General features: G+C 37.1%; 2 protein-coding genes and 1 pseudogene across 2 annotated transcripts; 1 reads left to right on the top strand and 2 right to left on the bottom strand.

Annotated features, from left to right (window-relative positions):
- The first annotated feature begins 12402 nt into the window (after nucleotides 1-12402).
- LOC126728172 (uncharacterized) lies at nucleotides 12403-13146 on the top strand. Its single transcript, XM_050434038.1, has 2 exons — nucleotides 12403-12545; nucleotides 12903-13146. The coding sequence occupies exons 1-2, from the start codon at nucleotides 12403-12405 to the stop codon at nucleotides 13144-13146; spliced, it is 387 nt and encodes a 128-aa protein (XP_050289995.1).
- Nucleotides 13147-19756: 6610 nt separating this feature from the next.
- LOC126725923 (wings apart-like protein 1) lies at nucleotides 19757-31276 on the bottom strand. The gene is made up of 13 exons (XM_050430940.1): nucleotides 30499-31276; nucleotides 27841-27940; nucleotides 26546-26885; nucleotides 25667-25779; nucleotides 24667-24795; nucleotides 24401-24494; nucleotides 24118-24228; nucleotides 22830-23431; nucleotides 22137-22402; nucleotides 21253-21403; nucleotides 20970-21067; nucleotides 20800-20881; nucleotides 19757-20149 (listed from the first exon to the last, which is right to left on the bottom strand). Exons 1-13 carry the CDS (start codon nucleotides 30996-30998, stop codon nucleotides 20066-20068), a joined length of 2670 nt encoding a protein of 889 aa, XP_050286897.1. The 5' UTR covers nucleotides 30999-31276; the 3' UTR covers nucleotides 19757-20065.
- Nucleotides 31277-34579: 3303 nt separating this feature from the next.
- LOC126728173 (uncharacterized tatC-like protein ymf16) lies at nucleotides 34580-35264 on the bottom strand (annotated as a pseudogene).
- Nucleotides 35265-72089: the final 36825 nt, after the last annotated feature.

Below are 72089 nucleotides of genomic sequence, written 5' to 3' on the forward strand. Positions count from 1 at the left end.
CGAGGGAGTATCGAAGAGCTGAGGGATTACACTCTGATAGAAGGGGAATTGTACAGGAGGCTGCCTAGAGGAATCCTATCTAGGTGTATCAACGAGAAGGAAGGAAAATTGAGGCTAGAAGAATTACATACCTAAGCCTGCAGGATCGCAAAAAAGATCAGCCTATATAGAAGAATGCAACGCATGGGATACTATTGGCCGAATATGAACAAAAAGGCAGCAACTATACAGGAAAAATGTCAAAAGTGTCAGTTTGCGATAGACAAAGAAGAAAGCTACGCTGTATTTGTTACAGAAGATTGGAGAATTTCCTTCATAGAATACTTGGCTCAAGGGATCCTACCAGCTAACAGGACGCTAGCCCACCAGCTCAAGAAACTTGCAAATAGGTACTTCTTGCAGAACGGGAACCTATTCAAAAGGGGATACAGTGGGGATCCCCTAAGATGCTTGGGGCCAAGGGAAGCTAGAGAAGTAGTCAGGGAAGTCCATTCCGGTGATTGTAGGAGTCACCCAGGAAAAAGAAGGCTCTATAAACAGTTACTACTATTAGGGTACTACTGGCCAACGATGAAAAAGAACTCTGAGGAACTAGTCAAAACCTGCATGCTTGTCAAGTCCTTGGAGATGCAATTCATACTCACTCAAATGTGTTGCAGGATATGACAACACCATGGCCTTTTCACACTTGGGGGCTTGATCTCATAGGGCCTATAAACCCCCCATCCAATGGTTACATATGGATCTTAGCGGCCACAGAGTACTTTATAAAATGGGTAGAGGTCATCCCTTTGAAAAAAGCCACTGGAGCAGCCATAGCAAACTTCATTCGAGAACATATCATTACAAGATTCGGGATCCCCATGAGATTGATCAATGACAACGGGACCCCGTTCATAAACAAAAACATGAAGGGGTTAACTGAGGCATATTACATCAAGCATGGAAGGTCTACCCCATACTACCCACAAGGAAATGGCCAGGCTAAGGCCACTAATAGGGTGATGTTGAAGATCCTTAAAAAGATGAAGCATGAGTATGGAGGGAAATGGAGTGACCATTTGGCAGATGTACTTTGGGCATGCAAGAGCTTTGTAAAAACAGCCACGAGATTTTCGCCATTTTCCCTAGTCTATGGAACAGAAGCTATTAGGCCTGTGGAATTAGTTGTTCCTACACCAAGAATAGTACTTGAAGAAAGCCAAGAGGAAACCGAGGACACAAACAATGAAAGGAGATTGGCAGATTTGGAAGGGGTAGAGGAAGAAAGAGAACTAGCTAAGAAGAGAAGCCAGAGGTACCAGCAAGGAATGACTAAAGCATATAAATAAGCAGTACGCCCACGAACTTTCGCTAAAGGGCAGCTGGTACTGAGGATGGCAGAACACGTGAGAAGGAACCTTCCAGGACCCTCCAAATTAGCCCCAAAATGGGAAGGACCCTACATTATCAGGACAGCTCATGAAAGTAGGTGTTACTACCTTACAATGGAAGATGGGACAATCCTGACAGAACCCATAAATGGGAAGTGGCTGAAACAGTACTATGCATAAGAAAGAAGGGGTCTCAGCACGCCAGGATCCTTTTGCCAACTTCCCAACTCGCTAAGTGTTTTTATCATTTCTTTGCTTTTGTTATGAATTCTTGTCTAAGTGATTTTGTTCAGGAACCCATGATAGAAAGACACTCTGTGATCCTTACTATCTTTGATGACTTTTCCTACATTCCATAAATGATAATCGTATTTTAATTCAATGAAGTTTTCTTTTTCCTTCAGCCTTTAAGTCCTAAATATTGTAAAGTCCAAGTTTGGACAAAATTGAGGAAGGATATCTGGGCCAAGACAAAAAATAAATAAATAAATACCTTTTGACACATGACCCAGGATTCACCTCACAGATAGTTTCAAATACCTCACAGATAGTTTCAAATGCATGGTTTAAGATCACGGGCAAAAGTAAGTGCCCAGGATACCTAGCCCAGCACTTGACAAAAAGGGGACCTGTCAAGTTCATGAACTGGGACTATATATATATATATATATATATATAATAAAAAAAAGAGGAGATACCCAATATACCCAGTTCAGTACTTGTGCAACAAAACAACCACCGGGGTACCTGATCCAAGATCTACAGTAAAACTTGTAGGAACCATGGCCCAGGACTCAATAAAAAAAAAAAAAAGAAGAGAGAGAAGAGGGGAAAGAAAAGCAATGTATCAAAAGGAAACAAGCAATTCCACATGCTATTATGAAGATTTAGAAGCAATCCTGAAACACAAACACTTAGAAACAGTTTTGAAATGCAAACACTTAGGAGCAGTCTCGAAACACAAATACAGATCTATGCAAAAAAAAGGAGTAGTGTTCAAGCAAAAGAAAAAATAGAAACTTATACAACCCCAAATTGTTTATACACATCTAAAACAGCTAGAAAAAGGGGGAGAAGGGAAAAGCTAGGAAATAAGGCCTGCCAACAAGGAACCATCTGGGGAAATAGCAGGCACAGCTAAAGAAGAAAGAACTCTCTTCCTTTTAACCTTCAAATCTTGCAAGACCTTGTGAGCACGAGCCAAAACTTCCTCAACAGCAACAATCTCAACATCTATACTCCTGGAAGCCTGCCTCTAGAATAGCACGTGGGCTAGTAGACGCAAATGTTCTAGCAAGAAGGACAAGTTGAACCTGGCCTCTAAAAGGTCCTGTACCACTCCCCTCCACTCCAAAAGCTTCTCTTCAGATAAGGAGTCTATAGAAGAATCTCTCAAAGAAATCAGCATAACACACAGCAACTCCATCAGGATGTTGCCCAAAAAAACACCCCCCTAAAACCACTGGTAAAGTTTCCATGACTCTTGAGCAAACCTTCTAATAATGGTAGACCCTCCACAAGCACGGAGAAACGCAAGAAGCTATCATAAGAAGACCCAAAGGAATGGAAGTGGCTAGCAGGAAGGCTGTTGAACTCCATAAGATCAAAACGAGCCAAGAAGATGGAAAGCCTTGAATCAAGATCTAAAGCAGCCACTCCCAGAACGTCCCCCATCACTGTATCCTCACCTCCAGGAGCTAGAGAACCTTCAACCTTTTGGGTTGTTTGAAGATCAGCAACCTGAACGGATCCCACAACCCCCTCAGGAACCACAAACTCAGAATCCCTAACACCTGTATCAACACTCACAAAAAAAAAAAAGAAGGGAGAAACAGACTTAGTTCCAAAAAAAAAAAAAAAAAAGAGAAGGAAAAAGGGGAAACCAGTATCAGCCTCCTGGGGCAGAACTTCCTCCTCTTGCTCCTCTAGCTTCTTGGAAGACTTTGAGAAAGGACACATAGCAAGTTGAAGAAAGGGTAAGGAAACCTTAGCAAATCGGCTAAAAGGAGGTAGAGGCACAAGGGGCTTCGCCATAGAAGAAGAAGACAGGGGAAATGCATAAAAAAAAAAAAAAAAAGAAAGAAAAGGAAACACAGTAAGAATGATCTACACCTACCTTCAGAATCCTTTGATTCCAAAGAAGAGGCAACACTGGGAACAAACCTCACACTGGCTTGACCTAAAAAGAGAAAAGAAAGAAGGAACTCAAAAGGGGAAGGAGAGAAAAAGGGGACAAAAGAGAAATAGAGTTAAACACTATTATAAAGGAAAATAAGGCTCACCCGTTTGTTTGGACAGAGACGCGCCTCCCAAAGTTTCTTTACTTAACACCGTTTGAGGGAACACAGTTCTGAAGGGACTAGGAGTTTGCTCAAGCTGAGGACTTTGGGATGCAGGAAGTTGGGAAGCCTCGGGATCCTAGGTAGCTTGGACACCCTGCATTGGCTGCCCAGCCTCCTCAGCCATACCACCACTAGGGGACTCCTCTTCCATGCCAGGAAACGCAACAGAGAGGGCTGCAACCGTTTCTTCCTCCAGAGCCCTACTAGCCATGAGAAGAGACACTTCCACCTAAAAAAAAAAAAAAAACAGACAAACAATAATAAGTGTAGGTAACAAGGTGTCATAAACACACAGTACTAGAGAAGGGAATAAAAGCAAACAGAGAGGCGTGAATAAGGAAAGGCCATACCACATCATCACCAGATGACTAACTTCTACCTTTCTTGGAATCCGATTTGCGTTTGGACTGCAAAGGAAACAACCACTCATTAGCTGAAAGGGTGAAGTGGCTGCAACAACAATGACAAATATAAAAGAGAGAAGAAGGAAAGAGGTCTTGCCCTTCTCTCTCTCTCTACAGATTCTTTGATGGTCTTTTGTTTACTATGAGTACGCCCAGAAGGTCCTAAGGGGGACTGAGATACAAAATCAAAGGATCCCAAAGGACCATGGACTGAAGAAGTCACAGGAACCTAGAAAAAAGAAGACTCTACCTTAGTCTTCTTCTAGGTCCTTACAGCCAAAGGTTGCCCAACTTCCTTTTCCTCAAGAGTCATCAATTGCTTCTGGGATTTCCCGGTCTTTCTCTTTTTTGCCTCGGGACCAACCTCTATGCCCTCTGCACTTTCTTCAACTTCAGCTTCTTTCAATTTTTCCTGCTTAATCCTTTTTTCCTTGCCTTTACCTGCGGGGGTGGCAACACCTATTGCCTTTATTGCACCCCTCTTAATGGGTACCCCGGAAGAAGTACCAATGATAAGGTCACAACCCGACCAAGTTTCTGGAAAATCCTGTGCATAAGTCACTTAGCCTCCCCTAGAAGCATGCCATTCCACGAACCCTGTCTTTCTACTCACAGCCGTAGAATCAATTCCAGCAGTAGGCAGGGATAGGCGTTTATTGGATGTTGGACCAGAAGAAATACTAGGATTGGGGGCTTCCCTAATCGTGCCAGAACCAACATAGTCAACAAAAGATTTTTGTACTCTCCTCCAATAGCCAGCATAACCATTGGAGGCAAAAACTCCTCTCTGGGAATTGGGCACTGCAAATTAAGGGCTCCTCCGCGACCAGTAGGAGAAGGCCTGGAGTCTCAAAAAAGGATCCAAAGAAGGAAGAGACAGTACTATGTCTTTAAACACCAGGGGAATATCCTGATCAAAACCGAATTGCCGAAGTACCTGGTGTGCCGAGTAATGAGTGTACTTGGGGCTGCTTGAAGAAGGCACAGGAAGCCAAGAGGGACTAATACAAGCCAGGTAGGCTAAACTACCCTCATCACCACGGCGCAAATAAAAAGTGTTTCCTGTAGAAGTAAGAAAAGAAGACAACACAAAATCACAAGCAAAGCCAGGACCAAACTCCCGGGGAGACCTCCAATGTAAATGTCCTGTCTGATCAAACAACTCAACCAGGTTGAGACTGCCACCTTTCAGACTAATCCAGCGGAAGATGATAGGAAAAGTATCAGTTGAATTACCACAAAGACCTTTAATTATATTGAGGGATCCTTGGAATTTGTCTTTCACAAACTTCAAATTCCTACACTTAGCTAAAGTAGCTGAAGAACGATCCCACATAAATATCTGAAGGATGGCACAGTGAAGAGATGAAGTGATTGCATAACAAGAGTCGCCTTCAGCTTCATCTCCGTGAAGCTGATCCAGTTGGGAATAGACATGGCCCAAAAACAAAGGGGCTAAAGGATACTGAGCGCCTTGGGCCAACTTAATTGCCAACGGGAAGAAAGTAGACTTAACCCCATACCTGGGGAACTCACTAAACAGGAACTTACTAAGCCAGAACGTCAGGAAACCGGCTCACTTGACTTCCTTATCTTTCTCACGTGAAAGGATCATAACCCATCTCCCTATCCTGCCCGGCTTACCACCAGGAGAAGCAGTGCGACCACCAAAATGGCTAAATAACTTGTTTTCTACCTCAAGATCCTCTTTAGAAAGACTAATATCAAAAGGATTCTCATCCCCAAACATCGAGAGAAGGAAGTTGTTGACCACATCCTCCAGGGTGATCGTTAACTCACCAACAGAAAAGAAAAAAGTGTGAAGAGAAGGTCACCAATGGTGTACCAAATGCCTGAGACCCTTAGCGTCTCTGAAACCCTCAAGATTCTTGGAAATCGCCATTGCTTTCAGGATCCCAGCACGCTCCAGGCGACCCACGAACTCCTTATCAGATAATTCCCTATCCATCCAGATGGGCTAACCTTGGATTTTCCCAGGAATGAAATCAAAGAAGATAGACACCGCCTCTCGAAGTCCTTGCCTGATCTGAAGATCAAAAATTTCCCTAGAGTCTGGAACCTGAGCAAAACTAGCGAAACCCGCCTGACTAGAAAATACCCAAGCATGAGGGGATGGAAGGGCCTCATCATGAGACACCTAAGGGAAAGATAGACTAGGGGTATACCAGGGGTCCTGTAGGGGAAAAGCTGGGAGTTCAGTGACCTCATGAGACTCACCCTGAGCAGAACCAGAGGAGCCTTCCCCCTCAAAAAAGCTGGGAGTACGCTCTCTTCTTTTTCGAGAAGAAGAAGAAGCCATTAAAGCAATGGGTATGATGAGAAGTAAGGAGAATTGGAAGAATGGAAAAGGAAACGGGAGTAGCAAACTGATTGAAAGAGAGAAAAGAGACCTAAGAGTGGAAGATTCAGGGAAGCAAAGAGATAATGTGAAGCACCTGCAATAAAGGCACAAAGAGCAGTTGGAGAAGACAATGTATAAAAGGACGCGCCAGTTGCCAAAATATTTAATTTTAAAGGAGAGATTAATTAGCAGTTATTAATGGAAGTTACAGGGAACGTAAAAAGTGGGTGAAGGAAGTTTTTACTCCAAAACTCAACTGCCACGTCCCGTGCAAAGGGGAAATTACAAAATAAAGAAACACGACACACAGAAAAGACCAGGATATCCAAAAGCAGCAAGAAGGCCCGGATCCCGAAGAAGGAAGAAGGGAACCCAGGGATAATTAAAAGGAAATCCTACGGAAACTAAGAAACCTTGAATTACTCACACGTGGGCTTCAGGCAACCCATGAGCTCGGGGGGCTAAATGTTGGGGTCCAAAAAATCACAGCACCCAGATCCAAAGAAATAACACAAGGGGCCATAGAAAATTAAAAGAGGTAGTAAGCCCAAAAGGCTTGAAGCCCAAAAAAATTAAAAAAAGAAAAAGAAAAAAAAAAAAAAGACAAGCCCTAAAGCCTATGAGAAAAGAAAGAAGAAAAAGAAAAGAAGCCCAGATCAAAAGATTGGAGAAGAACCAGCGTAAAAAAGCTGAGTAGGGATCCCCAGAGGCTGCCAAAGGCTCGGGATCCCCAAGGCATATAGCACAGCCAAGACAGGATTAAGACAACTCAAAGGAAAAGACAAAAGAACACAAGAAACAGAGGGTAGATACGTCCTTCTCAAGTACCAAAGATCCAGTAAGAAAAAGAAGAAAGCCTAGAGTGACCTCTCACAATGCAAATAAACGGTACCTCGAAGAACTAGAATAAAGAGCTATAAAAAGGGAAGCAGCAGCAAAAAAAACTTTCAAACCAGCAGAGTGGGATTCCGCCCACTTGGGAAAAAAGACAAAGAGGAAGGACGGCTAAAAGCTGAACCATAAGGAACGTGACATCAGAAACAAGTGCACTCCGAAATGGATAGTCAGCCATGGGCTTTTGAAGAAACAACACCAAAAGGAAGAAAAAAAATGAGAAACAAGGAAAGCTCAACCTTCTGGGCGATGGGCACAAAACAGGCTCTGGTACCTAAGAAGCAAAACAGGGGAATCAATAGTTTGTCGGGACTCTAGAATAACACTATAAAAAGGGGGGAAAGCAATCGGCAAAGGGGGAGGAATGATTATGAAGAAAGCAATAGAAAATTACAAGATAATCATTGAGAAATTTTTGTCGAGAAAAAACTCAAAGAAAGTAGTAAACCTTCTCCCGGTATCCCAAAAACAGCCACTATAGCATATACTTGGATTCAAAAAGATTCAAACTTTGCAAGTCTTAGAAGCTTGAATAGTCATCTAAGTCTGTAATTTTTGAACTTACTTGAACCTTGTATCACGTCTTAGTGAGCACACTGTAATCATAATAAAGAAAATTTAATGAAGTATTTCTTATTAATTTGAGGATCCCTAATAATTGCTTAGTGTATTTCCTGATTGCTTTGTATTCCTTTTGCTGTTTTCATTTTTGTTCAATACAAATATTCTCGTTTGCTAGTTTATGTGTATTGTAGGAAGCATGCCTTGTGCACCACTTGGTTCTTAAACAGCCCTTTAGTTGCGGTGAACCAAAGTCCAGTCCACCAAACTATAATTATTTGGCCTAGGATCCTTGGGCCTGTATGCTAAAAAAAAAAAAAAAAAAAAAGCACTCTCACACAAGTATACATAAAAAATAAAAAATAAAATAAAATAAATACAATATTATATATATTTAAATCAAGTCCTCATATTCATGAGTTTTGTCATGAACACATTAGAGCATTCACAACATTGATTTTAAAAAATTTTGGCTTTTAGCACCTTAAAAAGTTACTTTATCTATTTTACCATCTCACTTTAAAATTTATCAAGTGTCAAGAATTCTATTTTTTTTACCACTTCATCTAAAATAATATAAACAATTCATTAAAAATTTTAAATAAATAAAAATAAATAAACAACAACAACAACAACAACAACAACCACCACAAAAATCTATGTCAATTAGCCACTGCCACCTCCACCATTAGCCACAGACACCACTTTGGCAGCCATAACCCACCCAAAAATAAACCACAACTCATCACCACCAACCACAACAACCCACCACTGCAACCAAACCCATAGCTAAAATCAACCAAACCCATAGCTAAAATCAACCACCATCACCACCACCACAACCCACAACCAAAATCAACCAACACCAATCCACGAAACCCACAACCAAAATCAACCACCACCAATCCATGAAACCCACACCTGAAATCATCCACCATTCACCACCCCAACCACCAATCCACAAAACCCACACCCAAAATCAACCACCACCATCACTACAACCACCAAACCCGCAAAATCCCTACCCAAAATCAATTGCCATCGCTACTCTAGCCACCAATCCACAAAACTCACACCCAAAATCAACCACCACCACCACTACAACCACCAATCCATAAAACCCACTCCCAAAATCAATCACACCACCATAGCCACCAATCCCACGAAACTTAACAGCCAAAATCAACCACACCACTAAACCCACAACCACCAAACTTGTAGAACACACACAAAAACAAAGAGCAGAGAGAATAAAGAAAAGATACCAAGAGAAAGAGAAGCGGACTGGCGGCGAAGTGGTGATGAAGAGAAGAGGAAAAGATAAAGGTGTGAGGCGGTGAGAGATGGAGATATAGAGTATAGAGAATAGACGTCATGGGATTGAGAGGTGAGGAGATCCATGGTAGTGGGAGAAAGAATTAATAAATAAATAAATAAAATAGTAGCAACTTGCTATAGTGACCTGTTACTAGTAACAGGTTACTGTAGCAAGTTGCTAAAAAAATTTGAGTTTGGCACCACTGATAAAGGGCATTTTTTGGGCCAGCAAGTTGCATGTCTAGTCTTGAGGGGTATGTTCATTCCTGTCGATACCGAGAGCCCTCGAGTCTGCTTTGGTTAAGGAAGTCATTAAGTTGGTTGATCGCTATTTTAACACATTTGTTGGGAATATTCTTATAATGTTTGAGTTTGGTTCATTTAATAATCATGTCTAAACTTAATGCTTAAACTTAACTTATTTTTAAAAGAAACGAACATAAACAAACAATTTCCAAACTAAACTTGAGCTGTTCATAAAAAGTTTGATACATTTACAATTCACTCATTTTTATATACAGTTTGCTACAATTGTCCTCTTTGTCAGACCATGATTGTTTATCGTTATCATATTCACTCACGATTTTTTCTTTAATCATAGGTTGGTTTGCCATAAGACTTGCCATTGCCTAGTGTAGTTGTGGGAAAGTAAGTGTTAAAAAAGAAATGTTAGTACTACAATTTTTGTTACAACTTGACACATAACGAGTTGTCTTGTGAGTAGTGCATATATAGGCCCATAATTTTTTTTCACCACAGGTGGCACGTTACAGCCAAATTGTGTAAAATATTATAGAATTGACATTTCCCGCTTAAAAGTGTGCCTGGTCTTGGTTGGTTCTTTATCAATCTCGGTAAGAGAAAGGATACTATTACGACAAAGGGAGAAACAAAAGGCAGAAGATGAGAACACAAATCACAAGACAGAGAATCTTGTTCTTCGATGATTACAGAAGTAGAAGAAACGAAACCCGGTTGAGCTTAAAAGGCACTAGTTTGGTAGTGAGTACAATTAATGGACCAAGTCCAGCACAAGTTCGTGGACGTTGGAGGACTAAAGCTCCATGTAGCTGAGATCGGAACTGGTCAGAAAGAAACCAACATTAATCTAATCTGATTCATTTAAAGAATCAAACCCATATGCGATTGCCATTTGATCATTCATTCGTAACTTTCACAGGTCCTAACGTGGTGTTGTTCCTACACGGTTTTCCGGAGATATGGTAATCGTGGCGCCACCAGATGATAGCTTTAGCAAAGACTGGGTTCCGTGCCATCGCACCCGATCATCGAGGCTACGGACTATCCGACCCACCGCCCCAACCCGACAAGGCTTCCTTTGCCGACATTCTCACTGACCTCCTCAATCTTCTCGATGCCCTCCAAATCGCTAAGGTATTAAAAGCTATTAACTATATATGATACTATCTATGTTAAAGAAATTTTAATTCGAAAATTTTATTTTGTTATTAGCCAGCCACATTCCAGGGGTTTTGGTTTTTAAGTTTCTAGTGAGTGGTGATAGGAATTTGGAGATAGAAAAAGTTTTAAGTAATGCTGTATGTGTACTCTTTATTCTGTTACATTTTTCATAGGAATTTGTGGTGAGGCATAATTTTCATGATCAATTTGAACATTAAAATATAGAGAATATGCATGTTTGAGAATTCATTATTTTGTTAAAAACTTAAAATTAGGCTGAAATACACTCCTAATGAGCATTTTTAGTGTCAGTTTCAAATAAGCGTTATTAGTTTCTAAAATTTTAAAAATGAACATTTTTTTTTCTAATAACTTATTTTATATTAAAAATTACACATTCTTCCCAACGACCCAAACCGGTTTCTATGTGGTCTGCCCACCCAATTGAAACCCAAATTCATTATTGTTCAAGATGATTCATTCCCAAATCCTCAAGAACAAAAGAGAGAGAGAGAGAGAGAGAGGGTTTATTCACTCATAATTCAATGTGGGCAAAATTTTTGCCTCTAGTTAAGGCTCAAGGCAAAGCTAAACGTTGAGGAATCAAGGTTCCAAGCCTCAGGGTGGAGTTTTGAGGCCTGAAAATTATCCTCACTCAGGCCTCAGCACCCAACTTGGTTGGGGTTTTCAAACAAAAAGAGGCTTATTTTTGTCTCATAATAATTTTTTTTTTTTCTTTAGATAGCATTGAGTGATTTGTTTAGTTTTAGGCTTATCATTTACGGTTGACATTATATATGTGTTCATTCTTAATGCTAGTTTTTCTTTGAGGACAGGAATATTAGTTGTGATTTGGCTGTATAGTTGTTTTTAACATTTAAGCTGATAGGCAAGAGGCTTGTGGTTTGTCTAGTTCCTTCTATGTGGAGAGTCTGGGTTTAGATCCCTCTTCCCTGACTTGCTGTAATCAATATGTATGTTCTATAAATATATCAAATGTGAAGTTGAGGACTTATAAATTAGGGTCAATGAGATACCTCATTTCCAGCAAATCATCATTGCTGCCTTCTTTAATCTGTTGTTTCAAAAGGCAGAGCAATCGTTGGTGCATTTGGGTATTGTTGAAAAAAAAGTTTTGCTTTCTGTCTTAGTTTTTGTGGAAATAATCTAGCTTTTAGCTTTTTTGAAGTAAACTAGCATTTAGCTTTTTGTAACACATTTAATATAAAAGTTACCAAAAATCATATCTTTTAATAAACACTATTCAAACAAGCTACTAGAAATAAGCAAAAGCCAAACAGACCTAAGCAAAAGACAATGCCTAGTTAAAGATTTTGTTATGTGTAAACTCTCCCTTTCTCTTGCTCTTGTTATGTGCATAGGTTTTTCTTGTTGCAAAGGATTTTGGAGCTCGGCCTGCCTACCTATTTGCCGTTCTCCACCCAGAGAGGGTCTTAGGGGTTGTAACAATAGGATCGCCTTACATGCCCAAACACTCTACATTCCTAAAATACCTACCAGAAGGCATCTACATTTCAAGATGGAGGGTATATCTATACTTTCCCCAATTAACATTCGGCTATTATTTCACCAATGTTGCCTGCTTGCAATCCTATGTTATGACCTTTTTTTAGGAACCTGGGCAGGCAGAAGCTGATTTCGGACGCCTAGATTCTAAAACAATAGTTAGGAACATTTACATCCTCTCCTCCAGAAGTGAAATACCAATGGCTGCGGAAAACCAGGAGATCATGGATTTAGTAGACTCATCTACTCCTCTTCCCCCTTGGTTCACAGAGGAAGATCTTGCAACATATGGAGCTTTGTATGAGAAATCTGGATTCCAAACTGCATTGCAAGTTCCATATAGGTAATTGCACTCATCGTATTTTACACAACAGTGACCAAATGTTATTGTGTAACTACCGCACCTCCTATACTATTACAGGGTTCTGCTTCTCTACTATTACTTTGTATATTGTCAATATTTATTTATTAACCTGTCACAGGTCACTTCTGCACTTCTTGGTGTAGAAATGTTACCATCATTTGTTTAAACTCGAATAAAATGGAGGTGGCATAGTTGTGGATTGATGTGGTCCGTGTGACTGATTGCAACAGACCTGAAATTGCAATTGGCTGTTGCATTACCTGCTAAATAGGCAGAATTGTAACTCATATAAGTGGATACGTGCTAATGATTTTTGTTGTGGTTTTGCATCTATAGGTCCTTAGGTGAAGACTTCCACACAACAGATCCAATAGTTAAAGTACCAGTGCTTCTGATTAGGGGTGGCAAGGATTACTCCTGCAAATTTCCAGGGATGGTGGATTACATAAATAGTGGAATGAAAGAATTTATCCCCGATTTGGAGATCGAATTTTTGTTGGAGGGAACCCACTTTGTTCAGGAGCAATCACCTGATGAGGTGAATCAGCTGATTCTCACCTTCCTTGCCAAGAATGTCTGATGATGGAAACCTCAACTACGGTTATTGTCATGTAGTGTACCCGAAGTTTGACTTGAGGTTTTATGTGTACTTCTAAAATCTGAAAGACGGTGGTGTAGCATCAAAAACCAAGCATTTGAAGTGTGCCATAGAAATGCTAAAACTCTGTTTAATGTCGCATGTAATTTATGTTTCTAAATTTAATAAGATGGTGTACACATTCCTATCACTCTTCTTGTCCTTAAAATAGTCTATTGAAATAGTAAAGCTCCATTTGTTTCGGCGTACAATACTTTTTGTTGGAAACTGAAAAACATTTGTGCCATAAATAACAATTTTAATTCACAATCATTTAATTACAAAATCAAACTTATAAGCACAATCATTTAATCTCACATTCGAGGTTTTGAAGGTATTATGCTCATTTAAAATTTTAAATGTTGTTTTGGTCATTTGCAAGTGTGGGGAGGTTTTAATAGTCCTGGTCGTTTAGAAGGTATTTTTTATTTTTTTATTTTATTTTATTGGTCATTCATTTTAATAGACTAGATAATGTCCCGCACAATGCAGGAATGCTTTGTAATTTTATTTGAAAATAATTTTTATTTTTTTAAGACCCATATATAATAATCATTTTGTTATATAATATTTATGATGTTTCCTATAATATAGTTGAATGCTTTGAAACTTAATTTTCTTAATTCATATATTATAATTTTTCCTTATCCTAAATGTAGTTTTCGACTATATATATATATATATATATAAAAGATTGGATATATATAAGATTGGTAGTTATTAGAAATTTCTAGGTGTCTATACAATATTATAAATTTAATATAATAAAATAACATCTAGATAAAAGGTAGACTTTATTTCTAATACCGAACACTTCCTCAACCACTTCATTCTCACCGCCAAATCCCAAGACCCCAACCTCAAACACTTTGTTCATAATCTAAATGAAACAAAATTATTTGGGTACCAACATAAAGAGAACGTAATCAAATAAAGAAAAATTGGCTAAATATATTTGCATTTATCAATATTTAATTACCTCTAATAGGACCTTTATATCATTTTTTTTTAAAAAAAACAAAAACAAAGAGAATGTTAAAATTCAAGGAAAGTATAAGCTAAAATTGGAAAGACTGATCTTGTATTATTAATTTTACACATGATTTTTGTCTTTATATAGAGATGTAGAGCACACTTATTAACTTACAATTGTATATCAAAAGCGTAACAACAAATTAAATAATTTGAAACTAATCATAACAAACTGCAACAACAAATTCCTTGTCAAAGGAAGCGTCATATGGCAGAACCTCATACTCTCTCACGTGAGGTTTCTGCTTTTATAATATATTGATTGATTTATCATTTTGATGTTTTTAGGGGTTATTTGGTCATATTTGATGTTTTGAAGCTATTTTGATCATTTGTAGGTTTTGGAGTATTTTAATAGTTTTGGAAGTTTAGAGGGTATTTTTATCATTTTTGAGATTTTATCATTCATTTTCATTTTAAAAGTTTGAGTATATTTTGATCATTTCAAAGGTTTTAAGGGTATTTGGGTCATTTTGGAGATTTGTGGGGCATTTCTATATTTTGAAGGTTTTTAGAGGATACTTTGGTCATTTTAATTGTTTTAGGAATACTGTGGTTCTTTTGGAGGTTTTGATAGTATTTTGGTCATTCTAGATATTTTAGGAGTATTTTTTTTAATAATTTTTTATGTTTTTGTTGTATTTTGGTCGAGGCTTATTCCAATACCACACTAAAATAACGGTAGTTCCCATAAAAAAAAATAAATAAATAACGGTAGCATTCAACGTCCTTCTCGAATAAAGGTGGGTCTCACGCTTGTGGTGTACACCTTCATGTGAGAGAGACATTATATAGAACAATTTTACAAAATAATAAATCCTGAAGAAGGTTCTTTCTTGGTCCATGGAAAATTATTTATGCTTGACCAAGTTCTTCTACCATCCCAAATACCACAAAGGACAAATATTTTACAGAGAAATGTTTTATTTTGAAATAAATGAGGCAAGAGTTTTTTATGTTTGTGTAATTACAAAGGCAAAGGTTCCCTTTGAAAGTCTCTAAAGTAGCCTCTCCAACTTTTAAAGAATTGGAAGAGAAATAGTTTCCAAGAAAATGTTTTATTCCAAAATAAATGAGGCATGGGATTTTTATGTTTGTGTAATTACAAAAGTGAAGGTTCACTTTGAAAATCTCTAAAGTAGGCTATCCTAAAAGAATTAGAGTTTCAATTTGACCAAGTTTTTTTTTTTTTTTTTTTTTTTTTTGCCAACCTAAACACCAAAACTCAAAAATGAGGAAAGCATTTTCCCAAAAAAAAAATTGCCAAAATAAATGGAGCCTGGTGCGTGTGTGCCTAAGAGAGAGAGAGAAATTCTGAACTTGATCATAATGCCTTTTTCCACCTAAGTCAAAGACCAAAACAGTCCCTAAACTCTAAAAATAAATTATAGGCATTAGCAGAACTTTATACCATGTTTAGTTTGAGGAAGTAGGAGAGAAAGGAAAGCAAATACTTTGATAGGCTGAGATGAATTGGGGTAGAGGAATGGAAAAGTGTAGGGTTTATTTTCATCAATGGCCTACCAATATCTTACCTCCCAATTTGGGCAAAAAGTATCTTATTATATATTGTCTTATGAGACCTTTTTCTAACAATATGTCTTGACACAAAATATGAGTTTTACATGCTATAAGAAAGTGTTCTCATGACACCAACTTAGGCGAAAATGGGTAACTAATCCTAATTTTCCAACTATATAGTTAGTAGGTCCGATTCAGAAACAATATCATTAACTAACATCTCAAGTCTCAATGACTTGATTTTGGGCCTATAAATCGAGTCCTTGAGGCTCGGTTTTTTGGGTCTAATGTGGCAAAATTCCACGTGGTGTACACCTGGAACTCGAGTCTCAGAGACTCGAGTTATGTGACGTGGCCATCTGGGTCTGACGTGGTTGGTCCACGTGGAAAAATTAGAAACCGAGTCTCTAAGACTCGATTTCAATTTGGGTTTTTTCAAAATTAACGCCTCTCACACAGAACGGACACTCTCCACTCTCACTCACCCTCTCTCTAACACAGCAGACACTCACTCTCACGCTCTCACTCACCCTCTTACTCTCACACTGAACCTCAGCCTCTCTCACTCACCCTCTCCACTCTCACTCACCCTCTCTCTAACATAGCAGACACTCACTCTCACGCTCTCACTCACCCTCTCACTCTCACTCACCCTCTCACTCTCACACTGAACCTTAGCCTCTCTCACTCACTCACCCTCTCCACTTTCACTCACTCACCCTCTTCTCTCACTCACTATTCTCTCACTCAGTCTCCACTCTCTATCTCCACTATTTCAGATTCATCGCCTTCACCAAAAGATTCGATAGCCACAGCAACGTGTACAGAGCTTTGAGTTCCTTCAGTGTCTACGTGGTCTCTCAAAACTAAAAAAAAAGGTGAGTCGCTTTGTACAAAGTTCACTATTTGGTTGCCGAGAAACAGTGGGAAAAATCAAAGAAACTTTGGTTTCACCCACCGTGGGTTTTCTATTTTGGTTTCTTTATTGAATTTCTAATAGAACTGTTAAAAAAGATCGAAGCTTTATTGTTTTTTGAGATTGAATTGGTTTGTGGGTTTGATTTTTTTTTTTTTTTAATGGTTTTGTTTTGCGCTTTGTTCTATTCGTGGGTTGATATCAGGAAAATTTCAAATTTCTATCTTGAACTATGCATTCTTCTGCAGTGATGATGCTAGTTTTTGTTAACTAGGTCTTTGTTAAATTAAATTGTTGATGTTAGGGTTTGTTAAAGTTGATGATTTAGTGTTTAATTGGATCCATGTTACTGAAAGTTTGATGACTTTCTTCTTGCTAAATTTGATAATGTCAAAAATGATATTGTGTTTATTAATGTAATATTGCTGTAGTTGTTATTTTATTTGATTTTATTTGCTAAGTTCTTGTCTTGCCTGCATTTACTATGTTGGGATATTTTATTTGATATTGAATTATTGTTTCGATTACTTCTATCATCTATATCATACTAATCCTCCCCTTATTTTGGCTAAGATTGCATAAAATAGAAATCTTCCAGATTTTTTTGTTGTGAATGCTAAGTATTTTAATATACACACGAATAGAGGGGAGAGAAGGTCAAATCTTCTAGATATATACGCCGGAAAAGTACAAAATATTTATAGTTGATGTCAATAGAGAGAACAGTTCCGAAGTTCAAATTCCTTATTGGTTGAGTCCCAACAAGTAGAAAGCAATAATATTACATTTTTCATGTCATCAAAATAGGGATGAAACCACAGGTAGTACACAGGGATTAGAAACCTTAACTTTATATATATATATGTGTCCCATATTCAAAATGAAACTAAAGCTATATACCCAGCTAGAAGTGTCTTTCTTCTTTTCACTTCATGTGGCAAAGCATCCAAGGTGACATGAATAAATTGGTTCAAGAGTGAGCTCAAGCTCATTCCTCCTCACTTCTGGCGCTTCTTCATGGTGGGTGCCCCTACATCAGTCATTCCAAAATAGCATATCTGAATGACACCTGCCTCAAACAAGTTTGTATCTTCTACTTTCTAATTGCAAACAGTAAATTAGCTTTAGGGTTTAAGGATGAATCAATTATAATAATATTTAAATAATTAAATTCACTCTTTTTTAAGAATTTAAACTTTTGGGATTAATAATAATTTGTTATGATATTAATGCAGGTGACCCTAAGTTTGAACTTATTAAAAGGGAAATGTTTAGGCACTAGGATTTGCCAAGATTGAATAAGAGAAAAAAATAAGAAAATCTCTCTTCATGCATGTCTGTTCCATATTTCTATGTGGATGGACTATTAGTCAGTGGATTCGTGTATCTTTCTCTAATATATATATATATATATATATATATATATATATATTATACTGGCTATTTAAATATATAGTTGTGTAAATATATATAAATATATATATATATATATATATTATCAGGAAACAAATATTTTATCAGGAAATGTCATGACAAATTCAATGCAAGCAACACTTTCTAAAGCAGTTATATACACTAAACAACCAACTAGAGAGTGAGGAGACCCTTACCTGACATGAGGATGTGCAAATGTACTGCTGAGATTGTATGAGAGTGAGAGGGGGAGTGAGAGAGGGAGACTACAATGAATGTTGGGCTTGTATGAGAGTTAAGAGAGGAGCAATATTTTGCTGCTGAATGTGTATGAGAGTTCTGTGAGAGTTAAGAAAGGTTCTGTGAGAGTTCTGTGAGAGTTACGAGAGGTTCTGTGAGAGTTGTTGAGAGAGGAATCAGTCAAATATTCTCTGAATCCCAAGAGACTGGACCAGACAAAACAAGATGGGACATGACCAAACTTGATAGGAAACAGACATGACCAACTCACATGGAGTTTCTGACCACATTTAAAAATTGAGTTTCTGAGACTCAGTTTCACTTTTAGTAAATCGAGTCTCAAAGACTCGAGTTTTAAGGGCATCTACGTGGCATCCACGTCCACGTGGCGTCTACGTGGAACTCGAGTCTCAAAAACTCGAGTTCCACGTGTACTCCACGTGGAATTTTGCCAACTCAGATTGTAAAAACCGAGCCTCAAAGACTCGATTTACAGGCCCAAAATCGTGTCTTTAAGACTCGAGATGTTAATAAATTAATTACTTTTGGAATCGGACCTACTAACTATATATTTGAAAAATTAGGGTTAGTTACCCATTTTCGCCCACCAACTTATAAGATACCTTCTTTAATTTAGGAAGGAAGAAAAGAAAAAGGCCTTTATGAATGGGGTCCATCATAACTCAATTTTCTTTTCTTTTCTTTTCCTTTCCTTCTCATTAACCAAACACTTGAAATGAAAACTTCTTTTTCTTCCGTTTCCATTCTCTTCCCTCCCCTTTCTTTTCTCTCCCCCTTGTGTTTTTCCAAGCACAATTACGGAATTGGTAATCTGTTGTAGAACTGGTGTTAAGATGAGAATGAATTTGACACTTGTGAATGTAATTTTCCACCTAAAATATAAAGACCTCCCTAAATCGTCTGGACTGGATTACATGATCTTGTCGTAGGGTTGACCCTTTTTTCCTAAGTGGTCAGGTTGGTTAACACATGAAGATCATTGTCCTCACTAATATATTTGGATCGGGTTGTTCCCTACGTTTTCCATGTTCATAACTTAAGGCCCAAGCATAGATGGCCATACAAGTAAGTGCATCAAGATTTTACTAGCAAAACAGATTTGTGGCCCAGTTCTTGAGGTGCAAACAGCCGAACAGACTTGAATGATAGAAGTTTTTTTTATCCTGATTAAAAATTGAAGGAATCCAAAGCAAAAGGCCTCCTAAGGAGTCCTAACCCAGTGTCGTGAGAAGAAAACACGCTCTAATTCAGAAAATTAGCTTATGAGAAGGTTTTATGAGAGGTCTCGGGACATGTAGGACTCACCTGTGAGAGAGTGGGGTCTCATGAGATACATGAGGCAAAAGACAGAATTGCCAACAATGAATATGAAGAAAGAAAAAAAAATTACAACACAAATTACGTGTACACTGGACAAAGAAAACACTTTCATTCTACTATCATTTTTTCGTATACAAGCATCTCAGCCTGCACAAAATGGTGCAAAGAGAGCTAAAAAAAAAAAAAAGAATACACTAGTAAAGAAAGAAAACAAGGGACCCCAAATATGAAGAGAAGAAGAAAAGGCTCAATCAGACTATAACACAGGCTTGTCGTCAGTTTGATGTAGTTTGCAGCAGCAGGGAATCGTGTCATAACAAACAGTTGTCTTCCAGGAAGTGAGAACACTGCTGCCTGATATGTAAGAAATGCTGACGCTGTACAAAATCTCTTGAGCTCTCATGGCACTCTACAAGATTCAATTACTTCGCTCACAGCTTTATGAGTTTCCGGAGAAATCATGTTTAAAGTCAAATGAAATGCCTGTTGCAAGAGGGAAAAAAAAATCATATTTATTCATAAATATAATACTGAAATAAAAAGAAGGGGATCTCAAGGTTTCAACTGCTCCATCATCGACCACTGGGGATACACAATCCCTGTTTTGTTGGTCACTTCCACCATTTTAAATGGTTAGAGTAGCAGAACTCTAAAATTATTTGACAATTGAAAACAATTCACAGATCCAATTATGACTTGAGCTTCTCACCCATGAGGTGGTATCTCATAAGACCAGCCTCTCACAGTTGTGGATCCCGCATGTGAGAGCGAGGTCTCATAGGACCGTCCCATTAGATACTTTTTGCTCACCCACACCATGCTAGAATGAAGGGGATGCCGTGGGCAATTTGTCCAAAAAGCAGGGAAACTAAATAAGTTAGCTGCTCTACTCTAGGGACTGGCACACCCACGTAACAATGATATGCATCCTTCAATAATTCACAACCTGACCATTGGACAGGCTACAGCCCTTTGAAAGTAAACCAAAACGTGGCCTCTTAATGGGATAAGCTAAAACACCAAGACGGTCCTGATTAATTTATTTCTAATACACCAGATTTCACAATTGGGTAAGTTTCAATCCCCATCTACTGTATGAATTAAAAAGTTACAAGTCAAAAAGAAATACATACCACAAATCTGTCCAACACAGGTACAAGAATTGCCAGGTTGTGTTTTGGGAGACAGCCAGCAATAGCTTCACGAATGCTCTTACTGTAAACAGCCAAAAAAACAACTCCCTGATAAAATCTGACATGAAATTTTACAAACAAAAAAGAAAATCTAGAAATTGCAACCAGACCTTTCAGTTGAAAGAAATGCTAGAAGAAGGGCTGAATAAGCTTCCACAATCATCTTCTCAGCTTCTCTCTCTCCTTGTAATACAGCCGTCTCATCATTCTGTGACACAATGCAGATTTAGATGTCAACAACAAGCAGATTCCTTCTGCCTACCCATAATGTAAACAACTTTGTTTTTAGTCTTTATTTTTCCCTTTCTTGTTTTCACTTTCTCCACTATTCTACTCCTTTATGGTAGCTATCAGCTAAAGTAAATTTGAACAGTTGGTGACTCGGTGACTCACCCATGTTAAATTTTTTTCTTCATCAGCTCCCTCGCCTGCTCCTTGGTTGGCCAAAAAGATAGAGCAAAGTAGTGGAATCACATCCCTCTGACTCTCCTCTTCTAACCCTTCAAAGTTAGGCAATGGAACTCTGGCTGCTGCAAGTCGTGATCTGCAGAAAAGCTAATTGTAAGTACATGAAAATTCCTTTCCAAGTTTCCATGCTCCAGTAACTATAATATTAAAGGCATCATAACAACTTGCAAGATCAAAACAACAAGACAAGTTCTCATTGAAGACTGGCATCATTTGACTAGGAGCTGAAGAAAATTATGTGTTTCAAATGATGCCTTCTATGACACTTATGATCTGTTTGGATTGAGGGGGAGGGAGGGGAAGTAGAGTAGAATTGACCCAAAATTAGCCTATTTTCAGCCAACTCTACTCTATTCCCCTCCACTCCCCCTCCCTCCCCTCTCAATCCAAAAGGGCCCTTAATGTATTTAGAAATCCACCCAATGAGGACTTGTCCACTTTACCCAACCCATCAATGTACTCACAAATAGAGAATGCTAAAAACCCATCTGAAGACTATATTCTTTCTACCTCTCCCTTCAAACCTAATTTAACAATCAACTGCTTCAATTAACGTGGTTGTGTGTAGTAATTTATTATACTGTATGAGAATGATAGAATGAAGAAAAATATGCAAAATTAGAAAAGGCACCAGCAATTAACACAATTTTCAATGGCCAAAACATATAAATTGAACAGCAATAGGGAGAGAGGGGGACAATTGCACAGTTGAAACAGTCAAAAATCAATCATTAAAGCACTGGGTCACCAACATCTCCCAGAGCAATATAAAAATGCGGGAAGCAAAGTAAATAAGAAGTAAAATAAACCTGTTATGACCATCTTTCTCTACCAAGTTCACTAGCAGGCCCAAAATCGCAACAAGAAAATCCAGCTCTTGATCAGTGAGATGTCTATCATTCTGGTGGTCAAGATCAGTGCTTGAACTATTCTCTTTTATCAAAATGGGGGGAGATGAGGACGAACTATATGAAGGAAAGTGCCCAGCAATTAAAGAACACATGGTCTCCAGTCCGCCACAGGCAGCAATTTGACAACAACCAACAGGGTTGTCATTTGTTAAGTTCATTAGAACCTGAAAATAAGGACCACCAATATTATAATTTATATACATTAAAATACTGTATTTTCAGTCCTAATACAAAGCAAATAAATCAATTTTATTCAAATTTAGATGAAACAATCACCTCCATAACTACACAAGAAAATCAATCAGCTGATGCATATTAGATAGACTAAAAGTTAAACAGGGGAAGAAAGTTCAGTTATTAGGGCCACATTAACAGTAACAGTAACCAGGAAATCTGGTTGATCACAAATACAGATGCCCTAACAATAACATCGCCTGATAGGTAGCATCAAGATAGAGTTGATGGGTCTAATATAGGACATTGATAATGACACATAGTATAACCATCACCCTCCGTCCAATAGTAAGCATTGAGAATCACAAAAGTCCAAAAACAAAACGTTTAAAGTTCAAATATTAGTTCAGTATTCACCTTAACAGCAGTAAGAAGGCAGTCAGCTAGAAGACTGGAACCCTCTTCATCAGCAGCAACTGGACAGGAAAGTTCCTGGGAAAACTTGTTTTCACCATTACTTGATTCTTGTTGGCTCATTAACCGCTGAGATTGACACCCATCTTCAAGTTCTCTGTATGGTACCCTACTTTTCCGAGTTTGAGATGTTTTTTGCTTCCCAGATAATAAGTCCCACTTAGACGGCTCAAAATCATCTTCATCAAAAGCAAAAGGATCCCGGTTCTCTAAAAGTTCGAGCTTGGCATCTTCTGTATCGTTTGGTCTCTTACCACACCCAAAGTTCTTGCTGGAGCCATTATCAGTTACAAATATGCCACTACTTGAACGCTTTGATGTTCCATTGCATGAGCCAGACATAGAAGAAGTGACTCTCATCTTTAACGAACAAGTATCATTCATGGAAGTGCTGGTAGTCTCAGAACCGGATATAGAATAATCAAACTGAGTAGTTGGCAACAATGGGCTGTTCCCAGATATATTGAAGCTCTTCTGAGAGGAGGTCCTCCCTGTGCTACACCACTTTCTAGAGGAATTGATGGAAAAAGTCTCACTGCTGTCCACTGCAAATTTGAGAAAAACATTCAGTTTAAACTTTAAAATCTAGAGTCAACATAGATTTGTCATACTAAGGATTACGGAGCAGTAACTGACAAGTAGCTGGTGGCTGGCAGCAGTGAATTTAATTTTACTGCACACTTTTTTTTTTCTTAAAAATAGGATATTATTCTGTAAAGGTAACAAGAAAGAATTTTTCCCAGGACAAAAAGATTGTTGTTTTTATAAAAATAATATGAGAGATGATGCAATAGATGTGTGATGGTCCCTGTATAATGATTTGAATCACCCACATCAATCATTATTTTTATCAATAACACAGTATCCTTCTGCTTCAAAGTTCAAACTCCATCATGCATGATATCAGCACTTAAAATTAGTAGAGTAATCTAGATGGCAGATTTTATGAACAGGGCAAGACCCTGTGGATTAGAACAGCCTTTCATATCCATGGCTAACTTGGCTACAAAATCAAAAGCCAGTTGAAACATAAATGTGTCTCTAATTTTTCATATTTTCATGTTTATAATTTCCAGAAGATGTTAAAAAAACCACTTGCAACTTTACAAGATCGGCAAATTATGAAGAGAAGATATATATAACTGCTCTTTTGTGAAATGGGATCAAGATCCTGAAACACACATGGGGAGTGGGGGAAGAGAGAGAGAGAGAATAGTTAGCAACTAAGTACCTTTGAAGTCTTCAATTAAAGCCAATTCAGAAGCATGACAAGTCCCATCAGAGAGATTACAAGACTTTTCATCATTGGAGATGGCAGGAGAACTTCTAAGTAGATAAAGACCTAGAAATCAAAGCCATCAATCATCAAACAGAACGGATCAAAGAATATTTAGAAGTGTTATTTATAACAAAGAAAGTGGACCAAAGCAATAGTAACAGTGGCAGTGCTCTCTACATAACAAGGCAGAAGTAGTGGTTCAATATAAGAAGCAACCCCTTATATTGTCAATCACCTGAAAGAGTCTTGATGAGACTTATAATGAGCTCTATAAAAGATATTGGGGTTCCCCGAGGATTTGAGTTTCCTTTCATTCCAAGCAAATGACTCTGGTATGGAAAAATATATGCAAAGACCTATTTAGAAGGAGAAGAAAAAAGAAGATCCTAACATGCAAAAAAAAAAATTTCTATGAAGTTTACAAAACCAATAAGATGGAAGAAGCCAAAGTCAAATTTCTTAAATATAAGAGAGATGAGCCAAAATCATATTTCAATTTACCTGATTATCCTTACTGAGGAATGTGGCATTTTCCATTATCTTCAAACATTTTAATAGCAGCACCAAACTTTGAAGATTCAGGTCATTTTTTCCACCCTGAGAAGAAGGTGAATTACGTTCCATCCGACCCTGCCAATAAAATTTAAATGTTATATGAGCTTCCCCAAATATTAATCAAGTAACAGTATTTATTTATATAGAAATCAACAGGAGAGGATATACAGTAAACAATTGTTTTATTTGACAAGTACACCATGCACCAGCCATCACTCAAACAATCAGATGCCTATCAAGTAAAAAAAATTACATTATAATCACAACATTCATTTAGTATGCATTTGGATACCGTTTATTTTGCTGAAAACTGAAAACAATAAAAATCATTTTCCGGTAACTGGTCACTTTTAAAATTACTGTTCATAGGCCTGATTGCACTGTTCATGGGCTCTGAGCTGAAAAAAAAAAAAAAAAGCTGAAACGCAAAATGCGTAAAACGTGGACTTGAGACGCGCAAAACAAACGGACCTTTAGAGTCCATAAAGAAATGGTTGAGTTTGTATGCATGCATTCTCATGTCATATACAAGAATAAACAGTTGGAAACAAGAACTAACACTAGATAAATACAGAGGTCAGACAATGATCACTGCCCATAAGTTCTGTAGAATAAATACAAAATGCCATGATTCATAGATTGATGAACACAAAAGAAAATTGGCAATGCTATTAGCCTATAACTAGTATGGGAATACTGCTGCTCATTCAACAACTAGAATTGAAGTACAATTCCAATGAAGTCCCATCAGGACAGCTCATTGTTATGATTTTTCTTCTTTCCCAATACATGCATTTTAGCACAGAAAGTTTCAATTCATAAACTGAACCCCAAATTCTCATATAGCACTAACTGGATCAAGAAATGGCAATTGATACATGTTTTTAACAATTTATAGCAATAAATAAAACCGACAATGAGATCAAACAAACATACAAGTTCACACCTCCAAATTGGAATGACAATTCATGGCGACCTCAAAAACAGCATCAAGTCCTCCAAGCTCTCTTAATTTTTCCTTGAAATTGCCCCCAGTCTTCCTTACTGCACCAGAGGTTTCTAAACGAATGCAAATCCAAACAAGAAAACAAATGAGCAATCAGGAAAGAGCAAAAGAAAAAGAAAAATCATATTATTAGGATATAAAGGGCATGATGATTTACTTATCTAAAAAACAAAACAAACAAACAAACAAAAAGCATTTTTTAGGATTATAAAGATCCCTACCCAAGCTAAAAAGAACATAGATTGAGAAAAAGTTGCATAGATAAGAATCCACATCCAATAAACTTGTTTAACAACTCATCAGGGATGTGAAAAAGCATAAAATAGATTACAGAAAACTTGCAATTTCAGGTTTGTAATTAAACAAGCACAGCAAACAAGTCTTCAATGAAGAACTGTCAATTTAAATTAGCATTTATTCAGAATAATGCAGTTACAGGAATTCTGTAATAACTTGAAATGGGCAAGAAATCAAAGAAACATATTTTGGAAGACAGACCAAGCAAGGAAAAAGAATGCACAAAATTAAACAAATGAAAATAATAAAACAATTCCTAGTTGGTAAAGACACATATTTTGATAAGTACTTAAAATAACTACTTGAAAATATCTACATGATTTTCTTTATCTCAAAAACATGTAAATGATTTTAATGATCTTACTTGCCAATCATATTAAAGGAAGTTTTCATCTCAGATTTATTTATTCACAACCTTCACATTGGTCAAGCTACCGAACAAATTAATGCACAATTTAACCCAAAAAAGGCTACAAGCTTCCAATGAAGAGATGAATTAGCGGTGCTGATTCTCAGCAATACCTTCAAGAGAGATAGTGGTTAAGCAAGCTTTCTCCATAGTCAGCAAAGCTATCCATTTTGGACATAGCTCTGGCCTCCCCATTCCAGTATCATCATCACGGCTTGATTTCAATTCCTTGCAACTTATAAGTATTTCCTGAACCTTTGAAACAATAGCAGCAGAACTGGAATCGACTCTTTTCATTGTATCACGACATATGTCGGCTTCATTCCGTAGTGCAAGAAGCTTGAGGCCTATTTTTGGTGCTTTGTCTTCAGTAGCCATTAAAGCTGTTGGTTTCAACAACTTGATTAGAAAACAGATGCAACTGGATGATTCCAAAAGATGATCATCTTGACCCTGAAATAGTGCAATTAGACAGGCCTTCAGGACTGTATTTCTATAAGAAAGGCATGTCTAGATAATGAAGATAATTTTTAAAAAGTGAATAAACAAAGCGATGTGCAGGTGACCACTCAAAACTATGAAATACAGCAAGATTCTAGTACTTTATTAAAAGTGGATAATAATAGTGAAATCAAATCTGATATATACAGAGGAAGAAGTTAAACACTCAATTAAAAACAAACAGTACTCACCAATGTATTCAATATCCATGTCTATAAACAGTTCCCAAATATTCTCCATATTAATTATACAGCACCAACAGAAATAGGATCCCTTTTTTTTTTTTTTTGAGAAAGTAGCATTTAGACATCATTTGGAAATATTGCAAAAAAATGTTATAACTTATGAAGCAATACTTTCCCAATAACTATAAAATCAAAACCTCATATAATATACTTTCCCAATAACTCTCTCTCTCTCTCTCTCTCTCTCTCTCTCTCTCTATATATATATATATATACATATATATATAACCCAAGTGAATCCTGCCATGCTTGATGAATGCATTGTTTTGAATTTGCATTCAATTCAGCTGATATAAAATTCAAAAGCGGTGGAAAAGATTGCATTAAAAAAGGAGAACTCCCCTCTTCCCATCACTTTTGACTCAAAAAGTAATTCTTGAATGTATTATCATGCAATCATGGGCCTTATGCAGGTTTTGGGCAGGTCAAAATCATTTAAGGAAAAAAATTAGCCTCTTTCACCATTGATTAGAGGGCTTTCATTGAACTCTATTGAAGGTATAATATGAACACAACAGAAAATGCAATTAATCAAAAGAGTCTTCTGATCATCTGTACAAAATTTTCTTCATTGGGATAATTAACATATTTTCATCAATTTGCAAGGCAAAACTTCATTAGAATTGTACTTTAGCATGCAGATTCTTGTCTTGATCACTTACATCACCAGTTAAAACGCAGAAAAGAGTGGCAGCAGCCAGATTGCTGGGTGAGTCATCAAAGCTGAGGCCCAAAATAGCATCAATTATTGTCTTTGCAATCCTGAAATTAAAGTACCTCAAAGATTAGTGAAAGAACTACCCAATATTGCACAGAAATTTAAATTTCTATAGGGAAATGAAGTTAGGTATTCTTGATATAATAGGGAGGAAAAAAACAAAAGCATAAGATGATACCTTATAACCAACTCGTATATTAAGCATTAATCATTTCATCCTTTTATAATATTCTTTCTTTTTTTTGGATAAGTTTGTTTTTGGCCTCAAGGGCGGGGGGAAAGGAAGATTCAGTATAATTCTTAGTACTATTTATCCTAGAGAGAGAAAGAGAGAAAAGGATCTACTTAATAAGTAGGACAAGAAAACACCACCTTGTCCTAACCTTTTATAAAACATAATCTCAGAGAGTCAAAAAGATAAGAAAATAAGGGGGCTTTTTTTATAAAATAAATAAATAAGGGGGCATTTCATTTGGGGGAATCCATGTTAACCCCAGCATCCAAATTCCTAGGAATGCGATGCCTCACAATCTAGATGCTTGGGAATGTAAGTATTTCTAAGGTTGGTTTGATTGGGAATCTAATAAGATTCCCAAGAATACAAAATTCTAATGTTTGATGTATTCCTAGGAATCTTATAGGAACAATTTATTTTTCACAAAATATCCTTAGATTTGTAAACCTTATTTTTATCGTCCTCCAAATAAATAATGAGAAAAAAATATATAAACTATAAATCATAGCAAATTCACTAAAACTATAGTCTAACATTTCTAAATGGCGTATAATACAAAAATAATTATTTAAATTCTTATTCTTCATGGCAATCATGACATCATGTCTTGTTAATAATAATAATTATTATTTTCTATTAGCATCTAACTCAATACCAAATAGGAGAAATAAAAAGGAAAAAGAAAAAAGAGACCAATTCTTAGTTTTATTTCTATTGGTTAAAGAGTAGGAAAGAATGTGTAAAATTATCAATTATAAAAAATGTAACTTTTTCCAAGCATAGGAACGTGGACCCTCTTTTTTTTCTTTTTTAATATAATCCACATTCCTATAAGTATGGGATTGGGAGGGAATTCAGATACCCATAGGCATTTGATACCATTGTGTGATTTGAAACCAAACATGGGAATATTAGGGAATCTTTCAACATTCCTAGAAATCCTAAAACATTATCCCATATCAATTGCCCCCTAAAACGTCTTCTATTATCAAAATAAATGTCAAATCTTGGAAAAAAGTAAAATAATCCAATGACACCCATTCATTATAAGAAAAATTAAATTTTTTTTTCTTTTCTCCGGAGGCTGCATCAAGTTTCCTCATATGGATACAGAGTTTCCTCACTACAATTTCTTACAAGTCACAGGCATGCACGCATAGGCGCACATACACATACAGGCATACTTCAAATAATATTCATCAGAAAATACTTTGAAAAAATTATACAAACAAACAAGCTGGTGACTCATTTGTTTAATGTAGCAAACAAAGAGTAAATGCTCACATCATCAAAAAGGAAACTAAAAAGTAAATGCAAACAGAGAGTAATCTTGCAAATCCACCCAAGTTTCGGATGTCTTCGATTATAAGAACAACTAATCCACCTTTCATTACAGCCAAGTCATTCAGCTTTGAACATAATTCAAACTGAACCATCAATAAAACATGAAACCCACATTACCCCTTACATAAATTTCAAAAATAAAGAAACCTCCAAATTCTCCACTCTAATACTGGAAACTCAAAACTCACAAATGTATCCCATAATCCAAATTCAATATCCCAACTTATTTTCTAAACCAAAATCCAAGACTACCAAAACCCAACATGCAAATTCCAAAATCCCTCCACATTTCCATATCCCCAACCACATAAACTCATCAAAGATCATATTTTAACTCAAAACCCATTACACAAATTCACTGGAAACTGACAAGTCACAACTCAACAAGAATATAACATAAATTCAAAAAACCCCTCCACCTTCCCAAAAACCAGACCCATTACCCAGATTCATTAAAAACTCAATTCAACAAGAATTACCCAAAACCTACATACCCCATATTTCAAATTCAACAAACTCTTTAACCCCAAAATTCAAAATTACCAAAACCCAACATGGAAATTCCAAACCCCAACTATATAAACAATATCATGAAATTCACATTTAAATTCGAAACCCATTTACACAGATTCACTGTAAGCTCAAAACCCATATAGAATTGCCCAAAAACGCACACATCCCATGATTCGAATTCAAGAACCCAACAAACTCCCTAACCCCAAAATTTAAAATTACCAAAACCCCACATGGAAATTCCAAACCCCAACAATATAAATGTTATCAAAAATTCACATTTTAATTCAAAACCCATTACAAGATTCACGGTAAACTCATACTCCATCAAGAATTACCCAAAAACTTCAAATTCAAGAACCCAACAAACTCCCTAACCCCGAAATTAAAAATCAGCAAAACCCCACATTCAAATTCAAAAAATCAAATTTTAACTGAAAACCCATTACCCAGATTCAAAATTGAAAAATTAAAGAAAACCCATTACAGAAAAGCTCGAAATGAACATACCCTTGAGTCCGCAAGAGGCGTCTCTGCTGTACAGTGGCGCAAATGGACAACAAGGACAACAAGCTAGCCCTTCTGATCCGTACGGGCTGGGGTTTCCTGAGGCCATCGAGAGCGAAATTGACCTCGTCGACGTGCTCCATCATCTCTCCAAACTCCTGAGCCTCCATCAACGTGGAGGTGGCCGGAATCGAGAAAGAACAAGAACCGTTAGCTTTCTTGGGCTTCTTGTTTAGCGGCCTCCTAGGGACACCGTTTGATTTGGCGGATTCGAATGCTGTACAGTTGGAGTGGGACGACGATTCCTGAGACGAGAAATTAAAGCTATAGAGGCTGTGGTCTTGGGAGAGAGAAGAGTCTTTGAACGGCAGGTCGTTTTGTTCGTCCACGTCTTCGTCGCTGACGTCGTCGTCGTCGTGGACGTGCACGATGTCGTTTAAAGAATCTGAGTAAGTTCTTGGAATGCCTCCTCGGTTGCGACGACCGTATGTACGGACGATCATTTTCGGTGGTGAGTTATGTTGTTGAATTGGGCATTTAGAGGAAAAATTGAAGGGCTTTTTGGGGATTTACGAAAATATTTGAATTGAGAATCAATAGCAGCCAAGCCAAGAAAGATAGAATGAAGAAGAAGAAGAAGGAGAAACAAAGAAAAGAAAGAAAGAAAGTAGAGAAGGGCAAGGTTTTAATTTGCTGAAGTGGCTGATTTGGAATTTCAAGAGGGTCCGTTTGGTTTGGTTTGGTTTGGTTTGGTGTTTGTGAAATTCTGTGCGATTTTGATTTTGATTTTTGGTTTTTTAAAAGGGAGAGAGGGCCAATCAGATTTCGTTCTGTTTCTTAACATCAGATCGGGGGTAGTTTCGTCATTTTGTTTTTGAAAAATGGTTGAGATCCGATAATGTATATGTTTGGGTCAAGTGATTAAAATTTAAGAAGACTCATGGTATGAGGATTTTTGAAGTAGAGGATCATGACCGTTCAATCAATTTATTCAACGGCTGATACCGCCCAAGATAATGTAAAAACGTTAATAAATATGTTTATATACATATAGAATTCGTGTTATGTTAATATTAAGGGCCTGTTTGGTAAGAGAATTTTAGTAAAAATGTTGTTGTTTTGTGGAAATACATGTGGGTGAAAAAATGTGAAAATATGTGTAATGTTGTTTAAGCATTGAAAACTGTTATTTAAACATCAATACCAAACACCCCCTAAATGTTTCTATTTACAACTCCAAACAGATAAATAAATAATATTTTCTATACCTATGGAAATCTAAGAAGAGATTAAAACTAAAGAAGGATGTGTTGTCAAAAATACATTTACACCCTCCAATAAAACAATGTCGCATAAGACTTTTTCAAATAATAGCGTAAATTTGGATACGATCAATTAAAATCACATTAAAAAACCTTTTTTTTTCTTTTTTTTTTTGTGGAGAAAGACATTAAAAAACTAGAGTGTAGGGAGTGGGTTTGAGCGCTCCTTCTATTGGACGAAAGGTCTCAAGCCCAACTGGCCCAATACAATGAATTTTTAAATAATGGATTTAAGAACTAGGTCTTAGTCTGAACCACAATCACTAGATACAATTAGATGCGGACTGACCAATAAGGAAATGGGTTAAAGTATGGAATGTTGTCCTCGGGCGTTTCGTCCAAGGAGCTTAGTATTCTTCCTCTTCTACTTTCAGTACTAGGTTACAATGGTTTTCAAGACCATGCAGACTGCTACAGTTTTCTCCTTTTTCTCTCTTCCTGCTCTTTTTCCGCAATCCCCATTCTTGGAGGGTCGCTCACATTATATACTTCTTTCCAGTCGATCTTGACCCTCTACCTATTGATTGTGTAGGTCATTACTCGAGTGCTCGTCCCATCAGCCACCTTCCCAAATCCTCTGTGAGTTGCGGCAACCAAGGCCGCACTGTTCAGGGGTCCTTTCCTCATTAATGCGGTCAGAACGTTAGTTGGGCGCATTCAATGTGGAGGTGACAACTTCTCCTTGAACAGCTCCTACACCATACCCTCGTGTGTGTCTTATTGTACTCGTCATTTCTTCGGGGAGGGCTCTGGGAGGCTGCCTTTGATGGCGTGCCGTTCTTTCCTTCTAGATTCTGGAATGTCGAGGACAGGATCGCCCTCGGCAACATCTCTAGGCCATTTGGGCTTTCATTGTACGTCCTCGAACATTTTCCTCTCCACGGCGCGGGTCTTGGGCCCAGTACAAAGTGGGCCAGGGTCGCTAATTTCTTTGGCCCCACATAGAGTATGAAGCCAACTAATATATATATATATATATATATATATATATTTTTTTTTTTTTAAATCAAAAACAAAATAAAAACTATCTATCAAAGCAAAGTGGTTGGAGCTAAGAAAGGCTCCAATTTGGGTGAGGCGTGTCATCATACAAAAAATGCTAAACTAGGAAAAACATCTCGTGGTTGGCAAAACCGTCACCACCTCCTCCCTCTACATCGTCATCATTATTATTTCCTAAGTCTTTGGTATCTACAAGGTATGTCCTCTCTTTCTCTCCAAAATATATGTGAAAGCTAAAGTATAAAAGAATAACACATGATAATTACGTGATTTGGTCTTATGACCTACGTCCACAAAGGAAACCCTTGAATGCTACAGCCCTATTTGGTTTAAGGATAACTCAAAACTTAGTTCTCATTTCTCATGACTCAAACCTCCTAACCCATATATCATATCTATATCTCTACTTACCTTAACTCACTCACACTTTTGTTTGGTTCTCAATTCTCATCTCTATCTCACTTCTTAAACTCAAATTCCCAAGATATTGGTGGAACCCACACACTATCCTCATTTGGAACAGTCTTCTTCCTCTCGCATGCATTTTCTCTTTCCACATTCCCTTTTTTTTTTTTTTTTGTTTGTCTTCTTCACTTTCCTTGGAAACCCATACAACTCTCTCTTCCTAATTTTCTGCCTCTCTCCTCTAATTCCTTGTGAGGTGAGTTCACATTCGAGGGTTCCAAGCGTTGTTCTCCTTTGTAGACACAAAATCAACCCATATCGGTATTATCCATAACCTCTACCTCTCTCTCTCTCTCTCTCTCTCTCTCTCTCTCTCTCAGAGATTTGGGTTTTAGATAGCATAAACAAAATATACATAAAACTCAAACAAAGTGGGGTTTAGAAATAACAAATGACATAAACTAAATAGATGGCACAACTCATAAACTCGAAAACTTACGCAGAGCAACAACTCTATACTCCACAAACTCGAAAAAATACTCTATAAAAAAACTAAAAAAAAAAAAAAATTTCACATAGCAACATGTCTTTGATGGGCAGGTGCTCAGATGAGCAGGAGAGCTTTGGGTGTGGTTTTAGACTTTGGATGGAGGAGCTTGGGTGACAAAAGGTGGAGTAAAGGAAAGAAGAAAGAGAGAGAAAGAACCATTTGGAGTAATGAGAAGGAACCAGACCTAATTGTGACAAGCCACTGACATGAGTCCCACATAGATGTAAAGATTTACAATAATACCACAATAACTCAGTTTTCGTAACTTGAAAACTTCCAAAAGTTGTTTTCATTTTTAGTGACTTAAACTCAAAATTTTGAGTTTTGAGTTTTGAATTATGCAAATTAAAAACAAAAACTTAACCAAACAATTTAACTTGGTGTGGGTCCTACAAAAAGTGAGTGATGAGTTATAGAAAATAAGTGATGAGTGATGAGTGATAAAAACACCCTAAACCAAACACCCCCTACAACTTTGATATATGAGTGAAGTGCAATTCTTGTGTTACAATGAACTTAATATAAAGTGTTTATAATAGGTTTAACCCTACATTAATTACTAGGCTTGGGCCTTGATTCTGTGGGCTAATGATATTTCTTAAACAAATTCTTTTTTTAACAAGAGTATTAACCTTAGGTAGTGTTATACTTGTGATTGGTGCTGTGTATTTTTTTTTTTCCTTATATTTATAAAGGAAGCAACTTTTTTATTGTTGGCATCTCCTCTACTTTGGTGGCACTTTTTTATTATTATTTTTTAAATAAAGTTTAGCTAAAAATGTGGTTGTAGCCTAAGGCTACAACTTTACTCAATAAGGAAATAGGCAACGATTTGGCACTAGATATCCAAAGGTGTGGAAAAAGTAGCTATGAAAAGCAAAAAAACCATCAAAACACAACGATTATTCGTGAAGGTTTCTATAGAAAGACCTCTTAGTTCTGGCAAACGGATCACAATTACAGGTACTTGGGAGCATACCGATGGAATGAACGAAATACAAACAGTTAACATAATATAGTCATAGATCTTAGGTTGTAACTTGATCATGAGAGCGAATTTGTTGAGGTTGCACCCACGAAGTATAGAAAGTGTCAAACATTGGGAACTACCCGAGAAGGAGTTAGGAATAGGAACAAGGAGAAGCGAGAACCACTTAAATAGAGGAATCTATTGTATTTCATCCTTTGTTCTCCATAGCAACTGGGGATCAAAAAGCACCAAATTTGATGACTTATTAAGGGAAAGATGAAGAGCATGTTATCAAAGACGTTGCAACATATGTTGGGAAAGCCTCCGTTGATTGTGTACAAACAAAATACGAGTCAAAAGGCAGGGTAAGAAGGGGTTTAGCTAATGGAGATATTAACTCTTCCGGGAATCAGTAACGCATAAACCATGTCAAACCAAGACCGATCAATATCCGAATGGAACGGATTCGAACTTCTCCTAGAATAGTTTCCAATGCAAAATGAAATTCATAGGATATATATATATATATATATATAAACATTACTACATATTTTGAAAATCTAACTGTTGAATTGCATGTTCTACGTGCTCTTAATACACATGTCAAATTTTGTATTTATCGAATATTATTTACTATATGATCTATAAACTTATATAATATGCATAATTTTAAACTACAAAAATTTGCAATTTAAACAATTTATTGATAACATAGCTATTGATCTTTAATTTTTTTAAATTTTGCAAGTATGGAGGATATAAAAAGAAAATGTAATCCAATGGTAGATTTGTCAATATTCACCTCCAACAAAAAAATATTGAGTAAGGTTGTAGCCTAAGGCTACAATTAATTTTGTAGGCTAAGGTTACAACCAATTTTGTAACTAAATTTTGTTATTTAAAAAATATATATATTTGTTGGTTGAATAGGTTTTTAATGAGAGTTTGATATTGTGTATCCAACCTTAAGCTTTTATTTAATAAAGTTTGATGTGGCATTGTTTTATTGTAGGGTGTAATTGTAGGTTTTTTTTTTTTTTTGGGCAAAACTATACTATTAGTCCCTTAAGTTTACCTACTGAGCTAGTGAAAGCAATTAGTCCCTCAAGTTAAAAAAAAAAAAAAAAAAAAAAAAAAAAAAAAAAAAGGCAATTAGTCATTTTGTTAATGACTTTAGTCTTAATAGCTATGCGGCTAATGGAACTATGATGTAGAAAATTTTTAAGTTATGTGGCATTAAATTTAATATTAAAAAATTAAAACACAAAATCTAACTTATTTAAATTAAAAAAAAAAAAAAAAAAAAAAAAAAAAAAAAAAACCGCATCCATCCATTAGAGAACCCAACCCATTTCAGGTGACCCGTTAAGAAACGGGTGTTCCCAATTGATGAGTGAGTCTTACACCAGATGCCTCAATTCGGTGAGGCTTAGACTTAACAAAATGAAATGCTCTGAATTGATTAGTGTGTTTGATTGGGAAATTAACAAAAGAGTGAACTAAATCATAGAGAGAAAGAGAGATCAGATATGTGCTGGAATGGAATCAAAGAGAAGTGGGTGTAGGTTTTGCTTCCAAGGTAACTACACTATAAAGGAAAAACAAAATTATATCTTTCATTTTCCACAAAGGATTGTACAGTACTTGTATTTTCCTGAAAACCCACGACGGATCTTTATGCACTAAGAACTCAAAAACTTATTAGTAGAAATCTACACACCGAATTTTAATTCAAATATTTCATTATAAAAAATATTTATTTCTTCTTTTTTGAGTTTTTGACCGATGATTCGCAAGTAGGAATGCTGAAAGTGAACTAAAAATTGAGTGTTTGGATTGCACTGAAATAGAGAGCACGTCTGCGTTTGTGCATTTTGCTGAAAAAATGTGGATCTCACGGCACTGTTTACGGACTCACAAAAGTCATTCAAACACAAATTTCAATATAAACTTGGGTCTCACAGCACTATTTACACATTTAAAAATTATTTTGCTATAGTGTTTTCAATTTTCAGTAATAAGCGGTATCCAAACAAATCCTAAGAATAAAGTGATGGCATTGAAATCCTATTCTCTCCCTTTAGATCACGCAGTTTCAAATTGGAATACTTGTTTCTTAACCAGCCAGTGTTTACCTAAAATGGGTTGAGTTCTAAGTAGAGGAGTTTTTTTTTTTTTTTTTTTTTAACAAATCTTATTTGTGTTTTTTTTAATATTAAATTTAATGTCATATCACTTAAAATTTGCCACGTTATAATTCTATTAGCCACATATGTATTGAAACTAATGGCTATTAGCAGAAGGACTAATTGCGCTCCTTTTTGAAACTTAAGAGACTAAAGGTCTATTTGGATACCGCTTATTGCTGAAAACTAAAAATATTGTAACAAAATAATTTTTAAAGGTATGAATGGTGCCGTGGGACCCAGTTTTAAAATCAAATTTACATTTTTCCATATCTCAAGGATGGGACCTACCTGAAGTCTGCAAACAAGAATGATCAGTTAACCATCCAAAGGTTGTCTACTAATTACATCATTTGTGAAGAAAAGCTTTACAGAAGATCATATGATGGAATTCATCTCCTTTGTGTAACTGCTAAGGAAGCACAACAAATAATGGAGGAGGTTCATAAGTCAAGTTATGGGCCATATATGAATGCATACATGCTGTCAAGGAATATAATGAGACAGGGTTACTACTGGACTACTATGGAAGCCGACTGTGCGACTTATGTTAGAAAATGCCATCAATGCCAAGTCCATGGAGATCTGAAACATATGCCGCCCATGTCATTACATACCATGACATCACCTTGGCCATTCTTTACATGGGGAATAGACATTATTGAGAAGATTCACCCAATAGCATCTAACGGCCATAAATTCATACTTGTAGCCATTGACTACTTTAGTAAATGGGTAGAAGCTGCTTTATACAAAATCTTGAATTCAAAGAAAGTTGCTCAATTCATTCAGACCAATATCATCTGTAGATACGAGGTACCGCATGAAATTATCTCAAACAATGGGTTGCACTTCAAAGTAGAAACTGAGAAGCTACTACGACAGTTCAATATTTGACACCACAAGTCTTCACCTTACCGCCCTCAAACCAATGGAGCAATTGAGGCTACTAATAAAAACATAGGGCGAATCTTGAAGAAGAGCATAAAGAACTACAAGGACTGGTACCTACAGTTGCCCTATACAAGAAGTGGGGAGACTCAAGATAGGAGACTGAAAAATGGCGAAGGAGTCTCGTAATAGTGGAAGGAAAAATGAGCTTATCACGACTCGCCGTGTCCTTATAAATATCTATAAGGGAGAGTATAAAGTGTGAGGGGAAGTTAATAGAGAGATCCTCAATGAGGGATAACAAAAACCGAGCACGAGACTCTGTGATAGTATTATAGTGAGACAATGGATTAAGAATAAATGTCATCACCATGTTAAGGAATCTCGAACCTTTAGCAAAGGCCGAGCATGAGGTGTTTTGACGATCACCCCATGAAGAAGGCGTCTCACAAAATAGAGACACGAGCTCGTCTTTGGACACTGCCCTCAGACGCTTAGAACCAGGGTAATCAAGATGCGCTACCCTAGGGATGTGTAGTACTTCAGATACAATATCCGAAGTAACTACCATGCGTATACCCCAAACGTGAGTGACAAAAAGGGGTATGGAATAATCAAATTCTTTCATATTGGAGTAGAACTCCTGTATGATCATGGAAAGGCACGTGACCGAGATGCCACAAAGTGACTCCCAACCTCTACTATGGATGACAGTGGGTAGGTCAGTGTCAGAGAAGTCTAACAGAACGACTTGGCGTTCCGAATGAATGCCTCGTTGTGAAAAGTTCTCCAAGAAGTCCAATTTGGCCTTCTCATCACAGAACCGAACGTGAGAGGGAGTGGGGTCAGATGGAGAAGAAGAAGAAGATGCCCCAGTACGGAGAGGGTTTCGGGACGGAATGGATTTACGTTTAGATGCCATGACGCAACTAACGTAAGAGGGAGAGAAAGAAAGAAAGAGAGGGAGACAATCAGAAAAGTACCAAACAACAAATATATCAATATATATATATATATATATAATTGAAGGTACGTATGCATGAGAATGCATGAACATGTGACATACAAATATAAATTCATTGTAGGCTCAGCCCAATCCAAACCTACCAGCACACAACACAAAAACCCCTTCTCTTCTCCTCTCTTGAGTTCTAGGAAGTTAAGTAGTCTTGTCATATCTTGGTCTTCTTGAAACTCAAGGTATTAAGTGAGACTCACTCTTCCTCTCCTAACTTTTATTTTCCTCCACCTTTAGGACCTCCCTCAAGAGTCTCCTCCTCCACTATATGAATCTTACATAAAGGTGTAATCCTTTTCTCTAATTGTTTTGGTGTTGCCATAATGAGAGTTTAAGATTAAAGCATGATAATAATCATTTAAATTCCTTTGAATATGTATGAATGTTCTTAATTGTTCTTATATGTTCTTCACATGTTCTTGGTTGTTCATCACATGTTCATGCATGACACTAGTTTTGATCTTAAATCCACATAAAAAACATGAAAAATATGTTTGTTTAATAATTCTTTTAAATTCTTGAATCTAGGATATCATCATCTACACACATTCACTAGAATTTATTTGTCAATCCAAATAAAATGCCTAATAAATTGAATTAGGGTTTATCACATGCACACACTTTAAATTCAACTTGCAAATTGATTGATAACATATTGGATTATGTGATATAAATGTTCGCCACCATAATCTAGAAGACCGGTTTCATCAGGCTAGGTGGGTGCCTTGTAACATAGCCTTTGAACTTAGATCAAGGGTTGATAGACCAATGTTTATCCTTGTAATTTTCAATTACTAGATTGTAACTAGTAAACAAAACTATATGCTTTATCTTAGATTGTATCTAGGACTAAAGCAATGTAATTTTCCTATGATCGATGTAAGTTCAATTGAAAATTAATAAAATGAGAAATTTTTCAATTTTGGTTTTCTTATTTATCCCAATAATTAAATAAGTAGCGACTCCATTGTAAAACCCTTAATCTAAAGGGGAAAATATAAATAGTCAAACCTCCATTTTGAGAGGCAATAACACGACTCCACCCATTCATGTGGGTTTGGCCCAACATCCTATAAAACGGGCCAGGGGCGCGGTCTCTCACAAAATCTCAATGCTCCAATAGTCTGATTGGCTTTATCAAACTTTGTAGAGATTTCTTCTCGCTCCACTTCTCATGCTTTTTGGAGACCTTGTATAGCTTTGCATAGACTGTATGGATATTATCTTGTTCATCCATCTTCTCAAACTTAGACTCCACCAATTCCTCTTTTTCATCCACATCTTCAACAATCCCCTTAATAGGATTTACAGTGGCAGTGAAGGCATTTAGGATTCTATCATCCTCGTTATCGGAGTCATCCTCAGGCTCAGTGTCGCTTAAGGTAGCAGCAAGTGCCTTACTTTTTCCAATGGTCTTGAGATAAGTAGGGCACTCTTGTTTCATATGACCGAAACCTTGATACCTAAAGCACTTTAGTCTTGATGGTACAGTGTATTGACTGCCATCCCTAGCATCCTTCTTCCCTTTGTCTTAACTCTTGAATTGCGAAGAGTTGGATTGCTTTCAATCCTTGTCAAATCCTTTCGCGTTGGCATTCTTCATAAACTTCTTGAACTGCCTCATAATATAGGATTTCATCTTAGAATCTTCATCTTCTGATGACTCATCCGTGTCACTGCTTTTGGCTTTCAAAGCCATGCTCTTGCTCTTGCTTGATTTCCCTATCCTCGTCAAACCCAACTTATAGGTCTGTAGATTTCCAACCAGCTCAGTCAAAGGAATTTTGTTGATGTCCTTTAATTCCTCAATGGCAGTGATCTTGGCATGGAATCTCTCGGGTAGAGGCCTGAGCACCTTTCTCATAATCTTGGGGTTAGGAAGGGTTTCCCCAAGATTAAAAGCCGAGTTCACTATGTCTTTGAGCTTGGCATAGAACTTATCAAACGACTCATCCTCCTCCATCTTGATCTCTTCAAAGCTGGTAATGAGCCTCTGAAACTTTGAATCCTTGATAACCTTGGTTCTTTCATAGGTTGTCTGGAGAATGATCCATGCTTCCTTAGCAGTTTTAGTAGAGGATATTTTCTTGAATTCCTCATTTGTGATTGCATTGAATAGAGCATTCAATACTTTGCTGTTAAAGTTTTCCGCCTTGATCTTAGCATCATCCCAGTCGGCCGGTGCTTCCATAGGTTTAGTTTAGCCTATCTCCACAGCTTGTCACACTTTCTCATCTAAAGATTGCAAGAAAGCTCTTATGCGTACTTTCCAGTATACATAGTTAGTGCCATCAAATAAAGGAGGTATAATAAGAGACTGTCCTCTATTCATGACAAATAGGGGTCAATGGATCACACAACAAAGATTAACCCTAATCAGAGTGTGTCTGCTCTGATACTACATGATAGGCCAAAAATGTATTGACTCCTTGTGATGAATTAATTGATTAATTAGCCAAGTTTATTAATTAATCAAATTAACATGCAAGATGCGTGGTAGCACAAACAAATCACCAATTAAACTAAGTATGCAGTGGAAAATAAATTGACATGGTGATTTGTTTACAAATGGGGAAAACCTACATAGCAAAAACCCCACCGGATGATTTTAAGGTCACCACTCCCAAGAATCCATTATTATCAAAACAAGCAGTTACAAGTAAAGGAATCCCAGTACCTTATACTAATCTACAGTTGATCCCTTACCCCAATACCCAATTGGACTTGTTCTGTAGTGACAATCTTTTCTTTCAATGCATAGGTCCCAGTACGTGACTAACTAATTGAGTGGATCCCAGTACGTGACTTAATCACCAACTTGAGAAGGATGTTGGCTGTAAAGTTTTTCAGTTCATCACACGATGAAGATCACGAAGCTCCTTGGTTACAAAATCCTATGGTGTACAAAACACAACAACTTCTTCAAGAGAAAGAAGAACTAAGGCAAACTAGGTTTTCGGTCACACTTTTCTTCACACTTGTGGAATTGTGCTCTTGTGCAACTTTCATCACCTTTTACGGCCCTCAAATTAATCCCTATATATGTTTAGGGTTTTGAGAAAAAAAAGCTTAAACATGCATTCACGGATTAGATGAAAACCAGCTTGAAAAACTAAACTTCATAAATCTTGATAGATAGCCATCTATCGAGCTAGCTGTCGAGCCATGGGGTTTAGCGGCTTTTAAACCTCGATAGATGCTAGCTGTCGAGCTTTAAAATCCAGCACTTCATTACTTGATTCTTGGACAGACTTGCATGGCTTTAACACTTGAACTTGAAACCTTGTTTCTTGAAGTATTAAACACATCTTAGATCTACCCAATTACAAGTAAAGTGTGTTTTGTCAAAGGATTAGCCAATTACATAAAATGTTGACATATGTTCCTAACATTGAATCACATATGTACTAACGTCTTCCTCTCTTTCAGAAGCAGGAGGCTGAAAGTCCAACATGCAAATATTGTTACCAAGCAGAAATATGGAAAAGGAATTTGCAGAACAAAAATTTGATCTTAGAAGGGAAGAGAAATACCATTATGTCAACCAAGCAACCTTGCAGATGATCCCGGACAAAGTCATAATAATTTTCTTCTACTCCCGCAACAATATAGCCATCATGAGTCTGAGCAATCTCTTCATCAGCCAGAAGGTTAGCTAACCAAATAGTGTGACAAGGAGGAGTTGGAATTGTGGTAGGAGGATACACGTGTTCAACTTGGGGCGACACCCGATCACCAAGATACCAGTACTTTCCATGCCCACATTCAAACAATACTTGGCTGCCATTCAGTTCTAAGCCTGCTCACACTTAGCATACCCTTCACATCTAGCCCAAGGATTTAAGCTCATTTGAAAAATCACAAAAAGGAACTCAGAAAGAGAAGGGATTGAATCATAACCAAAGATTTGAAAAGGAGAAAGAAGAAAGAACTCACATCATCATTTGTTAGGTTGTCAATCACCAAGCGCCAAATCTCCAAAGAACGCCTGGAAGGTATAGACAAACAATGTTTAGGCAACCAACGGAGAAATCTAGGAAAAATGCTAGCAACTTCCTCCCGAATTTTAGGACTAACTCCAAAATACTCATACATCCAGACCTGAAAAATTCACAATACCATTACCATATAGCCAAAATAACCCATACATAGCCAAAATAAATATTAAACCTCACCTGCCAAACAAATGGAGCCCACCCAAGCTTGAAAGGCTTCGCCTAGAGAGTTGGGTCATGAAATGCATCAAAGTAGCATAGGCCAAACCGCCCCAGTCATAATTCTGAATTTGTTCAATTTTTCTCAAGCTCCCCAAGTAGCGTAGATTCACAATACTGCCTAAATCTAGACACAGAAAGGTCCCAATAAAAAGAAGCATAAACATGCGGGCACCTTTTGCCACAGTCTCACATTGGGGAATACTCTCATATAACCAAGACAAAGGAATATTGTTACTTCTCATTTTAGAAGGCACTACACCTAGAAGTTTCTTGAGCTCAGTGGAAGTAAATGAATCATTGACAAAAATTCTCTTACCACCCAACCTTAGACCAGTGATAACAGAGAAGTCATAAGGTGTCAACATTACCTCCTCAATGCTTGGGAAATGGAAGGTACAAGTAGTGTCCCAGAAGCGCTTTACCAAGGCAAGAAGTAACTGAAGATCTTTGCACTCATGTGTCTCATGATTTAACAAAGCTTCGAAGAAAGTACCGAAGCCTGCTTCATTGATGATATTTTTGATGCTAGGAGACAATGGTGCCCATACATTTTTCAACATTTATAGATTGCCTCGACTCTTGAGATTCTACAACATAAAAGTTTAGCTTATCAATTTCCATGACCAAAACCCACATGTCCAAAAATTCCCATGCACCCAAAAAAGTCAATGTCCTACAACAAAAAATCAATGCCCCACCAAAATGTCACCACTACCAAATTTTACCACAACCAAAATTTTTGACATATCTATACACAACTACCAAATTTTTCCATAGCCATGCAAAAAGAAAAAATTCCTACATGACCAAGATAAAAATTCCCACAAGCTCATGCACAAATAAGTTCTCACATAGCCAAAATCATAACCATACAAATTTTCCAAGAATCAACATCACATACCCAACAAAATTTTTCCGTAAGTCAAAATTTCATACCCACAAAATTTGCCTATCTCCACAAATATATCCATGCACATACTCACAAAATTTTGCCATGTCTCTAAAACAAAGTTTACATATACTAATAAACTTTTCCCACATACACCATGGACATATTCACTTAAGTTCACAATGCCAATACTCCCAAAATCCAAACCAAAGTTCATCCAACAACATCACAATTTACGTACATTGCCAAAATTCCAAAAGCCACCAACATTGTCCAAATTGCACCATATATATATATATATATATATATATAAAATAAAAAAAATAAAAAACACAACAACAACAACACTTCAAGAATGCTCCAACGCCAACATTTCCAAACATGATCAATCACACAATACCCCAAAAATTCAAAATAACCAAATGACAATATCTCACCATGGAACTTTCAATGAAACATGTAACAATATTTTTCCAAGCAAAGAAACCAAAGAAAAACTCACCTCGATGTCTACATGACAATATGGAGCATGGGTCCTAAGGTCTTGAAGAAGTCTATCATCATCATGCCACTCAAATGTTGGATCATATTTCTTACCATGAGAAGCTAGAGAAGAAGATCCCTTCGAGGAAGAAGCCATTTTGATGCAAAGAAAATGGGTTTTGGAAAATGGGTTTCACCAAAAATGGGTGTGGGATGAAAATGCTCAAAACACAAAGATTTAAAGAAATATTGATGGAAATGGATGGGGGAATGTGGAGAAGCTTAGAAAGGTGTTTTGTGTGAGAAGAAATGGTGAAATGAAGAAGAAAAATCAAGAGGAAGAAGAAGGTGAATAGTGCCATTGGAGGAAGAGAAGTTGATGGAAGATGAAACCAAAAAAAGCTAAAAGAGAGATGAAGAAGTGGGGAGCCAAAATTTTGGCCCCCACACTTAAACTCAACCAAAAGCTGATTCAACTTAGTTTGACTGAGTTGACTCAGTCAACCAAAAAAAAAAAAAAATCATTTTTCAATGTTTTCAAGTATATTTCAAAATTCAAATTTTCAATTAAAAATTTTTCATTCCCAAGCTTTCAATTTCACTTTCTCAATGCCCAAATTTTAAACTCGAATTTTCAGTTTTCAAAAAATTCAAACTTCAGATTTCCTGATCAAAATTCCAAGCCTTAATGTTCAAAATTCTAAAGCTCAAAATTTCAGATTTTAAGTTACAGATTTCAAATAAAAATTTCTAGGTTCCAAAGTCTTAGAATTTGAAATAAGAATTTCAAACGTTCCAAGTTTCAAAAATCAAATGTTTCTCAAAAGAAAAATATTTTGTCAATTAAAGTTTTCTTGATAAAGTTCAAATCAAGAGTGAGCAAATGAAAATCACACATCTTAGAAATAGTGGGACCACGAAGCACCTATCAGTTAAAGTCCAATTCTAAATCTTGACTTTTTGCAGGCAGCAATTCCAGATCGAAGTATAAGAGAACCTTTGATCGACATTACAACTCTAGATCGAAGAAGAAGAGGAAGACCTTTGATCGACATTTCAATTCCAGATCGAAGTAGAAGAAGACCTTTGATCGACATTACAACTCCAGATCAAAGTAGAAGAAGACCTATGATCGACATTTACATTCCAGATTAAAGTAGAAGAAGACCTTTGATCAACAGTATAACTCTAGATCAAAGTAGAAGAAGACCTTTGATTGACATTCCAACTATCCAGATCAAAGTAGACAAGGACCTTTGATTGTCATTCTATTCTAGATCGAAGTAGAGGAGGACCTTTGATCGACATTACAATTCTAGATCAAAGTAGAAGAAGACCTTTGATCATCATTTCCGCAATTTAGATAAAAGTAGAAGAGGACCTTTGATCGTCATTACAACTCCAGATTATCAAAGTAGAAGAAGACCTTAGATCGTCAATAATTCTAGATCAAAGTAGAAGAAGACCTTTGATCGTCATCCCATTCCATATCAAAGTAGAAGAAGACCTTTGATCATCATTCCAGCAATTCTAGATTAAAGTAGAAGAAGACCTCTGATTGTCATTCTAGCAATTCTAGATCAAAGTAGAAGAAGACCTTTGATCATCATTTCAACAATTCAGATCGAAGTAGAAGAGGACATTTAATCGACATTACAACTCCAGATCGAAGTAGAAGAAGACCTTTAATTGACATTTCCATTCCAGATCAAAGTAGAAGAAGACCTTTGATCGACATTACAACTCTAGATTGAAGTAGAAGATGACCTTTGATCGACATTCCAACTATGTAGATCGAAGTAGAAGAGGATCTTTAATTGTCATTCTATTTTAGATCGAAGTAGAGGAGGACCTTTGATCGATATTTCAATAATTCCAGATATCAAAGTAGAAGAAGACCTTTGATCGTCATACTATTTCAAATCGAAGTAGAAAAGGACCTTTAATCGTCATTCTATTCTAGATCGAAGTAGAAGAAAACCTTTGATCGACATTTCCATTCCTGATCAAAGTAGAAGAAGACCTTTGATCGACATTCCAACTATCCAGATTGAAGTAGAAGAGGACATTTGATCATCATCACATTCTAGATCGAAGTAGAAGAGGACCTTTAATCGTCATTCCATTCTCGATCAAAGTAGAAGAGGACCTTTGATCGTCATTCCATTCCAAATCAAAGTAGAAGAAGACCTTTAATCATCATTCCCATTCTAGATCAAAGTAGAAGAAGACCTTTGATCGTCATCCAAGACAACTCCATTTTAAGATCAAGATAGAAAAGTCCTTTGGTCACCACAATTACCAAGAATCATGTCCAGAATCATCAACTACCAGCAAAGTCTGGTATTTTCATTGTTTTTTTGTCAAAAGATAAGGCTAGTTCTATGTTCCAAGATTTTAGGTTCGAGGCCTAGGTAATCTTTGAAAATTCAACCTCAATTAAATCATGGTTACTAAAATCAGTGTCTTTGTTTTACATTGACATTCGCTTTTCAAGCTCTGTCAATGAGGAGCATTCAGTAGACACTCAATTTTGCACCTATAATTTAATCAAGGAGAACGACTTAATTGCATCACATGCATCAATTGGTTCTTGCATTACATGCATCAACTTGTCTTTGAATTACACCCATTAATTCATTCATTACATATCATAAAAATGATCTTGAGATTCTAACAGTCGTAATGGTGTTTCCGGTTTTCAAATTGAGCCATCGGATCGAAAGATATTACATGATCAAGCTTGCACGGTCAACATGCATTGTATCTAGGTAAGGTCGACCACACATGATTAGTTTAAATTAATTTTGATTGGTTAAACCATTAAAATTAATTAAATAATTCTGTGATTGGTTGATAATTAGTGTTTAAAATAGGATTGCATGTATAGGAATAAAAGGGATAATTGAATAACAATAAAATTGTGGATAATCTGAACTTATCAAGATTTATTTTAGGGTATTTATCTACAAGATAATTGTTCTTAAATAGCTTGAATTATCCAGAAAATAGATGAAAAATCATAGACGGAGGATGAAAACATGTCTAGGTTCAAAGACTGGCCAAAAAACCCTAGAAGAGAGTCCAAACGGCACCTGAACGTGAAAGAATGATCAGAGTCCAAAGGCCAATTTGGCACTTTTGGAGTGCCAAACAGCACTCTAAAAGGGCCGAATTTCCATGTATTGGGCTTTGGCCCAACAGCCTTCGGGTAACGATAATGCATACCATTTTCAACCTTTTCGCAAAAGGATGCGTCCGGATTCAAACTCTAATCGTCCGTACCTATTTTTTAGAGCCCTCTGACCTCTATAAATAGAGACTGAACCTCATAATTCATCATTTTTTTAAGCTCTGAGAGGCACACGTTTTGAGGCTCTCAAATTGCTAATATTTGTTGATCCTCTTTGAGATTTACTGCTTAAATTAGGGTTTTTAGGTTTCAAAGATAACTGAATAATTTTCTTTGAACCCTAAAACATCCTCTCAAGAACAAGGAGTGCTCATGCAAGAGGTTGTTTTCAATCGCCCTCTCTTTTTTATGCTATCTTTTTATGATGATTAATGTTTTATCCATAGCATGAATTGTTAATTGTTGTTTTGTTTAAAGCATGATTGTTTTTTTTTTTTTTTTTTTTTTATGTGATTTTTATAATCTCTTTCTTGAATGTCAATAATCTACATGTGAACAATTCTTTTTCTTAAGTAGATCTTTATTAGATGTAGATATGATTTTTCCTCAATACAAAAAACAAATCTGCATCTTTCTTAGATGTAGATCTGAATTTTTCTCAAATAAAAATGGATCTGCATCTTTATGAGATGCAGATCTGAATTTTTCTCAATTAAAAACTTATTTGTATATTTCTTAGATACATATCTGATTTTTCTTTAATACATGTAGATTTGAAATAAGGAAAAAGATTAAACATAATTGTGTTTGTGTTTGTTTTCTTTAATTCATGTTGCATAAATTTAGATTATGAGTGAAACCCTTTTCTTAAAAAATCATTTTCATTCTTTTAAGACATATAAAAATAGATACAATATTTCTGTCATTAAAAATCTTTTTTTTTATTTTTAATCATCACAACATAAATCTGGATTTTTATCACCAGAAACCACTTTTTCTGCATACTACAAAACAGATCTAGAATTTTAACAAATCAAAATCATTTTTTTTTTTACAATAAAAACATATTTGAATTTCAAAAAAAAAAAAAAAAAAAAACAAAACAAAAGAAGAAACTTCATTCATAAATAAATTTGTGTGATTTAATTTTTGGTGTCACATGTTCAACATATCATTTATGACATGCATGAGATGATACATTGGTCACAAGAGTCTAGAAGACCAAACTCTGTCTGGGCGGAATGGGTGCCTAACACCTTCCCATTCCGTAACCTAGCCTTCGAATTTAGGTCATTGGTTAAGTAGATCTAGACTTGTCTTTATTATTATTATTTTTTTTGGGTAGAATGTAACTAGGACAAAAGCCATGTATTTTTGGTAGATTGTAACTAGGCCCAAAGCTATGTAATTTTTAAGTTTTTCAAGATATGTAATTTCTTTTATTCAATCAATGAAGAGAACAATTCAGTCATGTATTTGTATATATTTAGTTTTTCTTATTTTTTTGTATAAAAAAAAAAAGTGGCGACTCCATACCACTTACCCAAAAAGAGAGGTGCTCTAAAAGATACCCAAATCTCTTTTTTGATGGACGCTTTTTTTCGAGGTCTCTCACAGTATGTTAGATTGAAATTTGAGGCTATAGCATTAATGGAATTCAGTTTTTGATCACAATCTTAATTGTTTATGTTCATATCATAGAAGTTTATTCATGAAAATCATTGAAAATTGCTTCAGAAAAATTCTGAAAAAATTTAGTTTCACGAGTTTTGATCGATTGAGAATCACCTTCGATCGATCGAGTGAGAAGGAAACCTCCTGGAAAATTTCATCACATATTTCAATCAATCGAATTTTATTTTGGATCGATCAAATGTTCCTTTTCAATCGATCGACTAGCAATTGGGAGTTGATCGAATTGGACAGAACCTATGTGATAGTTTTCTTTATATTTTCAATTGATCAAAAATTTCTTTTGATCGTTTGAATGTTATTTTTCAATCAATTGAGTTCTGATTGAGTATCAATCGAGCTATGTAGAAGGTTTGGTCAAATTTCTTCACTTTTTGACTGATTGAGAGAAAGGTTCGTTGATCGAATGTTGTGAATTTTGAATTTTTCTAAGTGTTTTCATACTTTAAAAGTGCAAGGCTATGTATGATGAGATTACACAGATTTCTAATTAAAAACCTTTCTTTTAAAATATCTAATGGGGGAGAGATACAAGGGTTGGATCTCATGGTCTCCATTATCGGTTCATAGTAGTGTGGGTAAGCACCTCGTCTTGGTGTATATGCCTCGCGATCCCAAAGGAGGGTGTTTACTTCATAGTACTACAATTTGGAACTTACCCATTTAAAGTAGTGTGAACAAGCACTTCGTCTTAGCATATATGCCTCGTGATCCCAAAGGAGGATGTTTTGTTTCATGGTACTGGAAGTTTAAATACTACAAGGGAGATGAAATCTACACATGATTCTAGATAATTGTGTACACTAGACTAAATGTAATGTTAACCTCCCAAAGGAGCTATGTCATTATTTACTTAGAGGCTAAAGTTAATACAACATATTATTAGTGTTTGATAAAGAGTTATCATGATAGCACTAATAATGAGAATAGTTCTCAATCAATCATGATGTTTATAATACACTTGCTACCAAGGAATTATAGACATGGATTGGGTTGTCGTTGCATATTTTATGTTATAGTTTTATTAAAGTTCCATACTATATGTTTATATGCTAAATTGATAATGTTCGGTTTACTTATTATATTCATGTTTGTTATTTTCAAATTTAAATCATGGCATCTTTTAGTCCACTTGTTGCTATTCTTAATCAAAACAAATTGACTAGATCCAACTATGTTGACTAGAAAAGAAACTTGGACATTGTTCTCACTACTGAAGAGCACAAATTTGTGCTTTATGAACCTTGTCCTAACTTCTCATCATTAGATGCTCCTCCTGAGGAAAAACAGCAATATGATCATTGGCAGAAATTTAATGAGATGGCCAAGTGCTATATCCTAGCATCTATCTCAAATTTTCTACAGCATCAAATGCAGAATGTAGAACTAGCTTTGGACATAATGCTAAGTTTGAAGGAGATGTTTGGTAAGCAAGTCCGTTCTGCTAGGCAAGAAACTACGAGTCAGATTTACAATACCAAAAAGGTTGAAGGTACTTTAGTAAGGGAGCATTGTTTTAGGATGATCTCTCATTTGAATATACTGGAGGTTTTAGGTGCCGATATTGATGGAGAATCCAAAGCAGATATGATATTCCAATCACTATCAGAATCATTCAAAGAATTTAGACTTAATTATAACATGAATAAAAAGATTTATACATTGTCTAAATTAATGAATGAATTGGTGGCGGCGGAAGGCATTCGTGGTACATCCAGTGTTGATGCTAATATGGTTGAAACTTCTTCTTCTCAACCTAAGTCGAAAGGCAAAGGTAAAAAGAAGAAGAAGAGGGACTTCACCAAGCAAGATGGTAAAAACAAATTGCCTTAGGAGTTACCAACAAGGGAAAGAAAAAGGACTACACCAAAGGAAAGTGTTTCCATTGTGGCGACAAAAGGTCATTGAAAGGGTATGAAAAGTTCATTCCTTCTTAAAACATGTTTAGTATAGAATTCCATGGATTCCTGGTGTGTGGATTCAGGTTGTACTAATCATATCTGCAATTCTTTGCAAGGGTTCCAAGAGACCAAAAAGTTGAATAAAGGGGAAATGTTTCTTACTTTGGCTGATGGGAGCAAAATTCCAGTTGTAGCTGTTAGAGTGTTTAATTTATGTTTTGGTTCTAGAGTTTTAATATTGAAAGACTATTTGTATGTACCTAATGTTCATAAGAATTTAATTTCTGCAACTTATTTAGGTAGACATGGATATTATGTTATCTTGAAAGACAATGTTGTAATAAAGAAGGATAAAGTGTTTATCTGTTCTGGCAATATTGTTGGTGGTCTTTATATTTTAACTCCTGATAAGCATGAATTATATAATTCTGAATTAGATAATAATTCTTATGTAAAATCATTAAAGAGAAAGTTTCCTTCTACTAATAATACATATCTTTGGCACTTGCGTTTGGGTTATATTAATTCAAACATAATTCAAAGACTGATCGAAGATGGCCTTTTAGAGCCATTGGAATTTAATGGATTTCCAGTTTGTGAATCTTGTTTTAAGGGCAAAATGACCAAAAGACCTTTTAATGAGAAAGGTAGAAGAGCCCAAGAGTTGCTTGAATTAGTTCATACGGATGTCTGTGGTCCTATGTCAACCCAAGCAAAAGGAGGTTATGAGTACTTCATCACTTTTACGAATGATTACTCAAGATATGGTTATGTGTACCTAATGAGATGGAAATCCGAAGCCTTTGAAAATTTCAAAGAGTTTAGGGCTGAAGTTGAGAATCAATTGGGTAAACGCATAAAAGCCATTCAATCTGATCGAGGTGGCGAATACCTTCTTAGGGATTTTAAGGATTACTTAGCTCAAAATGGGATTGTATCCAAATTGACTGCACCTGGAACTCCTCAACAAAATAGTGTAGTAGAGAGAAGGAACATGACTCTTTTAGAAATGGTTAGGTCTATGATGAGTTATTCAACTTTACCAATTTCCTTTTAGGGATATGCACTAAAAACTTCAATGCATATTTTAAATTTAGTTCCATCAAAATCAGTTCCCAACACAACTAAGGAATTGTGGAATGGGTGCAAGCCTAGTATGAAATTCCTCCACATTTAGGGATGTTTAGCACATGTGTTGAAAGGGAAGTCTAATAAGTTGGAAGCAAAAAAGAAGTATGCATGTTTTTAGGGTATTCAAAGGAAACTAAGGGTTATTTATTCTATAATCACAAAGATAACAAAGTGTTTGTTAGCACCAATGCCAAATTTTTGGAAGATGATTATGTGAATAATTTTAATCCTAGAAGTAAAGTTGTCTTGGTTGAAATAGATGAACCTATAATTGAACAACCAACGGTTGAAACTAGGGATGATGTGGCTGTATTAGATACACCACAAGATATTACTCACAAGATGACTAGTACACAAAAGCCTTGCCGTAGTGGGAGGATTATAAGGGCACTTGTAAGATTTATAGGTCTAGGAGAAACTTATGAAGCTATCTTAGAAGAGGCTGAATCTGATCCTTACAATTATGAAGAGGCAATGAAAGATATAGATGCACCTCATTGGGTTAAAGCTATGAAATCTAAATTGGATTTAATGTATTCCAATCAAGTTTAGGATCTTGTAAAGGTGCCTAATGGCATTAAACCTGTTGGTTGCAAATGGGTTTGCAAGAGGAAGAGAGGGGTAGATGGAAAGGTTGAAACCTTTAAGGCAAGGCAAGTGGCGAAAGGGTATACACAAAAAGAATGTATTGATTATGAAGAAACCTTTTCACCAGTAACAATGCTTAAATCTATCAGAATTCTTTTATCCATTGCTGCTCATTATAATTATGAAATTTGGCAAATGAATGTCAAGACTGCATTTCTTAATGGCAATCTTGACGAAGAAATCTATATGTTGCAACTGGAAGGTTTCGTAGCAAAGAACCAAGAGCATATGGTATGCAAGTTAAAAAGGTTCATTTATGGACTTAAGCAAGCAGCTAGATCATGGAACATTAGATTTGATCAAGCAATCAAGTCATTTGGTTTTGAACAAAATCTAGATGAACCATATGTATATAAAAGACATCAAGATAAAGTAGTAATCTTCCTAGTGCTTTATGTTGATGACATTCTACTCATTGGAAATGATGTAGGGGTGATGTCATCGGTTAAGATATGGTTGTCAAGCCAATTTGATATGAAGGACTTGGGTGAAGCTAGCTATATCCTGGGGATCAAGCTTTGGCGAGATCGTAAGAATAGGATATTAGGCTTATCTCAAGCAGGGTTCTAGAACGGTTTAGCATGCAAAATTCCAAAAGAGGATTACTCCCTTTTAGACATGGACTTGCTTTGTCTAATGATCAAAGGCCTAAGACTCTTGAGGAAGAAAATATGACGAGACAAATTCCCTATGCTTCTGCAGTGCGAAGTCTAACGTATGCCATGCTATTTACTAGGCTAGATATCTGTTATTTAGTTGGCATAGTCAGCCGATATCAACCAAATCTAGGACCAAAACATTGGGAGGCTGTAAAGCATATTCTCAAGTATCTAAGGAGAACGAGAGATTATATGCTTATTTACCATAGTAAGAATTTGATTCTTATTAGTTATACAGATTCAAATTTTCAATCAGATCTTGATTTCGAAAAGTCCACTTCAAGTTATGTGTTTACCTTGGGAGGTGGAGCCATAAGTTAGAGGAGTGTTAAGATTATATGCTTGTTTACCATAGTAAGGGTTTGATTCCTATTGGTTATACAGATTTAGATTTTCAATCAGATCTTAATTTCGAAAAGTCCACTTCAAGTTGTGCGTTCACCTTGGGAGGTGTTGCCATAAGTTGGAGGAGTGTTAAGCAATCTTATATTGCTAACTCCACCATGGAAGCTGAATATGTTGTTACTTATGAAGCAGCAAAGGAAGCTGTTTGGCTCAAGAAATTCCTTTTTGATCTTGGTGTTGTGAGAATGGAGCAAGTTCCTATCACATTGTTTTGTGACAATAGTGGAGCAGTTGCATAATCCAAGGATCCAAGAAATCACAAGAAAGGAAAGCATATTGAAAGAAAGTATCACATCATTTGGGACATTGTTACTCGAGGAGATGTAGTAGTAGCAAAGATTGATAGTGCAAATAATCTAGCAAATCCCTTTACCAATACCTTGCCCCAAAGGACTTTTGAGTCACATTTTGAGAGAATGAGAGTTAGATTAATGCACAATAGTCTTTAGGGCAAGTGGGAGATTGTAGGATATGTGCCCTTTAAATCCAATTATATGATGCTATGTATGACATCATGTATGACATCATGTATGATATTATGTTGTGATGAATAAAGTTGTTTTATTATTATCTAAAATAATGGTTTCAAGAATATTTGGACATTATCATATAGTCCATGAGATGCATAGTATGTGATTTAGTCATAGAAGATACAAATCACAAGTTCTTTGTAAACTCAGAATTTTAGTTTATAGTCGGTGATGAAATTGGGTATTTCATCTGCGAAGACTATAACATATCAACTAAGATGATTTTTCTTGATCATGGAAGTGGAGACTTCTAGTTGATATGTTGATATGTTTTAAGTGTTAAGACATATTGAACTGGACTGCTGTGAGATTTATTATTCTACTAATGACTGTCAAATGAATAATAAATCTCATGACTTCTATTTACATGAACTCTCAATCCCGAGATAATAATAAACCTAATTATGAAGTGTAGGTTGCTTTGATATATCAGGAGTGAGATCTAAAGTTACGATCAAAATCTCAGTATGTTGGGTAGCCACATTTAATGTTGAAGGAACATATATTCTCAAGATGAAATTCATAATCTCTTAACGGAGATATAAAATATTCCCTTGAGATAAGTTTAATGGGTTTGGTTATTCAGAGTGTTAGGCTTAACCACTTTTGTAAGAAGTTACTAAAGTATATATTTATGAAATTGGATTTCGTAAATATATGATGAATAACTTAAAGGATTAAACCAGGTACTCAAGGATTAAGATATAGTAATCTTCAAAGTGGCAGTCAATATTCATGACTTTGTATTACTACAAATATTTTAATGAAGGGGTTGTATGTATAATAAAATTTTGGAATATAATTTGTTAATAAGACCTAGAGCGCAATTATATTTATATGTAATTTTGGGCTTGTCAAGAGTTAATAGAAAGGCCTAAAACCCATTGGAGCTAGTGTCTTATTTGTCCCTTTTGGTCCCTCTCCAAGTCACATACTAAAACCCAATTGGAATGGCCTAAAAGGCTAGCCCAATTAGATAATTAGTTATATATAAGGAGAGAAACATACAGAATTTAGTAATGTATGAAAATGGTGTGTATGTGAGTGTAAGCCACTCTCTTATTCTCCTTTGAACACATACGTATAAACTGATTGAAAGACCACACTTCTTGGGCATAAATGGAATTGGAGTGAAGATTAAAAGTGTTCCCAAGTACTTCTAATCTTTGGTTTTGAATTTTACCGCACCAAGGTACGCTTTCTTGTTCTTAAATTCTGAAATTTACATAGTATATGTTATCAATTACAAATGAAGTAGATCCGTTAATTTTCTGCCGCGTATGTTTTGTATATGATACAAACTATGTTTTTCCTACAATTCCATGCTTGTGTATTCATTGTGTGAATTGTTATCGACAATCTCTTCATACCATGCGTATCCGTTTGCTTCATCGTGGGATTATGGAATCTTACACTAAATGGTATAATCATGGAGAACCTTGTGTATTGAACGAGGAAATTCATGATAATGAAATGTTGGATAGTGATCATATGGATGGTATCGATGCCTTGGTGTTTGATCAAATTAGAGGGGAACCAAGAAATGCAAACCAAGATGAGGAAGTGTGTAATTTTGACAAATTTGAGGAAGATGCAAAGCGTGAGTTGTATCCAGGTTGCTTTGATTATACTGTATTGAAGTTTGTTATTGAGACGTTGAATGTAAAGGTAATGCCCAACTTGAGTTCTAATAAGTTTCTTCTCAAAAAATAATAGCTTTCAAATACTACACTTTTTACTTAATATAAGTGCGATGTAGTGGCAAAGTCGGGATTTAATTTTAAGGAACAATTTTTTTTAAGCAACACACATGTTGTATGTTATATAGGGATGATAATTTTCCCCAACCCCACCTTGATCCTCCCCTCTCCGCTTCGCCTTGTGTGAGTTTTTCCAACCCCACAAAGGTAGTGGGGGCAAGGATGGGGCAAGATTTTAGCCCTGCACCACAAGGCGGGGTGGGGATGGGTATAGACTTTTTAGCCCTACCTTATTCTTGCTCCACCCTGCATTGATAAGGGCTATCATTGTAATTTTTTCATACCCTAAAATCCTACTATTTAAAAAAAACAAATCAATAATAGCTTATTTTATTCTACTCAATATGACTCTCTGCCTCTCTCTCTTCTCTCTATACATACAAATGAAATTGAAGAAGCACGGTTGGAAATAAGGTACTAATTTTGGACTCATAGTGCCTCACTAACCTTTGACAAACATAAGTTGCTTCATCAATTTTTTTTTTTTTTGGTTAATTGCTTGGCTTTATTATGAAGGCTTTGCTGTAGTTGCTTCCTTCCTATCTTTCTTCTTTCTATCTTCTTTGTGTCTTCATTCTATCTTCTTACAATGATGGAATGTGGAGTTTTCAGTTTTCTATCTTGCAATGATGAAATGTGGAGATTCTTTTACCTATCTACCTGTCTTGTTCAAGTGTGCTAATGAACAACAGTCTGTCATGCTCATTTGTGGGAATTTGTATGTCTCTTTGAGTCTGTTGGTGAAATAATATCTGTCATTTCTTTCTTGACCTGCAGGATTTAGGTCTATGAATGTCTACAGCCTATGTTGTCATCCAAATTGTAGGGATCCTGGGAGTTTTGGAATAGTTCAGGATGAGTCCTAAAATTTGGTGTAGGAGAAGATTCTATCATGGTATCATCTTTATCATCTGAAATTTGTGAGGCTACTTCTAATAGCTGTCTTCTGTCTGAGACTGAAGCTAATTGACATTGAAATTAAATTTTTTCAAGGAGGAAATTAGGGGTTAAGGTGTCAGTCTTGGGGGAGGATTTTGTCTCTATGGATTGGAAAATGTTTGTAAAGTCAAATCTGTTTTACCATTTCATGTTAAACTATCTGGCCAACACAAGAAAAGGATACCGGGTATGTTTTTATATCTTATAAAACCATCTGATAATCCATGGTAATTTTGGATATATATAATAGAATTGAAGGAGTTTGGGGAAGTTGTAAAGGTAAGGTGGACCATCTGGTTTCCTTTTTTGGAAAATTTTGAAGGCTCTTAAGAGGTTAGGGGGAAGGATAGAGGTTTCAAGACCATAAGAGTTCCACCAATCAAGGAACCATCTGGGAGTAACAAAATATGTCTTTCTAAACATATCAAAATTGGAAAACTATGTATGTTTGTTAATATTATTTTGAAAAAGTAAAAATCTATCTCATGCTTCTATATAATCATAAAAGTTGAAAAACTAGGGATTGAAAGATTGGGAGAAATTTCTAGTGATCCAAGGTGAGGATTTCCACTGTGAAGGTGTTAGGATTTGTTTAATGATGTTGATGCTCATTTTTGATAAAAAGGGCCTAGCAGTAGAAAAGCCCAGTAACTATCAAAGAGAAATGAAGAAATGAGATTAGTAAGCAATGGCAGAAGCAAAGGGCCATAAAAGCCCAAAAAGAAAGAAAGAAGGAAATAAGGCCCAATGGGCTCGCTTGGTAGGAAGTGCCAGCAAGTAGGCCCATAGGCCTGAGAAGAGGCAAAAGTGGAGTAAGCCTAATAAGCCCATGTCATCCTCCATAAAGGATGAGCACGGGCAGAAGGGACGCATGAGTAGAGTGAGATGAAAATTGAGCAGCAACGGCTAAAAAAACATGGGAAAGAAAGAAAAAAAATGGAGGATAGTGGAACAACCACATTATGGCCAGAGCACAACCAAACTATACCTAGCCAATGCAAGGGAGGTGGGCCTACGGTCAAGGGATTTATAGAGGGTGTGGTTTGGTGGAGGGGGGAAAAGAGCCTATTTTCTAGTTTCCAGCTAGAGCCTTTTTTGGGGGATGCCTTGCTAGGATGGCATCTTTTCCCAAAATGGGTGGTAGACAGTTGGTACCACTTAATGCATGCTAGAGATATGAATAGAGAGAGACCCAAAGCCTAATCCGTTCAAGCAAGGGGGAAAAGTGCTGCGACTTAAATAATGCTCCCAAGTGCAGGATTATTGCGAAGTAATAACTCGGAAAGTCCGAGGTCAAATCCACAGGGAAAAGGGAATTGATTAGCAAACCACAAGAGAATAAAACTAAAATAATAAAATTTAACTAAAGAGATTTTTGGTAGTTTGGTAAAGGTAATTTAAATTGAGTGAAAATAACAATATATTAAGGTGCTACGGTTTAGGGATCTACACACAACACATCTATTGGTAGTCTTAACAATATTTATTTTATAACTCAACTAAAATTCATACGAAGGATGATTTTAGTTGGATGATTTAACAATAAAAACTCAAGAATTAATTGTCTAAGGTAGTTTCATGCAATTGATTGATTTTAGGCAAAACAAAACTAGTGAATTAGTTCGCAGGGAATACTAAACATTTAACATGCCCGGAGTCTACGATAAATCAAAGAATTATACAGAACTAAACACTTTTCTAGACGAGTAAAAAAATCAAAAACATAAAAACATAAGCATTAAAACCAATAAATAATTGTTAAGAACATACCAATAAACGGTTGGGTTTCACCCATTGCCTTAGCAAGGCTTCTAGCAAGCCATAATACAAATAAAACTCTAAAAACTATAAAGAAACTTTAAGAAAACCTAAATTATGTTCTACAGCAGCTCCTCCCTGAATTTTTCCCGAAAGAGCCTATAAATAGGTCAAGGAATCCTATTACAAGTTGAATTCCCGTTTGGAGGAAATCCTAGGTTTTTAGGCTTCACTTAACTGACGTTTTTGTCTCATTTAAATTCAGAATTATGACTTTTAGTAAACTACAAAGTTGTATCCCTTTAAGTTATCTTTCCAGCCCAACTTGAATCATCTTGATTGGACATCGGAGCTGAAAGTTATGCTCCAAATACTAACTGGTGCACAGGCTAGAATCCTAATCCGAATTGGACTTGGATTAGGTGCAAATTTCCTTTGATTCCTTGCTCTAATTGGACTTGAATTTAATTGGGTTGGCTTTCTTTGACTTCATCATGGCCCTTGTAAAATTAAAGTCCATTATCTTTCTTCTTTGCACAAATCCACTTATTTAATTTCATTATCATACAAAAGACAAATTCACGCATTAAAATTCAATTAAGCACAAAATTGATTATTTAGCATTATTCCAAAACCAATTATAAAATGCATGAATTAATTCAAAATAAGTATGATAATGTTTTCTAATAATGATATAAATGTGCAAAATTAAGCTATTATAAAAAAGGCTCACAGCAAAACCAAACAAATTGGGATTTTTTGTGGGATTAGGTGGTGCAAGAGAGAGAATGTATTGGGCATATGCAAATGTAGTAGTGGTCGAGCAACCAATGGGTTAGTGGACAACTCTAAAGAGCTGTTCACAGCAGACAAAAATGGTTGGTGAGCCATTGGGATAAAAGAGAGAAATCCTGTGTGATTAGCATATATAAATAGGAATAGTAGCTGCGAATGGAAATGAGGAGGAAAAAAGGGCAAGAATACAGAGAGAAATAAAAGTGAAACAATAGAGAGAAAGGAAAAAGTGAAGTAAAAAGGAAAGAGAGAGAATGCAGCAGAAAGGCATGCATCAATATGTTATCTTTTCCGACCCTCTTATAGAAAACCCATTCTTTGAAATCCCAAAGCAACAAGAAGTAACCATCTTGGCCCATTCCCTAGAATGCACAACTTTGATGGTATAACCCAATAGAAAGGTTGTATAAGTTAGGATTCGGGTTCTTTTTTGGTTCACTTATTGCGGGAAGATTTATCATTTTACATTCTGCTATATCATTCTTACATTCCGTTGTATCGTTAAACTTCCTACTATATTGACCATACTAGTTATCCTGATGACTAACCTTTCTATTGTAACCAACTTATCTACTATAGCTAACCTTTTTACTAAGAGACATTTTTTTTTTAAATATGTAAAACATGTACTAACACTTGCCGACTAATACATATGTATTTGTTAATCTTTGTTGTCTCTATTTCTCAGATGCTATGCTTGTGCACAAATTGGCCTTTAGCAAGGTCTTGCTAGAATAGTGGGCCAGGCCCAACTTTTCGACTTACCGCAAAATGGGCCTGAGTCCAGTAGAAGAGGCCTCAGCTTGTTAATGTAAAAAAACACCTACATTAAATTTGCGACTCCACTAGGGAGTTGGGAGACAGAAAGGGGAACAAAGAGGAGAAAAAAATAAGGACCACAGAACCCTCGCAAGCCATGCCTCCAAGATCAAAGACAACACATAATATGATTGTCGTACCCTAACCAGGGAGAAGGTGCGAGATCAAGCAAAGTTTCGGCCAGCCAGCCTGGTCAAACTAACCATGGAGAATAAGCAACCAGTCCAAGGGCTGGACCGTAGCAACAGTAGAAGAATCCCGGGGAAAACACCAACTTCTTCATAGAAGTGATGTAGTCAATGCAGCACACCCAGCAACAACTGGGGCAAGAGATTCACCAGCTGAAGGCTGACTGGACTAAAGAGAAGGGTAGTCAACATAACCTTGAAAATGTTGCAGAGAAAGAAGAAACTTCAGAAGGTGGCTACGCATGGAATGCAAAACCACAATATGTGACCATGGTAGATGTCGCAGCACTGCCAGAGCAGGAAAAGGCAAAAATGCCAAAGGAGAAGCTTTTCTCGAGAAGGCCACCACACTCAATGAGGCTACTTAACAAGCCGAACACAGAGAGATATGAGCCACCAACATTCTCTCAGGACAATGGTAAGAAGGGAAGGGCTATTGAGCACGTGAGCAAGTTTATAGACACACAAGAGCCCTACGTAAGAGACGAGGACCTATGTCTACATGATTTTTTGAAATCTTTAAGTGATCTAGCTTACACTTGGTATACTGGCCTAAAGCCAGGATCCATCCCCACTTAGGACGACATGGTGGAAGTTTTCTATAGCAAATATTTTCATGGAGAAGAAACAGTTACCCTGGCAACTTTCCAAAACACAAAGTAGAGGAGTCGGGAAGACCTCTTAGAGTACATTAAGAGATTTAGGGACATAGCCCTCAATTGTCACGACCATTATGAGGAAAAGACATTGGTGGAGATGTGCACGGGCAACATGATCAAGGAATATAGGGCCGTACTCGAAAACTTAGACATTGTGTAGTTTGTCCAGTTACTGTAGAAAGCTAGAAAGACGGCTCAATCAGTGAAGCCCAACTTAGAGAAGCCAAAAGAAAGGAAGTCAATCCCACAAGCCATGGCGGTTTCTATAGGGGAAAAGAGGAGGAAGTCCGAGGGAAAGGAGTTCGAAAACCCCTTGCCAATACCTTGCACTCCAAAGGAGTTAGATGAGCTCCTGGATCGGTGGATCGTAGATGGGGTCTTTAAACCTAACCAAGTGCCTAGAGAGCCTATAAAAGAAGAGTGGAGAGGCCCTTGTTTCTACCGCTTGCACTATTATGTACAACATCCTACCGCAGAGTGCTAGACATTCCACAAATTAGTCCACTGAAGAATCAAAAAAGGCACTCTTAAGCTTTCTCACCCAGAAGTTTAGAGGAATCTGTTCCCTAATAAAAAAGGGAAAAGAGTGGCGGTAATAGTCATCTGCGTAGACCTCGGTGATGAAAACGAGATCACTTTCAGCGATGAAGACATGGAGGTAAGGCACCTAGATCACAAGAGGACCCTCTATCTAGTGGCCACTATAAATCAGATTCCCATCAAACAAGCATTGGTGGACACTAGTGCCTCAGTAAATCTCATACCACTCAGCACTTTAGAAGCAGTAGAAATACCAGAGTGCAAGATTCTGGGGTTCCCCATGGGGGTAACAAGATTTGGGGGAAGCGGTGAGTACACAACTATGTATATATAGTTGTGGCTGAAAATGGACCCCATAGCCTCCCTAACTCGCTTTCATGTAGTGAGGACAGATGTCTCGTATCATATACTATTGGGACGACTGTGGCTACACAAGCACCGCCTCATCCCTTTGACATACCATTAGTGTGTGAAAGGGAGGCTTAATGGTAGAATGATCCAGATAGCCGCAAACCTACCCCTTTTGAACAAGCGGAGGCCCACCTATTAGAAACAATATTCTATAACGAGTGGGCACAGTCTAGAGAAAGCTCCGTATCCAAGCACTCCGGTACCTTCATGCCCAAATGGGAGGATATTGAAAATGACCCAAAACTAAACCTAAGGGGGTTACTGGAAAGAAAGAGGGAAAGGAAAGAGGTACCAATCACAGAATCAAATAGTTTGCCACGATGCGTTAGGGTCAAAACGTCTGATGCCAGAATAATATACAAATTATGAAGGTGCACAGGACCTACTTGCAATTTGTAGAAGGGTCCTGAAGAAGGGCTCGAGCATAAGCCCTTGGTATACCATACGACCCAAGAGGATATGGAGAAAGAAGATAGAGTGGGAGTAGAAAAAGCAACAGCAACGGAAAAGGAAGCACATGTATCCGCGGAAGAAAAGCTAGAGGAAGTAAATTTAAGCAATGACCCGCAAAAACCAAGACCTATTTTGATTAGCTTGAAGCTAACTAAAGAAGAGAAGACAAGCCTGATCCAACCGCTAAGGGAGTTCAGGGATGTGTTTGCATGGGAATATGGCGAGATACCAAGTTTAGATCCAAACTTAGTGGTGCACACACTTAATGTGGAGCCCGGGACCAAGCCAATTGCTCAACCAGTTAGAGTATTCCATACCAATATAGAGGCGTAAATAGTTCATAAGGTGCAGAAACTACTGGTGGCAGGATTCATCAAGTCCATCCAACACCCAAGGTGGTTGTCCAATATTGTGCCAGTCAAGAAGAAGAATGGGCAAATCAGATACTGCGTGGATTTCAAAAATCTCAACCGAGCCCATCTTAGGGACGAGTTCCCCTTGCCAAACATGGACCTTCTAATAAATTCTACCATAGGGCATGCTATGTTTTCTTTCATGGATGGATTCAACGGTACAACCAGATCCAAATGGCACCTAAGGATGCATAGAAGAATGCTTTCAGAACACCCATAGGTAACTTCTATTACACGATGATGCCTTTTGGGCTCAAGAACGTGGGTGCAACTTACCAATGCACTATGACTGAGAGCTTCCATGACATGATGCATCATGAAATGGAGGATTACATGGAGGACATAGAGGTGAAGTAAAAAAATAAGAGGATCACATCAAAGTCCTTAGAAAAGCATTTAATCAATGTAGACTTTATAAGCTGAGGATGAACCCACTAAAATGTGCATTTGGAGTTTCTGTAGGAAAGTTCATGGGATTCTTGGTCCATAGCAGAGGAATAGATGTTGATCCAGCATAAGCAACAACAATAGCAACCATGAGGCCTCCCTTCACTATTAAAGAATTAAAGAGCTTTTTGGGCAAGGTTTCTTACATCAAAAGGTTCATATCGGGCCTAGCATCAATCACCTCAACCTTTGCAAAGTTATTAAGGAAGGGGCATGGTTTTGAGTAGGGCATTAAATAGCAGAAAGCTTTTCAAAAGTTATAGCAGATCAAGATGAACCTACCCACGATACAAGCATCAGTCTACAAGAAGCCATTATTGTTGTACTTGGCCTCAAGCCCATCAGACATTGGGGCACTAATAGGCCAAGAAGACGAGGAAGGCATTAAACAACTAGTGTACTACATCAGTCGCGCCTTGAAGGATGTTGAGACACGCTATCCTAGGCTAAAAAGGGTATGTATAGCAATTTTTTATGCATCACAAAGGGTTCGCCACTACTTCCTGGCCTACAAAGTGCATCTCATGACTAAGTTATGCCATCAAATCACTTTTACGGCAACCTATCTTGTCTAGTAGGATAGCATAATGGCTACTGCAGTTATCACAGTACGATTTGAAGGCCAGGACACCTAACGCAGGGAAGAGTCAAGTCATAGCAGACCTGCTAGCCCAATTCCCAAGAGAAGAGGAATTCTTGCTGAATGATAAAGTACCTAGAGAAGTGGCTACTGTAGAAGTAACAGCAAAAGAGTGGGTCATGAGATATGATGGCTCCTTTACGGCAGATTCGAGAGACGCAGGAGTATTTCTTTATCATAAAGAAGGAGAAACCGTGGTGCTGTCATTCAAATTAGAGTTTTCTTGCTCAAATAATACCACAAAATACAAGGCATACTTGATGGGATTAGCAGTGGCCTTAAAAGTGGGAGTCCAACACTTGAGAGTTATCGGTGATTCCAATTTATGGTTTACCAGGCAAAAGGAAGCTTTTCCTCAAAAGAGCTAGCCTTGGCTCCCTACAGAATGTTAGCCCAAAGGATGGAGGAGAAATTTCACACATTTGAAATAGAGCACACCCAGGGAAATGAGAATAGATATGATAATGCACTTGCTGCCTTGGGATCATAGATAGCCTTTGAAGGGAGTAGCACCACGATAGAAATTAGGAAGAGAAAGGAGCCTATTATCGAAGCACTCAAATAAAAGTTGCAGAAGAAGAGGAATGTGGGGAGGACTGGAGGATTCCCATAAAACAAGTTTTGTTAAATGAAGGGACTATTGAGGGATTGAAGAGTGTGAAGGATTATGCACTTGTGAAAGGGGAGCTCTATCACAAAATTCTTGGAGGAATTCTAGCAAGATGTATTGGGCATAGAGAGGCTCAAAAGAAACTAGAAGAAGTACATAGCAAAACCTTATGGATTCTTCAAGGAAGTTAGCTTATACAGCAAGCTGTAGAGAGCAGGTTTCTATTGACCTAATATGAGCAAAAAGGCAAATCAAACTCAAAGTCAATGTAAAGCCTGCCAGATGGCCGTAGATCGGGAGGAAAGTTACGCTATGTTTGTTGAAGAAGATTGGAGGGCCCCTTTTGTTGAATATTTGGCCAGCGGTGTCCTGCTGTAGAAACACGAAGGCAGGTACAAACTTAAAAGGTTGGTGACCTATTATTTCCTACATGAGGGAACCTGTTCAGAAAAGGATTTGATGGAGACCCACTATGATGCCTGGGGCCAAAGGAAGCTAAGGAGATGTTGAAATATGTGCACTCCGGCAAGTGCAAAGAACATTAAGGAAGGAAGAAGCTGTGTAGATATATCCTATAAAAGGGGTATTACTAGCCAAGCATGAAGAGGAATGCAGCAGAATTTGTAAAGAAGTGTCGCAAGTGTCAATTGCAAGCAAATCTGATCCACACCCATTCCCAAGGCCTATAGAGCATGGTAATGCCATGGCCATTCCACACTTGGGGGCTGGATTTGGTGGGACCAGTCAATCCTCCCTCAAATGGACACATTTGGATCCTAGTGACCATAGAGTATTTCACCAAATAGGTGGAGGCAATCCCACTCCACAAAGCCATTGGGGAAGCCATGGCAAACTTCATCAAAGAAAACATAATTGCAAGGTTTGGAATACCCCATAGGATCATAAGCAACAATGATACACCCTTTTATGAATAAGGAAGTTATAAGGATGCTAGAGCACTATCAAGTTAAACACCACCGATCTTTGCCCTATCATCCACAAGAAAATGGGCAAGCTGAAGCAAAAAACAAAACTTTCATCAAGATCATCAGCAAAATGAACCAAGAGTACAGTGGAGGATGGGTCTTACACCTAGCAGACGCGTATTGGGCTTACCGCTGTTCACCTAAGTCTACCAAAGGATTCTCTCCTTTTTCATTGGTATATGGGACGGAGGCTGTAAGCCTCACAAAATTAATGATACCATCGCTGAGGGTCCTCCAAGCACAAAAGAAAGAAGGATGTATTCTGGCAGAAAGGTGTGAAGACTTGGAAGGATTAAATGAGAACAGAGAAGAAGCCCAAGAGCATAGCTATAGGTACAGACATAAGATGGTGGAAGCCTATGGGAATGCCATAAAGGAGAGGGTGTTTGCAGAAGGGCAGTTAGTGTTGAGAACAACAGAACATATTAGGAGAGGATTGGCGGGCCCATCCAAGTTTGCCTTAAAATGGGAGGGACCCTTTGTGATAAGGGAAGCCAATGCAAGTGGGTATTATCTCCTGGCCAAAATGGATGGGAGTGATTTGATGGACCCTATCAATGACAAGTGGCTCAAACAGTATTACGCTTAAGTGGCATTATGTAATCTTACATTTTTTTGTTATTTCCTCCAAGTGATTGCCCTTGCAAGGGATGTTGTGGCACAAAAAGGTAATTTAGTATTTTGTAATGTAAACATTGTCATGTAAGATTAGAAAGTAATGAAAAAGGCATCATAAAAAAACTAGGTATTAGTAGAAATATGCTGTATTATAAAGCATGGCAAGCATTGTAGTAGAAGTAGCAATAAGTTACAAACCAAAAGCATAAGTCATACTAGACTTAGTAGAAATAGTCATAAGTACCAAGCAAAATAAACATACTGTGAGAGAAGAAAGAGAAAAGAGAAAACTATAGAATAACTAAGATAGTCGAGTACGTAGTAGAAATCATAGGCCGGTGATAAGGGGTTTGTCTTAAAAACGATTGGGGGCAATCACATTGGAGAGAAGACACTCTCGATAAGCCTCCAAGTCTGCTATCTACTTCTTTAAACCCTTAATCTTAGCATCAACAACATCAACTGCAGGTTGAACCTTTCACTTGAAGAAAACACGGGCAATTTCCTGAAGATAATCCAGTAGAAAGCCCACTTCAAATTCAACATAGATAAACTCTTGGACTGCTACTGTCCACTGCAAAATCTTCTCTGCAGAAACCGTTTCAACAAAGTTATGCTAAATGTCATTCATAATGCAGCCCAACAACTTGAGGAAATACTCCCTAGCAGAATGACTAAAGGGAAACTTTTGCACAAATTCCTCGTGGTCCCAGTGAATGGCCTATAGATGGTTTAAACAGTCCTGAGGCACTTGGTATCCAAGAATATCCACATAAGGAGGGCCAGTACCCTAGAAATCCATTGTGTCAAGATCGTTTTTCTCCACTTGTTCAAAGTGAATGAAGAAGGAAGTAGCCTCCTCCACGGGGTTGACAGTAGTAGTAGAACTGCTCCTCACCTAAAAGACAACGCTTTGAGTTTCCTCAGTAGGCAACATACCTAAAAAAGGACAGAAAGAATAGCTCATAAGCCTCGAGAGTAAAAAGAAAAGAAAAAGGAGAATAGAAAAAGCATGGGCAAAGTTGAAAAGTAAACTTGCCAGGTCCGGTAGGAATAGGCTTTGCAGCAACACCTACAACCTCTTGCTTCTCAGGGACCTCGGTACCTGCATGACATGGTGATATGCTTGTTAAGGAAGAGAATACACAAAGAAAATAAAAAGAGAAGAGAAGGAAGAAAAGGCCAAGGAGGAGAGTCTATACCTATGTTTGCAGTATCAAGCTCTTCACCAAATGTATCCTCGGAATCAAAGATCTTGTTCTTCATAGCTAGCTTGTCATCTAAAATCCTCATTAGGAGACAACTCCACGTCAAGCATGTCAGTAGCAGAAGAGGGAATGGAAGAGGGAGTAACCACCAATAAAGGCCCACCTCCAACTACCTAAGGAAGGGCAGTAAATGGGTTGCTGGAAGATATAATTGGTGAAAGGGTGGTGAAAGGAGCTTTCTCGGTCCAAGCACTAATGGGGGAAACACCTCCCTTGGGAGGAGTAAATACCCTAGTGGAAACCTCCTTAGCAATAGAACTAGACCCCTCTGGAACCTTCTTTTCGACAGGAGCTCCCTCCTCAGTAGGATCTGGTTTTGATGTAGGAATTGGGGCCCTAGTGTTGATACCATATTTTGTCTGCCCTCGATTTGTGTAACGACCCAGAAAAATCCAAAAATATTATTTTCTCCCCATGGGGCCGCGAGGACATTCAGAATGACGTGGCGCAACTCGTTCGGACACCGGAGCACCCAAAGTGCCTTTTTCAACTAAAATGACCAGAATGCCCCTAGTCAACCTAGGGTTGACCGAAGGTTAAGCAAGTTCAAAACCCTTACAAAACAACATCTTTCATAGTTTTACATCAAACCCGAGCTTCTCGGAGATTTTTGGCAACCTTAACCAAGTTGACCTAGAGTTGACTCTTGGTGGGCCCCAAAAACTCTAATTTTGATCTGGCAGTCAGAACGGATTGAAACCAATGCCATTGAAAAGCTTATCAAATTCTCAGTTCAACGACTATTCATGGGTCAAAATCAGAGTTAGAACGGCCGAGATATCACGAAAACTAGGATAACACACCAATCGATGCACCATTAACTTCCGAGAGCCATAACTTTTGATCCGATCGTTGGATTTTCAAGTTCCAAACCTTTTCAAAAACAGGAAGTCAAGATCTTTCCAAGAGTGTCAAGATCAACCTAATCCATAACCTTTTGAAGGTTGCGACCCTTAAAGGGTTGTCAACGGCCTTACAAGGGCCATCGCCTCAAAAAGCATGTCGGGGCTATAAAAGGCCCCAAGCACCCCTCAGACCAAAAAAAAGGAGACTCCCTTGGCTACCTGCTCTTTTCCTAGATGAATTTTAAGCTTTTCTCCCCTCTTCCAAACCAAAAAAACACACAAAAAACACATCAAAGCCTCTTGATTCTTCTCTTCACCAAAAATACAAGGTATTGTTCTTATACCTAATCTTCTTTTCCTTGGTCCTACATCTTGGATTTGGGGTTTAGGGGTATGGATGTAGCTTTTTAGCTACTATTCACACCCCTAACTTCCTAAATCTTTTTCTAGCATTTTTCTTGCTCTTTTTACCTTAAAAACATGATTTATTGCTTTCCTTAGCATGTTGTTTGCTTTATTTGTGCTTCTAGCCTAAATCTCCTTGCTTTTTATGCCTTATGCCATGTTTCATGCTTAGATCTACATCCTTACATGCTTATATGTTTAGATCTACATGCTTTATGCTTATGGCATGTTTTCCTATGCTTTGTTCCTCTTTTTATTCTAGGATGATGTTAGGGTTACATGCTCACATGCTTGTATGATGTTGTTGGCTATGCTTTGCTTGGATCTATAGGTCTATGTGTTTATTTCCATGTTATATGGTTAGATCCTCATCTTCACATGCTTTTATGCTTGGATCCATGTTCTTCAATGTCTATGTGCTAGGCTTTTACATGCCTACTTGCATATTTTCATGCTTATATGTGTAGATCGGTGTGTTTACATGCTTAGATTGGTGTTCTCTACATGCTTTATGCCATCATCTATGTGCTTGTGTGCTTCTTGCCTTGTTAATGTACTTAGGCCTAGACCGTGTTTGTCATGCCATGTGCTATTGTAGCTCTTTTGTTCCTTTTTATCGCATTTTCTTGTGTTTTGGCCTAATGGTTAGGACTTGATCTAGACCCTATGGTCTTTGTCATTGTCCATACAACGAGGCCCACATTAAAGGGTTTGGATCATCCTATTTGCATGTCTATGCTTGCTTGCTTCTATGCTTTATGCTTGTGCTAGCCTCTCTTGTTCTAGGCTTTGCCACGCTTGATGCCCTTAGTAGGTTTGTGGCTGTGTGGTTACATCCAATGCCCATTAGGCCTTTTTTGGATGCAACAATTTAGGATGCATCACCATGATGCCGATTGCTCCATGCATACCCTTCCACTTTCCGCTCCGTGTGATGATATGCTTACCATGCTTGTTTGTGACACCCGTTGGCTTTCTATGCATCTTTACATGCTTGATTACATGTTCATGCATGAGTCTTGTTTGCTAGTGTGTTGTCCATGCTTCAACACAATGAAGTTATGGACATTTGATCCAAACCTACATTTGTCCCTTGCGAACACCACCTTTTGTTTGCTTTCTTGCTTGTTTGTCTTCTCGTTTGTTTGCTTGCTTTCTTGTTTCTTTGCTTGTCATGTCTATCATGTTTATCTTCTTTATGCCTCTTTCACATGCACTTTGCGTCTTTTTCCTTCCATTACTTGTCCGCTAGTTTCTTGTCTTTTCTTTTGTATGTAAACACATGGAGCGAGGACGCTTGGAGCTAGGGCATGGTCTCCCAAGCGCAAGTAAAAAGGGCGAGGATGCAAGCATGTGGACATAAGCCAAGCGATTATGATCAGTAGGTTTAGGGGTCTAGCCACTCCCATTTGGTTATGTACTCTTTTAAATCCACTTTCTTCCTCCCTCCTTTCTCTCTTAGATGGGTTGTATTAGGTATATTATGTCGTGTACTATTCGTCCTCATCTCTAGAGTATGGCGACCCTTGTTTACTTTCCTGCACCTATATTTTGGGCCATACTCTAAGGATGTAGGCATTTACTTTCTTGCTCTGTGTGCTTGCATTGTGCATGATGTATGTGTTAGGACATATGTGATTCAATGATAGGAACATATGTCACTATTTTATGTAATTGGCTAATTCTTTGGTAAAACGCACTTTACTTGTAATTGGGTAGATCTAGGATGTGTTTAATACTTCAAGAAACAAGGTTTCAAGTTCAAGTGTTAAAACCATGCAAGTCTGTCCAAGAATCAAGTTAGAAAGTGCAGGATTTTAAATCTTGATAGCTAGTATCTATTGAGGTTTAAAGAAAACTGTTTCAGCCCGAGGCTCGATAGCTGCTCGACAGATAGGGTATCTATCAAGAATTATGAAGTTCAAATTTTTAGTTCTGATTTTCATCCAATCCGTGAATGCATGTTTGGGCTTTCTTTTCTCACAACCCTAAACATAAATAAGGATTATTTTAAGGGCCATAAAAGGTTAGACACAAGTTGCACAAGAGCACAATTCCATAGTGTGAAGAAGAGTGTGACCAGAAGCCTAGTTTGCCCTAGTTCTTAAAGAAGCTGCTGTGTTTGTACACCATAGGGTTTTGTGACCAAGCAACTTCATGATCTTCATCGTGTGATGAACTGAATAGCTTTGCAGCCAACATTCTTCTCTAGTTAGTGATCAAGTCGCGTACTGGGAGCCGTACATTGAAAAGGAGAGATTATCACTACAAAACAAGTCTAATTGGGTATTGGGGTAAGGGTTCAACTGTAGGTTGGTATAAGGTACTGGGATTCCTTTACTTGTAACCGCTTATTTTGATAATAGCGAATTCTAAGAAGTGGTGACCTTAAAATCACTCGGTGGGGTTTTTGCCGTGTAGGTTTTCTCAATTCGTAAACAAATTACCGTGTCAATTTATTTTCCGATGCATACTTTAGTTAATTAGTGATTTATTTGTGCTGCCACATACAATTGCATGTTAATTTGATTAATTAATAAACTTGGCTAATTAATCAATTAATTCATCACAATGGGTCAATACGTTTTTGGCCTATCAAGTGGTATTAGAGCTAACACACTCTGATTAGGGTTAATCTTTGTTGTATGATCCATTGACCCCTGTTGTCATGGCTGTAACCAGCTTGAAGAGATCTTTGTTTTCAAATACATCTTGTTTTTCTAACCTTTACTTGTTTGAGTGTATCAGAAAATGCAAGTCTAAAAGTGATTTGAATTCTATTATTATGACTATTGGAAAAGATCTCAGTATGACAAAGAAGAAACTAGACTATCTCAGAATGAAAATGTGCAAAGGAATTCGTCTAAGAAGAGTGAAAGTTAAAGGTCTAGCTCATAAAAGGTAGATGAGAGAAAACACCATTCCTATTGATCTGTCATCTAAGCACGAAGTGTACTTCCTGATGAAGTTCGCATTTAAGGTCATGGACACGTGCTTGTGGTACCTTG

Source organism: Quercus robur, chromosome 5, assembly GCF_932294415.1.
Source record: "Quercus robur chromosome 5, dhQueRobu3.1, whole genome shotgun sequence".
In the NCBI taxonomy this organism is placed as follows: Eukaryota; Viridiplantae; Streptophyta; class Magnoliopsida; order Fagales; family Fagaceae; genus Quercus; species Quercus robur.

Bases quoted from the DNA above. Each gene is read 5' to 3' on its own strand.
- LOC126728172 (XM_050434038.1), top strand. From the start codon at position 12,403: ATGGCTGCGGAAAACCAGGAGATCATGGATTTAGTAGACTCATCTACT. The intron at 12,546-12,902 runs GTAATTGCACTC...TTGCATCTATAG, and splicing joins GCATTGCAAGTTCCATATAG to GTCCTTAGGTGAAGACTTCC.
- LOC126725923 (XM_050430940.1), bottom strand. From the start codon at position 30,998: ATGATCGTCCGTACATACGGTCGTCGCAACCGAGGAGGCATTCCAAGA. The intron at 21,404-22,136 runs GTTTATTTTACT...GCTTTTCTGCAG, and splicing joins GAGAAAGATGGTCATAACAG to ATCACGACTTGCAGCAGCCA. The intron at 20,882-20,969 runs GTCTGGTTGCAA...GGCTGTTTACAG, and splicing joins GCATTTCTTTCAACTGAAAG to TAAGAGCATTCGTGAAGCTA.